The 72,089-nt window shown below is 45.6% G+C and overlaps 1 long non-coding RNA gene across 1 annotated transcript; it reads right to left on the bottom strand.

Moving 5' to 3' along the window:
- Positions 1 to 40,168: 40,168 nt before the first annotated feature.
- Positions 40,169 to 70,558, bottom strand: LOC129146660 (uncharacterized). The gene is made up of 3 exons (XR_008553655.1): positions 70,358 to 70,558; positions 69,090 to 69,170; positions 40,169 to 40,565 (listed from the first exon to the last, which is right to left on the bottom strand). It is a non-coding gene; the product is annotated as an uncharacterized LOC129146660 (long non-coding RNA).
- Positions 70,559 to 72,089: the final 1,531 nt, after the last annotated feature.

Below are 72,089 nucleotides of genomic sequence, written 5' to 3'. Positions count from 1 at the left end.
GGCTTCCAGTGGACATGCCTCCTTCATGTGTAAGTTATCCCCTGCTCTATAACAAATCATCCCAAAACTTGGCACTTTAAAGCAATAAGCACAGGTGATCTTACACCATTTCTAAGGGTTAGCGATTGGGAGCAGCTGGGTGGTTCTGGTCCAGAATTTCTCATGAATTTGCAGGTAAGATGCTGGCCAGGCCTACGGTCTGAAAGTTTAGCAGAGGCTGAAGGATGCACTCGCAAAGTGGCTTGCTCACATGGTCAGCCAATAATTGGCAGGAGGCCTCCATTCATGACCATGCAGACCTCCCCATCAAGCTGCTAATATGTGCTCATAAAATGGTCTCCCCCAGACCAGGGGAGCCAAGGGAGGGCAAAGCAGAAGCCAGGAAAGTCCTTTATGACCTGGCCTCATAGTCACAGACCATCCCTTCTGCCATATGCTGCTGATCACACAGACCAAGTCTAAAACAGGGTAGAGAGGACAACACAAGGACATGAAGACAGAAGACAGAGCTCACTGATGTGCCTTCCAGGCTGGCTGTTACACTTGAATACCCCCAAAACAAGGAAAGTTATTAAAAGACAAGTCAGCTCCCGAGAGCAAATGTCCATTGCAAATACTTCCCAGGCCCCAAGCCTGCCTTCTAGTTGTTGACACTTTGATAGGAGCAAATGCTAATAATATAAACTAATGTTATCTCGGTTTAATAAATAAGTGTCAAATTACATCTGCTCTGGGTGACATCATTCCCTACTTGGAGCTGGGAGGCACCACACTTCCTCCGAACTTGGCCCTGTAAACAGCTATTTGCACATACAGCGCTGAGATTCAGTAGAAAAACAAATGTTTCCATTTTCAGCGTGTTCCTAGGTGTTCTTTGTTCCCCTGGCAGCAATAGTTTCAGTAATGGGGATAATACATGGCCGCTGGCGGCTCCATATCTTCAGAATCGGGCTCATTACCGTGCCTCTCCACGACAGACTTTTCCGTGTCTCATTCCAAATTAAAGGGAACAAATGTCTTCAAAAGCTGGCCAAGCCCAAGGTACAGAATCAAAAGTTTATTCTCCTTTTTTTCTCCAAATAGTTTTCTTCCTAGACATGGAAATACTCAGCCCATCCTCTCTGGGACTTAACTTGCATCTATTCTACCCCGGCCATCACCCCCATACCCCTGTCTGAAGTCCCCATGCCAGAACTTTCTTTTCATTTCCTTTATTCTCTGTTCAAGAATGAGTTTGTCTCTACCTATTCCCAAAAGAAAAATAAATGGGGGAGGGGGGAATAAAGTTCTTATGGTTTTTTTTTTTTTTCCTATTTTAGACAATCAACATAGTTCTCACAATTCTGAGCCAAGTGCCTAAGAGCGAATGGAGTTGGTTTTAAAATATGGCGCCGGGGGGCTCGTGGTGAACTCAAGCCAATGACATTCGTAGCCTGCTCTAAGCAAGAAACAAAACATACCTTTCAGTCTCTCAGCAGACTAATATGCATGTGACAAGAGCTGTAATCAATAAGTAACTTGATAAAGTGGCTACAATTGACCCAGGAGGGGAGTGTAACATCCTATTAAGCAAATTCAGCCCAGACCACTTTCAATCAGCCACACCACGCAGCAAAACTCAGAGGCCCCGGTCTCGAAGGGAGAAGCTCTGTCAATATTTTAAGCCCCAACTCCTTAACTTTGTAGCAACAACAAACCAGGCGGAGAAATGATGTCCTCTACATTTAAAAACAGAAAAAGAGATAAGGAAAGCAAGGGAGGGGCAAAAAAACGTCAGTTGTAAGTTACACTCAACTCCCAAGGAATAAATCTGTCTTTCCTGAACTAGACTAATGCTTAAATCCACCAGCCTGGCCACAAACAATCCTTCATGAATACTGAAAGAGGAGAAGGAAATATTCAGGTCACACATTTATCTGATTGAAAGTCAGGAACTAAGTGAAGCCTGCAAAAGTTTGATTTCTTTTTCATTAATATTGGGGGAAGAAAGAAAATACGCAGAGATGCCGGGGCACAAGGGAAAGGCAAGCATTGCAGGCTGCAATTTTTTTTCAAATTGCATGAATACCATCATATAAATATTTTCATTTGTGAGGGAAGTGTGATTCTGTGTAAAAGGGTTCTCATGAATAAGGACCAAGCCTCCAAAGCACACCTCCATTGCAATTCCAGAAACATTTCTGCCACCCTACCTGAGCGCCAGCCTCTCCTTACCTTCCCACAATAGCCAATCAAGAAAGCAATTCTCAAAATTACAGTCTGCTGAGAGAGGATATGGAAGAGCTGGGGTTTGTAATGCCTTGATTGAATTCTAACTTTATGGGGGCCATCAAATGTCTATTCACATAAGGCCCAGACAAAGAGATGAAAAGTGAGAAACAATGTTGAGATGATCACCAGAGTAAATTATTTTATAGTCATTTTTCCAGCATCCTGGCCCCCCTTGAAAAGAAATTACCTAATCAAGACTACTTCCCATCATTCCATTTGCAACTCATTTTATTATGGACTTATTGAGAGCCTACTATGTGATATGCACTCTAAGGGGGGGTTGGGAGAATGCCTAAGACAGTCCGTCCCTCTGGTTGCTCCAAACTGTCCAGTGTCCAGGTGAAATAGAAGCAGCCAGGGGCTCCCTGGTAGGTGGGGAGTCAGCAGCGAGTGGAATGCTGTAGGGTAAGGTAAAGTATCAGGCTTTTCTGCCCTCCCGCCATTAGGATTGATGATGGATCCCTGCAGTCCTGCATGCATGCCTGATGGCGGGCACCTGGAGTAGAGTGTGGGCATGCATATGTGGGTACACCTGGGCTGAGACTGGGCCTAAAGGGCGGCATCACAGGAATGCTGGGAGGAAGAGCAAAAGAGCGGAACGTCAGAGCGAAAGAATGAAAGAGCAAAAGGAGCAGAGAACGAGGCCACAAGAGGACACCGGAGAGCCCAGGAAGAGTGAAGAAGTCTTGCCAGCCTCCCGGCCCCCGCCCCGGCACCCCTGCCTGCCATGTACCTGGCAAATCTCAATAAAAGCCTGCAAAAGCTATGAAGGGCTCCAGGACTCCTCCTTCACCTGTCTGCTCGAGTCATAGACATCCTGCTCTGTGCTCTTCCCATCAATACAAATGCACACCCTAGGTGTTTGTAAAGGTGGCTGAGTAGAAATAGCCACAGAAACTGGGGTCCAAGTCCTAACTGTGCCACTGAATTCGGGTGAGCCTCAGTTTCCCCATCTGTAAAAGAGGGGGAAATACCTACATTATGGGGTTTCAGGGAACATTAAACGAGACAATTCAGGGAAATTGCTAAGCAAGTACCTGAGACCAAGCAGGTACTTGGTAAATGGCAGCCACTTACCCTCTCTTCACAAAGAGAGTCTTCAGCAGGGACTTGAGGCTGGTGCAGAGAAAACAGGCATACTCTCCCTCTGGCTGGTGGAAAGGCCCCGAATGCAGCAAGGAAGACAAATTCCCTGGCTCATTCGGCCCCATCAGCTTACCTGCTCACTGCTGCAGGCTGAGTAGAAAAAACTGCCTCGGAGTGGGGAGAAATTGGATCCAACCCTGGGAAAGATGATTGAGGCATTTCAGAAACTGAAAAGGTAATGGGAATAGACAGTTTTCAATACCAAACCTCCTTCCTTGTAACTGAACTAGGCAGCCTGACCATCCTTGGGATGTGGAAGGTCTCTGGAAGGAGCCCCTCATTCACCTAAACACACAGGCAAAGAACTGGGCTGGGCACTTCGGTGGAAACAAAGAAGTCAGGACAGGGTCCTGGCCCCCAAGCACCCTACAGGCAAGGGAACAAGAGAGATAGAAATGGATTAAAAATTCTCTGTCAATTACAGTACCAGCCTTCGCCATCCCCCCCTCCACAGGGATCACTCCCACCTGCCCCCACTCTGCAGGTGTTGTACTGTGTGATTCCCTCCACTCTTATCCCTGGGAGCTGGGAGCAAGAGTCTCCAAACAAGTGAGCCAAGGTATGGGTTTGCTATACATTGCTAGGCATCTGTGAAGTGACCCGGAATCTGGGTCCTGCATCCAAGCCCATTGATACTTGCTCAGAAATGTTAAGTGGTGGAGGGAGGCCCTAAGCCATGGGACCTCTGCTAAAAAGCTGTAACACACAGAAGAGAGCCAAGATGGACTACGTACAGGGGAAAGCTGGAAAGATGTAAAATGTATGAGTAAGAAGGCAGGGGGTGAATTAGACAGTAGGTTGTATCTGTTAACCTACCTACCTGTCATGTCAAGGACACAGCAGGGAAAGAACTGTACAGTCTGAGTCATCTGAGGAGGACTGGATAAAGAGCTCGTGTTGGGAGCAGGGTTTAGGGAAATTTACAAAAGCCAATGCAGAACCTGAGAGCTGCTGACAGTGGGGCCTGTGACCACCCCAGGCCTGATGTCATCTGATCAGGCAGGAGCAGACAGTGAAGGCTGCCCTGGGCAGAGGCTGCAGCCAGCCCGCAGACCCCAGCTCATGCTCCAGCCTTGCCTCCATTGACCAAGCCAAACCCGAACCCCATGGGTAACCCATTCAGGCACAGAACCCCAAAAGACAGCAAAACTGAATTTGTGTTGAGTGCAACTTGTTCTTACAAGCTGAAACTACTGACTAGTGAGCCCTGAGTGACTCAGGGGGGTCCTTCTGGACTCTCAATGCAGGCTCCTTCTTTACCACAGACCACAGGGATTTGTTTCAACTAATCGGCTCAGACTTATCAAAAGTCCAGTTCTCAATCCTTAATTGGCATGATCATCCTGAATGCCTCTCACTAAGCCTTTTTAAAAATATTTCACTTCTTTTCCTCCCCTGAGAAGAACTCAGTGAATTTATTCATTGGTGTGTGTTCATTTGCCTGGCAAGTTAATAAACTCTGTTTCTTTGTTTTTATTCTCATGGTCTTGGTTTTACATGGTTCAGCCACCCAGGGGACACAGGATAGAGAAGGGTGGAAGGTGGAGCTAGAGAAGTTCATGAAGCTATTAAGAGTGGATATTGGGGAGAATTTCAGTAGAAAAAGCAACTGAAGAAGCAGACAGACAGGGAGGGACAGGCAGTATAGGATGCAGAGCCTAGGCCCCAAATTTCAGAGTCCTCCAAAGGAACTTTGAGGCTCTCCACCCAGTCGCCAATCCTACTCTCCCTGAGGTTGGATCCCATGCAATTGTTCCCTTAAGTACCAACGTGTCCATGGCACATAAGTGACCCTGACTGCCTCCCTCGAGTTTTCCTCCAGGAGCTCTCCTCCCCATCTCTGCTCTCTCCAGCTCTTCCCCTGCAGGGCTTCCTTGGGCCTCTATTTGAAGACTGAATGAAGGTCATTCAACAGTTAGGATGCTCCCCCTCTACTGAAGTCACCGAGGAGGTGGGGTGGGGCAGCCTCAGCCCTTTACACTCTGTCCATTCAGTCTCAAAACCTCCACACCAGGCTAGGCAGGAATTTAAGAAGTTCTTGTTGGGAAAATTGAGATAAATTGCAAAAGGGAATTGTTACATGGGAGAAGACTAGCAAAAGTTCTTCATAACTTCATCTTCCCTCAGCACGAAGCAAAAAGAAAAATACATTAAGTCTTCACTTAACATCGACAATAGGTTCTTGGAAACTGCAACTTTTAGCAAAACAACTGATAATGAAAGCAGGTCCTCAAATTGTTGTGTTTTTTCTCATCAGCTTCATGATGAAATAGCAACACTGAATGAAATGACATTATTTAATGATATGCTGGGGTACAGTTTCTTCTCAGTTCCATCTTAGGAGCCAAACTTAAAAACCATCTTGAAAAACCATCTTGTTTTTCAATGGTTACCACCAGTTACTGTGATAGATCGCTCTAGAAAGGTCAGGGTTGAGTTCTGTTGTTCTCCTGCCAGGGATGGGGAATGGAGAGGGTGTGGTCAGCCTCCTCTAGTTTATACTTCTAAGAAAGTCCAGAATGCAGGGGCAACCCAAGAGAAGTTTGGCCCTTGCAACTAAAAAGCCACACTCCCACCCCAAGTCCCAAAGAGAGAGAGATCACGGAGCGCCAGAGGCGGCCAGCCAGACTCAGCTGAATCTGTCCTCTCCAATCAGCATCCACACCCAGGCAGCCAGAGGGGGAAGCTAAGTAACACAGTATAGTTGACTCGAGTGCTGAGGGCAAGGAGGAGTTAATTTAAGGAGACACATGCGCTATTTAATCTGCAATTGAAAATTCTACAGCTAAAACATGTGGGACGCAGGTCTGTGAGCAATATTTTAGAGTTTTCATCAAAGAAACTTTGCTGTCTTGCCTTTCTTGGGCTACTTTCCCAGGAGAGAAGAAAGGAAAGCAGACAAGGATGCCCTCCCTGTCTCCTTTGACATGTGTGTGTGTGTGTGTGTGTGTGTGTGTGTGTGTGTGTCGGTTGGCATGTGAGAGAGAAACAGTGTGTGTATGTTTGGAGGCATGTGGGGGTGAGAACCACTCCAAAGACAGCCCAATGAGAAGATGCATTCAAAGCATGTCAGAGAATAATGAGGAATGCGGGAAAGGGGTGTCAGCAGGGGGTGAGCCATGCCACCCGCCCTTGGAAGGATGATGTAATGACTCTTATCAGGAGTGATGTCAAGGCCCAACTCCACAGGGTCATTCTAACATATGAGCAAAGCAGGGTGTTATCTAGAGGTCCAGAAAAAGACCCAGTTGCTCCCCCAAATGTTTACCTCTTCCACTGACTTGCTGCAGTGCCCCCAAATTCCTACCAGGAAATTCACCCTCTCCTTAGATGTCTTCTCTGTTCCAATGCAACTATCACTCCTGAAAGTCTGAATTGGTGGTTCTTAAACCTCAGAGAGAATCATGTGAAGGGTCCCCCCACCCTGAATTTCCAGCTCAGTAGATCTGGGGGAGAGCCAGAGCATTCCTGGGTGACACTACCCCTGCAGGTCCATCCAGGACCACTCCTCTGAGAACCTGTGGCCTTGCTGAGTGCCGCCGCCTCTGTCTCACCAGTGTCTGTCATTTGGCAGGGAGCAGCGACGCAGGGCTAGGACACCAGAACTCAACATTCTGGTGATGGAAGGGCAGGAAAAATAAGGAAGGGGTAGGGTACATTGTCCAACAGTGATCCCAATCCTAACCTGGGGACCAGCTGTGCCAGCAAATCCTAGGGGGCAGGTGGGGAATCAGGTGGGAAGTGAGGAGACCTTCACTGCAAGGTCCAGGCTGGAGGGCAGCCCAGGGTCACGGCCTGAAGTCTCTGCCTCCGGCTGGTGTGGCACGGCCCACAGCAGGGTTCCAGAGCCAAGGCTGCCCTGTCCCCTTTACATTTACTGTTCACATCCCGAACTGCTTCTCCAGACTCGGCCCTGTTTACCCGGACACTGCAAATGAGGGGCCCTGCCTGCAACTTGGAGACATCTGTTTTCCCTTTGCCTGTTTCTCATTCTGATTCCTCTCTCCTCCCTCCTTGTCTTTCTCTATCACAATGCAGTTTCCCAGAAATAGAATTCCGACAAGCTCCAGGAAAATCCGAGGGGTCCACTCAGTTTAAACTACAATTGAAAATTTTCCTGCTTGATTCAGCCACTTTGAAACAGGGCACGTGTTCTTCGGAACTGGAGACAAAGGGCCCGCCCCTCCCCCAACCACACAGTTCTGCGGGATTGTTCCAGAACTGCAATTAGAAAGGGCTCTTTGGATTTTAAAAATGGATTTCTAAATAATACATGTGATGCTTTTTTTTTTCCAGAGAGAATAGCTTTCAGAGGTCCAGTTAGCCACTCCTTTGCATATGAATTCTTTTTATCCAACAAAGGCTGCCACAGGGCAGGTCAGGAGCAAGGATAGGACCTTAAAAGATCAGGACTAATAGCTGGTCAGTGAAAGATATAAATCATGTACCCAGAACCTGTGCAAAGAAGGCAGAGTCACACTCAGCTGAAAGGCAAACACTGGGGCCTTGGAGGGCCGGGGGGGTGGCCCCCTACAGGGGTGGCCCAAGCTATATCTGCATCAATAGATGATTTTTTTGTACCCAATTTTGTTTGGTGCAGCTCTTTAGGGAGAACATTAAAGCCAGGAGACCCAATTCTCCAGCCCCCATTCCCAAGGCCCCATGCAGAGCCCTTCTGGGAACCAAATGGTGAGCCCCCCTTCAGCATTTGCAGGAATTCCCCTTGGTGGCCCCTGTTCCCCATCCACCAAGTCCTGCCTTTAGCAGCATAAGCTGAACAACACACACATACACACAAAGCAGCCATCATCCCCCGGCCGAGCAAAGCTGCAGTCGTCGTGAGATATGTTCAAACAGCAAAACCACTGTTCTGTGTATTTCTTGGCATTTACAGCAACACTTTGTCAGGTTTGCCCAAACCCATAAATACGCTGTCACGAAGGTCCCTTTTATAGCCCGACCTGGAGGAACTTGGCCATCTGCTTTCAGGCTTCAACCGTTTTCACTTATCTTCCACTTTGTTTTATGGGAGGGGATTAGGCCTGGATTTCCACAGGTGCCCGGGTTTCATTCCAACGCCTGCCAGCTTTTCCATCTCTGGCCACATGTGCAGGCTGATAAGCGGGGCTCAGACACTCATCCCGCCTAACGCACAGGCCTTGTCAATGAACTCTAACCTCATTGGTGTTGCCCATTATGAAGCACATCTCTCACTCTCTTGGGGATATGTTGAAAAAGGAAGGAATGCAAGAAGGACTGGAGAGGGGGAGGAAGGGAGGGAAGGAGAGAGAAGGTAAAGAAGGGAGGAAGGGAGCAAGAAAGCCCTGCTGGAGAATAATGCAGCTAAGTGTGGCTGCCCAGCACAGCACAAAGGCTCTAGAAGCTCTCGGTGTGAAAGGGCCCTATGAAAGGACATTGTGGGTTGGTCTTAGGTTCTGAGTAAATGGAACAGCTTCTCATGCTTTTGGAGAAACCACGAGACTCCACAACATGCAGTGATGGTGTCCTTGAATGAGGATGAGAAGCATCAAATCTATCACCTGGGCTCAAGGCAGGTGTGCTTGTGGGTAGAGAGGGTGTCCCACAGCAGCTTACAACAGTGGTTCTCCAAGTGGTCCCCAGACCAGCAGCATAAGCATGCCTGAATATACTCACTCCTCTGGGCGATTAGGGAACCCATCCAAAATGAAGGAGCGCTGGCTTAGCAGTAAGAATCGGGCACATGTTGACCCTGTGTAGTTGAAGGTCACAGAGGCCATACTAGATCTGTACCAGCTGGGTCAGTCACTGCACCTCTTGCAACAGTTGTAGAAGTTCCCTGGTTTTCCAACTTGACTTCTCATTGGAATCATCTGGAAAAAAATTTTGACATCAATGACCAATCCCACCCAGAGACATGGACATCAATGGTGGGCAGTGCAGCCTGGGCACAGGGTTTTTTAAAGCTCCCCAGATGACTGAAATGTGCAAGCAGGGTTGAAAACCAGTGCACTTGGTGACCTTTAAGGTCTTATTAGCTCTACAGCCCAATTATTTGGCCCATTCTATGGCTCCAGATAAGTATTAGAGGTTAAAAAAATGTTAAAACCTAAAGCTAGGACACTCCCAAGGATTTAATTTGTTTTATTATATCCTCAATTTAAGTAGGTTTAAGAATAATAATAATTGAAAGCTCTGATTAATTAGGTTCCAGTTAATTGAAGTCTTACTCTAATATATTTCTTTTAGTGGATTTCATATTTCATACAGGGAGTTTCACAGCATGGACTCTATTTCTCATCAGACTCTCCCCTCTTAAATTTTATTTAAGCAAGTTGATGACTTGCCTGTCTATTTTTCTCCTTTGAAGTCAATTTATAAATGTATAGTGAGTGCTAAATCTAATACCAACTTAGGATCGTTTTCAAATCCACATGTTCATTGAAGTCAGAGGAAGATATTTAAAAATGAAGATGAGCTGTTTTCAATCTCCCTTCTGAACCATCGCATTGAATTTCATCCCTTCCTGTGTGCATTTCTTGCTGTTTTATTTGGGAAAAGACACTGGTTCTGCTTTCCATTGACTGACCTATTTAGCTTCCCCACTTTGAATAAGTTTGGCTAGGTGAATCAATTTATATAGTCTCCTCTGAGTTGTCACTCTTGGTGACAAGCAGAAAATTGAAATTTGCAATGGCCATGTTGAAATTTGAAATTTGCAAGCCATTAGCTGTTAAGATGGAACAGGAGATTTTAAGACTTGTTTTAAAAAAATAAAAACTAAATTGGTCAGATGAGGAGTTCTTTACAATAAAAAGCCACTGTTTGTATATACCAGGTACCTTTTCAAGGGGACTTCAGTAATTTAATAGGAATGAATGCATCTCAGCCTTATGCGAAACTGAGTCAGAATCTGTGGAGCCAACACAAACTGCAGGCCCCCCCAGATTCTCTCTCAGGCCCCACGATGTATGGGGGCTGCTCTCTCTGCACTCTTGCTTCCTCCTTCTTTGCCTGAGAACCAGCTCTAACACCCCACACTCATGACAAAAGATGGCAGCCCACCATTTTTGAATTTGTAACACTCACTTCAAGGAAGTGGCTCCCAATTAACATGATTCTCTGTCATGCTCTGAATTCTCAGGAGAGAGGATGTGATGGCCTGGCATATGTTAGGTGTGTACCCCTGTTTCAGTCTAGGGTCCCAGGTGGGTAGCACATTTGGAGCAAACATGGCCATCATCACCCGCCATTTTGGAGAATAAGAAGTAAAGCTCAGAGGAAAGGAGCCCCGGGAACTAGGCAGATTTCCCAAATAAGTTACCTACTTCTTCAAACAATTCTCTGAGACCTACTATTATTTCTCCAGGGATTTTTGTCATGACCACCAGAGACACCACCTCACCTGAGCCTCCCCTACCTCACTGGGCAGTGGTGGAGGCAACAGACAAAATCCTCAAGCACAATTGTACATCATCTCAATCCTACCCAAGTGACAAAGACTGTATCTTCTATAAAATGAGAACTTGTTAGGCTCACGGCCAGTCAGAATAAAGGTGACATTTCTTAACCTCCCTTGCATCTTGGTACGGATGTCAGTCCAAGTTTTGGCCAGCAAAGTTTGAGCAAAAGTGGCAAGTGTGTCATTTGCACTGGACTCATTAAAGAAAGGGCCTCTCCTACTCATCTCCCCTCTCACTCCGACCCACTCCTCAGAACAGATGGCAGAACAACGACACAGCGGGCCCCGTCTCAACCTGACCTTTTACTCGAGAAAGAAACACACAGCTCTACCTTCTCTAAACCACTGTGATATTTTTATTCCTGTCACGCACAGAAACTATGTCGTAACTAATACAACTGTAAAGTTCGAGAACTTTAGTGCTATCATATACTTTACAAACTATCCAAACTCAACCTTTCATGGTGCAAATGAGGACTGAGTAACCCACATTTAGGGCCCAATCCAGGTCTTTTGACCCCTCCCCACCGACTGCCAACCCCAGAACATTCTCTGTCCCCGCTGCATTGATCTTCTCCATGAAGTAGGTCACAAATATTCAGCAATGCATGATCAAATCTGGTTTGTAAAGTCTTTTTCCTCACATACAAAGTGATGTGTGAATGAAACAGTAGTAAGTCCTCCACCCTCCCATACAAGGAACAAAGAGCTCTGGCTCTGAGTCTGCTGCTTTCATTTCTTTACGGCTCACACTTGGGATCCTCACTGTTCTCCCATTCGCCCTCAAAGCCAGATTTAACACAAGGTGGGAACAGGGGGACACACAGAGAGACACTGAATCTCCCTGCCTCCCCCCTTCCTCCTTTGAAAAACTGGACAAATCCATTCAGTTCTGGAATCCGAAAGTTCTGTTAAGGTTGGAGCCTCTCCAATCTGATTTTTTTAAAAACCATTTCCACCAAAGGCCAAAACTAGCCTTTTCGCAGAAAGACTGCAAACTCTAGGTAGCCCAGGATCACCCTGGCCTGGTCTCAGGAGAGCCCCCCTGGTGGGAGATATGATTGGGAGGAGCGACCTGAGCCAACCACAACCACTTTTGGGGGGCTCGACTCCTACTTGCCAGTTCACCATTTTGTGGAAAAGGATGGAGACATCTGTGGTTCACTGTGCCTCAGAGCACACCTTGGATGCGGGGGACTTCGCAGCAAAACTAGGAAGGAAAGACCAAGACAGAGGCTCTTGGTCTCGGCTTCTTTACCTTCTTGTTTACAAGGACAGAACCTGGGTTTGGGATTCCCACTGTCACCCATTTGGGAGGGAAGGAAAGGCACATACTAAGCCCCCAAACACACAATTATGGTCACAACCCACCTTGCTTTTGGAAAGATAATACAAAATATATGGGGAGATGAAATCAGAAAATAAGTGGAAATGGCCCCCAAAATTAGAAGAGGAAAGAGCCCAGAAGGAAAAGCAAGAAGAGCTAAACAGTGCACATGTGACCATCAATTCCTTACCTTTAAAAACAATATAAGTCCTTAAATATTTGACTTGTTTTTACATCCTTGCTGCTCATGCTTTCGGTCCTCACTGGATGGCCACATCCGTCCCTGCAAAGCAAGATGTGTCCTCCACGACCCCCTGGCCGGGAGACTGACACTAGAGCACCAGCAGGCAAGGACAGAGGGTGATCCCCCCTCCAGCAGCCCTTAAAGGGGGCTCCTTACCCCTCATTCAGAGCTGGGGAGACCAGTCCCAAGAGCTCATGAGACTTGGAGGCGTGTTCTCTCTCTGGCTCTGGTGCAGGATCATCACCTAATAAATGACACTATATCCCCAACCGAGAGGCGCCGGCATCTCGGGCACACATCTGGCCTCAGAATGTATCATCTCCCGTCATGAATGTTTCATCGCCAGGCACTGGGGATGCATGAGTGTTTGTCACGGAGGAGAAGACTAAATGGCAAGGTGCTCCACAAAGCCAACACCCAAGCCTCTCCAGGGAGCTGCAAGATGCCAGGACCTGCCAAGGGGTTTAGGACGAGGGCTTAAAGGCAGAAGGAGAGTCTCCATATCTCCCGCAAATAACCCCTTTTCTCTTTCCAAATGAGAACAGAGACATGCTGTACTCCACATAGCTGAAACTGAAGGTAAACTGGAGCTAGAGCCAGGCCAGGCACCTAACACACTACCTGGGGTCATCCTCACCACCACAAGCTACACACCAACAGTCAGTGGGGAAGCCAGGGTTCCCGCCCACATCAGAGCTCGCCACCACTCAGAAGACCCCCAGAACACAAGGGCCCCCAGAGGTCACCTAGCCTCAGGTCCAGGTGAAGTGTAGATCACTGTCCTTTGCTTCCTGGAGGAGGCTTCTGAGAAAGTCCCCTAAACACTGGACCCCTGGGCAGTCCATTACCTTCCTCCTTGAAGGTGCCCTTCTCCCAACACTGTTTGCTGCACTGTGCTTCACATCTGGGGACATTCATAATCAGGCTAATGAGCTTTTTCCTAGCCTCCTGCATTTGAATCTTCTCCATTTTAAAGCACCCCAGTTCCAGTTCTAAGAACGATCAGTTGTTTCTTCTAGTAGATTTCTCTACCTATTTCTGAAAAAGCTTTGAAAGACAAATGTTGGATTTATGACATTGTCTTTGGCTCTTGTCACACAGCATCTCTCCAAATGATCCATCATTCCCATGCCTCATAGACACTCAGCCCTTACCTTAAAAAAATAAATGCAAGACCTCCTTTGCAAAGGGTAGTTCAGGTCTCAAAAATATGCCAGGGAGATTTTCTTGTTGGCACATTGGATTAAGACTTTGGTTTAAGGCCTCCCTGGTGGCGCAGACTCTGCAGCACGAGTTCAATCCCCGGGCGGCCAGGGAGCAACCCACATGGCGCAGCAGACCTCTACTGACTCACCTGCTGCTCCCCCCTCAGCAGTGTATTTCAGTCAGTCTGCCTGTTCTGCTCCCCACTCTGTCTCTGGTGAATCCTCTCACCCCCCTCATCTCTGGCCTGTACCCCAGCTCTTGTATGCATAAATAAATAAATCTTTAAAAAAAAAAAAGACTTCGGTTTAATGAGTCAGTCCACGCCTGCCTTTGCACAGGCAGGCAGGGAAGGGGGTCTCGAGGGACCAGTGGGGCTCCTACCCTCACAGCTTTGGCCCAACCCTGACCCCTGCTCCACCAGGTGATGCCGATTGCAAATAACTGTGACTCATCATCTTTCCCACATAAGAAATTATTTTTAAGGAAAAAGATTATTCTTTATCCACTTGAGACAGCTACTTCAAATTTCAAAGCTAATAGGTTAAAGAACGTTAAGGAGGCAAAAACAATCACCAGACAATGTTAATTAAACCTGAAGCAAATTACTAATTAAGAAGAGACAGGAAGACAAAACCTTCTTCAGCCAAATTGAAATCCGTAAGTGAGCTACAAGTTGAATTTGTGGCATTTAGCCTTGTAACTGCAACTCATAACACAATTTCTGGAAAGTGTTTATTGGGGACGAGCAGCAAGCAGGATACCCAGCTTGCAGCAGCAAAATTCTAACATCCCCATCAGGGCAACCTTTTAAACTGCGTGGATAATGTATTGAAACAGCCTTCACTTTCATAAATTCGACCTTGCTGGTATTTGTGAACACTGAATTCTGAAAATCACATCATAAATAAAAAATTTTACAAGCTGCCACCTCTTCTTTAAACTTGGCCATGAACCATAAAAAAATTATGACTTTACATCTCTCCAAAACTCGCAGTCTCCAGGGCCAAGGGAGCCTGAACAGATGAAAGGGGAAGGTGTGTGGTCCCTGGGGGCCTGGGCGGCCTTTGCCTGCAGCCTGGAGATGCCACCACATCCTGTAACTCCTGCAGCTTCGCCCTTAAAATTAAACTTAGATGCAGGCAGATACCAACAGATACTCAGACTCAAAGAGAAGCAGAAGGGCATAGCCGTGACCATTCTCTCCTAGTGTACAGGCGTGATCTTGGAGATATCAGCCCTTTCCAGCTGTCCTCTAGTTGACTTGACTTGGTGGCTCAGGGGCGGGTGTGGGGCTGGCCAGTGTACCCAGAGGTCCAGTAATGAAGTTGTAAATTGAGCTGCCTCCATTCATTCTTTTCAATCAATGCCTGCCCCATGCCAGGAGATGCTGCATGGAACCTGAGGCTTCTGCATGGCTGGAGATCAGCACAGCCTCCAGGCCAAATCAGCAGTAGGAGCAGAGCATGTGGGGAGCAGCCCAATTTCCCTCTGCCCCTTGGGGCTTCTTCTTCTACTCTCTTCCTCCCTCTGTTCAGTGACTCAAACTCTCTTCCTCTCTACCCACATTAACTCTGCTCTGAAGAGAGTTGCTGGTGGCAATCAGCAATCACTGCCACCGCCCTAGAAACTGTGACTGTTGTTCATAATAATGGCTTTCATGCTGTTGGGGCTTTCTCTGCTTCAGGCCCACCACGAGGAGCTCTCCATACACTGGCTCACTTCACACCCACGTGCTCTGGACTGGCTACTATTGAATATATTTTTAAGATTTTATTTTTGTGTAGAGAACTGGGGTGCAGGCCAGAGGTGCAGGGGGTGAGAGGATTCACCAGAGGCAGAGTGGGGAGAACAGGTAGATTTACTGAAATACACTGCTGAGGGGAGCAGCGGGCAAGTCCAGAGGGGTCTGCTGCACCATGTGGGTCAGCTCCCTGGCTGACCAGGGATCGAACTCAGGCTGCACGGTGATTGCAGTAATAGCACTGACACTTAACCTGTAGGCCCACAGGGACATGATTTAAATGACATGATTTAAATGAGCAAGGGCTGCAGGGCGACAGTGCTTCCACAGTCAGCAGAGAAGCCAGCGCATGCTTGGTAAAATTTCAACCAGCTGCTACCACAGGTTCCCCACCTCACTCAGAGTCAAAACCCAAGTCCCATGGTGCCACTGCCCCTGGCTGGCCCCTGCCCTCATCTTCCTGCCGTGCCCTGCCTGTTCCTGGAATACGCCAGGTACAGGTCTGCCTTAGGGCCTTCCACATGTTCCCCAGATGCCAGTGGGTCACTTTCTCATCTCCTCTGAGCTGACACAGAATTCACCTTCTCAGGGACACCTTCCTTGACCACCCCATTTAAAGTTGCCACCTCCAACTTGCCCCCACCCCACACAGCATCCCCCAAACACACACACATTCCCTATCTCCCTTCCTTACTTCTCTCTACCCCAATTATCACCATCTACAACATGAGATTTAGTGGTTCGTTTTTTAAAAAAAGATTTATTTATCCATACAGGAGGGTGAGAGGATTCACCAGAGACAGAGTGGGTAACAGAACAGGCAGACTGACGATATACACTGCTGAGGGGAACAGCGGGCGAGACAGGAGAGATCTGCTGCGCCATGTGGGCATCTCCACTGCCGGCGGGGATCGAACCGGCACTATAGAAGCTGTGAACAGGTTCACAGTGCGGCGCTCAACCTCCTGTGCCACTAAGGAGGCCCTATAGGTTCCTTTTGCTTACCTTCTCCACCCCATCCTCAGTTGCCAGCCCCCCAAGCCAGGGTGTTTTTTCCTCTTGTTCCCTGCTGCACTTTAGCAACTAGACAGCAGGTGCTCAGAGGTGGCTGTGGATTGACTGCAGAGTCACATGAAGAACTTGTTTAAAACATGTTCCTTCATTACCCAGAAACCTCACAGGGCACTCTGAGGAGGGATCCCATGGGTGGGCTCTGGCTTGGCCCACCAGTGCCTTCACGCCCAAGGCCCTTTCTCTAACCCCCTGTCCTCCCTGTGCACAGGAAGCGTCGCAAGGAGGAGAGAGGATGGTCGTGGCGGGCCAGGAAATGAACTGGCCCATCCTCAGGAGCCGCCCATACCAGCATGTGATTTAGGGATCCCTGTCCCCAAAACAGAATATTTTTTCTCATTGACTTCTAACGTGGTGGAGTTGGCTCAGAGACAGGAATTCAAACAGTGCTGGCTTCTTTCCTCTGTGTCCTATAAGGCAGACCCCATTTCGGTTGACCACTCCTGGAAGAAAGGTCTTCTCTACCTGGTACCCACATGAGTCCCAGAGAAGCAGGCTGCACCCCGGGACCAGCCAAGCTGTATTCCTGGAGCCAGGGCCAGGAGGCAGCTGTCCTGCAGGAGGTGGGCCACGAGGAAAGGAGAGATTGGGTTAAAACTGAAGGAAATCAGACCCTGTCACTCCTAAATATGTCTCTCTGATATAAAAGATATTTTGAATTAAAGGTACTTAAAAGAATAGCAGGAACAAGGCCCTCTGACCACCCCCTTTTATTCCTGAAAGCAGAAGGGAAAATCCCCATGTGGAAGATGGAAAATAACATTCTTATCAAGGACAGGAAGTTGAGAAAAAGAGAATTCTGTACACACAGATCTTATTAAAGTGATCTTATCTTCCTCTAGCCTCCCCACACAATTTAGTACTTTTCCACCATTGCCTGTCTTTGTTCAACCTAGTACAAGAGCATTTAGGTCTTACCACTGCTCTCAGTCTTCCTGTCCTTCTAAAGCCTCCTGTGTCTTGTAAAATTTGCATGAAATAAATTTATACTTTTCTCCTGCTCCTCTGCCTTATGCTGATTGAAGTCTGAGGTCCAGACAAACGCTCTAAGCAGGTAAAGGTAAAATTTTGCGCCCTCCCCCAGCCAAATACACAGGTGATAGGCACAGACGTGCCACATCCAGCCAGACTGTGATGACAAAGTGGGCCCTCCACATTGACGATGAATAGGCTAATAGTCACCAGTCTTGAGGCCACCCCGTGCTAGCTCACTTTCCTTCCCTCTCCTCCCAAAGATGATCCTAGGAATCCCAGCTCAGAAGCGATCAGAGAACTGGGTGATACCATAAAAATATGGGATGTTACTTTGTTATTCCACATATTTAATTGACGATATTTACACTTAATACACTTCATTCCTCCAATTAGGTTTGTAATATGGAAATGAGTTCAGAGAACTCAAAAAGATGAAAGTCAAGGTCACAGGATGAGTAAATGACAAGGGCAGGACTCAGACTCTGGGTCCAAACCTGTGTTCTTTGCTTCATCCCGGAAGCCTGAAAATGATGTGCACTTTATTAAGTAAGAGCACTTAATAATTGACCCATACTATCCTGGCTTGACTACTAGTCATTAATAACTGCTGATATTGAATCTGTTGTAACACACATATTTAATGTCACAGACATATGCCAAAGGCAAATTTCTTACTAGCTTAGAATCTGACAAGGTAAAGCCATAATCCTCAAACCAAGATGTATTTCCACGTCTAAGACAGAAAAGACTTCCACACATTTGGGGGGACACAGACAAGGCATCCGTAGCATTTAGCAATGGAGCTGTGCCTCCACCCCGCCCCTGGCTTTTGTTCATTGTGAAAACTCGCACACCATTCCTGGAGATCTCTTCCATCTACTTATGAGTAGCTATGAATTCAAATCAGATGGCAATCTTGGGGTCCAGCTGTTGCTTCTCAGCTCGTGAAAATCACCACGAACCCCCCAGAGTGCTAAATTACTACCTCAGTCCTCTTCGCTTAACCTCAAACTGGGTCACCCTCTAATCAAGAAAAATTAATGACTAGCAACATATTTTTCTTTTCCTCTTAATTAGAGTAATTCCACCCTGGCAGTAACTCTCAGACTGAAACTATGTTAATGACAAAGTTTTAATTCGGAGAAAAGCAAGGAGTAATCAAAAGTAACTAGCCCATTCCATTCCCCAACTAACTGCTAGTCCAGACAGCAGGCCAGTAACCTGAAGCCACTGAGGCTGCAGCCCCCTCAGCACCAAGGCACTGAGTGCTAAGTTCACATTGTCATACACTTTTGTCAAGGTTTCAGAAATAAGGCATTTTAACCACAAGCAGCTAAGATGACCCTCTCCCTTCTCTAACTTCTGCTCCTCCATGATGCCCCACAGACTGGGCATCTCTGGAGCAGCTGCTGGCATTTCTGTAATCTGGATAAGGGGCAATTTGGAAATTATTTACTTTGGACTTAGGGAGTCCTGTGTGTATAGTTTGACAGCATTTCTGTATGCAGACAGACCCCGACTTAGAGGGGTTCCACTTAGGATTTTTTGACTTGACATTGGTGAGAAAGTAATTGGCATTCAAAAGAAACCACACTTTGAATATTTTTTTGTTACTGCCCCAGCCCTACCAGCTGCTCTCTGCCTCATCAGAAGAGAAACTGGTGAGCCCAAGGTTGGAGCAGCCCCATCATCCAACAATTAATCCAGTAATTAATTTTAGCGCAACATTTCAATATTCTTCAGGCTCCAAGTGCTTTCTACAGTGCACATGAACAGTAAGAAGCCACCAACCATCCTGGCCTACACTTTCCATAGGGTATTCCACACATGATGTGAACCAGTCAATATCATTACTCAATAGACCTTGGGTTCGATGTTCAGCCAACTGCAGGTCAATGGACGTGTTCTGAGCATGACTGAAGCAGGCTAGGTTAAGTTCCAGTGTTTGGTAGGTTAGTGTTGTAAATGCATTTTTGACTTAATGATATTTTCAACCTACAAAGGGTTAGGGTTACCCTAGGGACACCACCCCACTGTAAGTCGGGAAAGAGCTGGATAGGTGAGTTCCTGGCAAAGAGAAGGCTTTCATGGACATTCCTAACACCTACTAGACCCGCACATACAACAGAGGGACGAGCCAAAGGTCATGCTGTATTGAGCTGCTCACATTGGACAATGAACTTAACCTCTCGGAGAGTCAATGCCCACCCTTAAAATAAAGATAATAATGTCACCAATCTCAAAGACCAGCATGATTTATTAAAAGTATTAACACTAATGCTATTACTACATCAGGCACAGTATTACTTACTTAACATGCCTTATCCAATTAACCCCAGTCTTGGAAAAATTAGGTAATTTATCAAAGGTCATAACAGCTGATAAGTCAAGGAACCAAGAGATGGATCTAAGCAGTCTTTCAACCACCATGCTGCATGCGGACCCAGGCTAGGTGCTCCATATTTCCATTAATAGCTAACATTTATGAGACCTTAGGCTGTGCCTTGGCCACTCACTGGACATAGATGACCACCAAGGTCAAGCTGGGGGAGTATAGGACAGACAGGAAGTCTCGGCTGTGGTCCAAGGGGCAGGATGGGTACCATAAGCTGCAGGGAAATACCAATAAAAACAATGGCCATGTTCCAAGCATTGTACTAGGTATATCACAAATACTTAAATGGGATCCTTTTACATTTATTAAACCAGCAAAAGAAGTTTGAAAATGAAATAATAATGTGCAATGCTGGCTATATTTTCCCAGCTTGCTACACTCATTTATTCATGTTAGGTATGCAAATGCTACATTCCTAGAAGGCAATTTGGTGATATTTATCGGGATCCATAAAGATATACCTGCCCTTTGACACATTTATCCCACTGCTGAAAATGTATTCTAAAGAAATCTTCGAAAGGAAGCAAAAGACCTATTTATGCAAAATACTCACTACAATGTTATTTGTGATACTGACACTCTGGAAGCCTCTGCGATGACCAGGGGGGGAGTTGATAGGTAAGTGATGATGGAATAATACAGGCTCATTAAAATGATTCATAGGGTCTCTGTGAGAACACGGACAATACATCATATGTGAGAAAGGACTTGATGGCAATAACTATGAACTTGGACAATGGCAGGAAACAAAATCAAACTATTGTCTTAGGGTGAGACAATTGTAGGAGCCCTCATTCTCCTTACACCATGGAGTGTTCTTATCATGGTGATAAATGAAAGTTGGGAGGAAAAAGAACCAGCAAAGATCAGATCAGCAGTCAGAGGGATAGAGGGCAGAGCCTTCAAAGACTCCAAACAATTCCAGCAAACAGCCTGGCCTTGGTCTGGCGGCAAGCCAGGACTCTGGCCTCTCCACTCTCCCAGCCAGCAGCATCTGGACAGAGCTGCACCTTAAATTGCTCTGAGTCTCAGTTTCCTTAACCATACCCAATAATACTATTGTACTTGAGTGTACCATTACCTATCTTGGCCAACCTCATGGGGTAATTGGGAGGGTCCATTCAGAAAATGCCATTTCACTTCATTAAGAACATCTTTCTGGTAGCAATCAAAAGACATTTCACAGCTCCCATGATACAGTTCAATCCTTCCATTGTAGGTTGTGGAGTAGGACAGGGAGGAGAGATGGCACTGGGGCTTAGAGGGGACACATGGAAGAGACAAGTAGAGACACTTGACAGAGACACGTGGGTAAGAGACACGTGGGAGGCTGTCCATGGCAGCCTTTACCTGGATTTGCACTTTGATTTTGCTCCTTTTTTTTTTGGCACCACTCTTTTATTTTTTTTTTAATATTTTAATAATAATTTATTTGACAACATAGGCATCCAACTTTTCTTTTCTGGTTTCATTTTATAGATGAATCTCTTTTTAAAGGCATCATAACTTCAGTTTAGGTGCATAAAATTTTCTGCCTTATGGATAACAACTGCACTCAAGAAAAGTCATCTCAAAATGTTTGGCATCTGGCATAAACCAGAATTTCTCAGATTTTTTTTTTCTTTTTTTTAATTTTTTATTTTTATATTCCCCATACAATTGCAACCCCCTGATTTTGACCCCAATTCCTCCTTTCCCCGTGACCCCCCCAAAGTGTGTCTCTGGTTCATAGTTGTTTGTTGATTTTGATTTTTTTCTTTCTTATAGTTATTCTTTTTCCTGGTCCCTTATGTAGGTTTTCTAGATTCCTGTTATGAGTGAGACCATCCGGTATTTTTCTTTTTCTTTCTGGCTTATTTTGCTGAGCATGATCCCTTCCAGCTCCATCCATGTTGCTGCAAATTGCATGTGTTTATCTTTTTTGATTGCTGAGTAATATTCCATTGTGTACATGTACCACATCTTCTTGATCCAGTCATCTATTTTTGAGCATTTGGGTTGTTTCCATAGCTTAGCTATTGTAAATAGTGCTGCTATAAACATAGGGGTGCAGGTGCCCTTTTGAGTTAATGTTTCTATGTCCTTTGGGTAAATACCTAGGAGTGGAATTGCTGGATCATATGGAAGCTCCATCTTTAGCAGGTTGAGGAATCTCCACACAGCTTTCCATAGTGGTTGGACCAGTGTGCACTCCCACCAGCAGTGCAGGAGTTCCTTTCTCCCCACATCCTCACCAACATTTGTTGTTGCTAGTTTTTTTAATATGTGCCATTCTCACTGGTGTGAGATGGTATCTTATTGTAGTTTTGATTTGCATTTCCCTGATTACAAGTGCTCCTTTTGTCCCAGCTTTCTAGCACCTGCTTCAAAGCCCCTTATTTCTTATTCCCCACCACAAGGTGGCTTACACTTGTGGCAAGCTTTCAGGCCTGAATGCCCCTGCTTCTGGCCTACCCTGTTTGGTTGGGCATTTGCCCATGAGGGGATGAGTAACTTTGGGTGTTTCAGTGGGAAATTATTATTCTTTCTCCTCTTCTCCCTATTAAACTAACCCTATTAATCTTCCTGAACATCATCACAGTCCCTAGTACAAGGAGTGGCACAGAGCGACACTCACCTAGAGCTGTGAAATTTAATGGCAGGTTAGTGAATCCCAGCAACTTTCAGGAACAAATAGAGATGACCCCGATCTAGAGTTGTAACGCTTTGCTCATCTCCAAAATGGAATGGGAAGAACTGGATGGCATGTATGTTTGTTGGGGAGAAAAACTGACTTCATTCCTTTTGCTGACAGAGATGTTCAAGAAAGTTTGGAGTTGTATTAGAAATTCTTTCAGTAAGCTTCTAGCTGGAGATCTTGCTAAACCATACCCAGGGGGACTACACTGCATAATTCCAAGAGAAAACGCAAGAAGGAATACTCCCAAAGCCTCAGGCATTGATTTATAGCTGGTGAAACTCTCCGTAAATCTCATCTGACATTACTTACTATAAGATGTCCTGAGAATCCCCAAAGGATAGACTAACGAGTGAAAATGTGCTTAACCCAGGGACGTGAGGGATTTGGGTGAGCCCTGTGTCTGAGGCCACTAGTATCAGGGATGGGAGACCCTGGAGCTCAGAGCCAGATTCCAAAAGGAAGGATGCTGCATTGTCTCCAAAGCTCTTGAGAAAAACAAGAGAGAAAATGAAAAGTGGATTTATTTTCTGTTAGATAAGCAATACCCTTCCCGCCAGCAAATTCTATGTAAATAACCTTGATGCAGAACACCTCTGAAAGAAACTGACCTTCTAATAGATAATGGTGTTCTGGAGGAATTTTCTTGATTTTAAATGAGCCTAGAGAGTTTGTAGAAAGTATCTCTGCCCCATCCTGGCTAGATTAATGAGTGTTAGTACATGTGGTGCCTCTTTTCTTTCATTGGGTCACCCCACCTTTGTGCATTGGGTCAAAGGAAGAGGAGTGGGTGGTCTCAGCAGGAGTCAGCAGTGGGGCTCCCCATGTGTCCCCCACAGAATTGGAGGCCTATACCCCTTCCCACAAGGCGCTGGTGCAGCTGAATGGCCCAGGCCCAGCCTCCTCCCATTCTGGCCTGGCAAAACAAGGTCCCACACAGACCTGTTGGCCCCAAAGTTTCTTGGCTGCCCTCGCCCACCGAGTTGAAAACAGCCTCAAGTAGGGAGTGGGAGTAAGTTCTGGACTCCATCCAAGAACTCCCCAGAGATCCCCTTAGGTTAAACCTGCCTGTAAAGGTGAGAGCAGGTGAGGTCAGCCAGATGCCTCAGCCCCCAAATAAATTACCTCCCCCAGTCCACTGAGTCTGGAACTCCCCTATGCAAGCTAAGTCTCAGACAGGCAATACATTGGGGAGACGTCATAAATCCCCCTCAAAATGTTCACAATAGGGCGAATCCCCATCCACTGAGATGAGCTGCCCTTTTCCCACCCCTGACCTCCCTTTCTCAAAGATACCTCCTTAGCCCTCAGGCTGGTGGTTAAATGCCACCTCCTTGGAGAAGCTCTGCTCACTCTGTCCTAAGCAATTCCCTCCAGGTGAGACAGCCTAGGTAAAAGAAATTTCGAGTCAGTGGGATGAGTACCCCAAGTCCCATTTGAACAGGTGGACTGAAACATGGACTGGCCACTGTAGGCCGCCACATTGACCAGGAGGAGCCAAGATAGAGAACAAGCATTAGATCCTGAATAATGATTAGCTCACAGTTTCCTGGAGCGAGAAGGCCCAGAGCCTTTGCAGTTGGACTATAGTCTCCTCCACGCATGCCTGGGAGAAGCCCAACCCAAGCCGTGACATTTTCCTCCACCTCTTGGACCTATGCTTTAAATATCTCCTCCTCACTCCCGTCAAGGAGCCAGCTAAGTCTCCTTTCCCACATCGGCTTCCTCATGCATGAGCCTCTAGTAAAGTCTTGCCTGGTTCAACATCTAGTGCTCACTGGAAAATTCTTTCCCTAGAGGGCAGAGGACCCACTCTTATGGGTTGGAGCCTGTAACACGGCAAGTCCTTCCCATTCTCTGGTGTGAGTATCTCACCCATTCAGCTGTGAACTCCCTGAGGAAGGAGACCACAGCCATCTGGCTCTCCTGACCCATGCCCATGCCCAGCAAGGTGTCTCAGACATAACAGGGTCCTCCTGAATATTGTTAAATCCAGAAACATTCTTCTCCTGAGAAAGTGCTGGCCAGCAGGTAGTAGGAGGCAGGACACTGGCAGACCAACACCAACTCCTGGGCTCAGTTCTGGCTCCACGCCACCGCAGGTAAGAGACTAATAGGCCTACAGACCAAACATGTGATTCCTAGTTATAAGTTAGCCTGTGGCTAATGCATTCTTAGCATGGTATGGCCTTATACCCAGAGCTGTAATAATAAAACCCTGCTAACATGGTTTGCTAAAGGCAGGTATTGCAACAAAAAAATCATGTATTGCAACCAAAGGCAGGTATTGTAACCAAATAATCAGGAAATTTCCCCGGAAATTCTAGGAATTCTATAGAATATGGATAAGCATCTAGGACTTTGGGATATCCCAGCTTCAGGGTCCATCAACTTGTGGGCTCTCCACCTGGACAGGCTGGTAACCTGCCTCAACTGCCATATGCCCTCTTAAACTGGAGTCCACTTGGATATCAGCTCCTATCTTTTGCTGTCCTCTAAGCTCAAGACTGTAAAGTATAATTTGCACCAGACAAAAGTGTCCCTTCATAAAGTCAGACCTCTATTAGACTAACCCAGAGAGATGAGAAGGGGAGAAAATATGAAAGATTAAAGGAAAAAGGCACCAGTAGGTTCTGGATAAGGCTAGAAGACAAACTTGATCAAATTGCCTGAAGTCTGGGATGGGGCCTGTATCCACTGGGAATTAAGGGACAACAACAAGCAAAAGCAAAAGCAAAAACAAAACAGAACTCTGCCTTCACATCCCCACTTCACTGCTCCATTCTCCTGAGCCTTACTGTTGTCCCCCCTTGGATGAATATTCAGGAAAACTATTCTCTGAAACATGTGTGAAAACACAGTGTAACATGGATATTCAAGAACAGAGTTCAATAAATCAAACTGAGTCAAAGACACAAGAACCTAGAAGGTCAAGACATTGGCTCTGCAGTGACTCTTCTCCCTCGGACGACACGTCGAGTCAGCCGAGCGTGAACAGACTATCTTAATTTAGCAGAACACAGTTATAACCATGCCTCCAATGGGAGAGCTAGTCCAAATAAATCTAAAAGCACATTAATTTTGTCCCATCGAATATTAAAGTTCAACAGGTTTCATTAATTTCCTGAAATGTACTTGTTTATACAAAACTGAACATAAATTCTGTGCAGGTGATAATCTCTTCAAATCCCCAAATCCCACTTTTGGTTTTCAATCTCGCACAAATGAAGGAAGAAAACTAAATTACTGTGCTTTGAGCCCCCAACGTCTTGGCAGCTTTGGGCTAACTGAAGGCTTCAGATGGGATTCTCATTTGTCTTTCTTCAAATCTCCAAGCGCCGTGGAAGGTTTCTCAATGATCAAGTAAATATGGCACAAACCCCACGTACCACAATTCAGTGGGGTCTTAGCCAAGAAGTTTTAAAAACAGTAATGTCAGACTCTATTAAAGAGTTAGGGATTTTTTTTCTTTCCTTGTTTTTTTGGCTTTCATGTGGTATGGGTAGGCAACATTCCTCAGGTGGATCTAACCAGCTGCTAATAACTAAAAGGCATCTTAACCCTTGTTAATAGAGCTGCTTTTCTTACTGACAACACAAGCAAGTAACAGTGGCATCTAAATTTAACCCATTAACATCTGAGACTTTCCAGCCTCAACTATGTGTGAAATGTCACAAAAAGTATAGGGAAGAAAACATCGAGGGGGCGATTAAAACAAAGGGAAGCTGTGAGGCAGCTCTAGGGAATTTTGTTGAAAATCTGTTTCTCTCCACCCAGACCTCAAAACACTTTTGGCAAAGTAAAGTAAGAGTTTATTATTTCCAGAGACTTTGACCCTACACTCCATGCGTGGACTGTACCATTTTCCTAAACAAATGAGGTCCACCTAACATCCAATCAAAGCAACATAAGGCTGATTGTATTACCCCTAAAGCCTTCAACCAAGGCTCAGATTGTGACTTATTGATGCAAGGGTGTGCAAGGCGAGCTTATGCTCCTGTCCTGCATAACAAATTACCCCAAGACAGTGATTTGAAGAATCATTTTGTTGTTCATGATTTTCTGAATCCTGAATTGGAGAGGGACTACTAAAGGGTCCCTTGGGCACTCCCCACTGGTCTGGCTGAGAGTAGGAAGGTGGCTGTCATCTGAAGGCCCAACTCCCAGCAGTCAACTGGGAGCTCAGCTGGGGCCTTTCCTCAAAGCAAACCACTCCACGTGGCCTCTCCATGTGGTTTGGGCTTCTTATCACATGGCAGCTGGCTCTGAGATAGAGCATCCAAGGCTCTGTTGCAAGAAGCAAAAGTGGAAGCTATTCCACTTCCCCTTACCTAAACTCAGAGTCTTGCCACGTCATTTGCACAGTATTCTGTTCACTACAATAGGTCATTGAGGCCACTAAGTTTCAAGGGAAGTGGAATGTACCCCACCTCTCAATATGAGGAGCATCAAAGAGTTTGTGGCAAGTTTTCAAACCTGCCACAATGCCATCAGAAGTGAGTGATCCAAAGCAGAGCTGGCCCTCAGACAATGCTGTCCTTCTTCACATATACTGTGGTGTCTAGCAATTTCCTGGCTATCCCTTGGGAATTCAGGCAAGCGCTCCTTTCCTCTATTATTCACCCCCATGCATCCCTAATCCACTCCCTGGACCCAGCTCAGGGAGGAGTATGCCAGCTAGGATAACAGTGTACAGCTGTAGAGGTTGTGCACTGCACAAAGCAACCAGTGACAGTCTGCACTTCTGACTACTCACACATCTTGCCCAGGGCTATGTCACAGGCTGTTTTCACAGACAGGCTGTTTTCACAATTGGCACCAACGTGCTTTATAGGCTAGCAGCCCCAGGTGCTCAGGCAAGCTCAAAGACTTCCAACATCTACTACCATACACACGCTCACTCCTCACTTGCCTGTCAAACATACTGCTGTACAAATGGTAAGAGAAAGGAGAGAGAGAGTGAGCACCCTGATCCTAAAGCACCCTGATTCTAGTGAGGTCACTAGAAGCACAACATGCTGGAGGTACAGAACTCCTACTGGAGAGTCAAAACTGAAGAGGAAATTGGGTTTTCTCTTTCTCTAGGATTCATCTTTTCTGTTTGTCTGCTCCCATATCTTTCTGGCTGTTTCACTGCATGTGAATAAAGACAATTTTAAATCAAAATAGAAAATAGGGAGATTATCCTGGATCATCTGGGTGGGACCTTACATATGGAAAAGGGAGGCAGAGAGTTAGCATCAGAGTGATGTGGTACTGGCTGTGAAGATTGGGGGGGTGGGGCATGAGCCAGGGAACTGGGCAGCCTCTGGAAACTGAAAGAAACAAAACACATTCTCCCCTAGAGCCTCCAGAGAGGAACAGTGTGCTGATGCCTTAATTTTGTTACAGATTCTTCTATGTGAAAGGGGGAGGAGCAATGAAGGGGTGTGATTTCCCCTACCCCCACTCACATGCAGCCTCCATGGATTACATGTCCCAGCCCACCATGGACCAAACTTCCTGAATGAGGGCAGCTGGGAAGGAGCAAGGTGGATCTACAATTAATGAGGAAGGGAGGGTACTTGGAAGAGACCCATGGAGGACAGACATGTAGAGAATTTGGAATGGACACATGGGGAGGCTGCTCCTGGTGCTTGGCAGAGATAACAGCAGCCATTATCATGACTTCATGGTGGACTATTGAATGGATTTTGAATTTTGGGTGGTGCATTTTGAATTTTGGGTCTCTCTTGTCCTAACTCTCCGAGACTGACTTACACCCTTTCTTGTGTTCCTAGCCAGAAGTTACCTTAGATTTGTGGCAAGCTTTCAGACCTTGCTTTGGGCCAAGTCTGTTTGACTGAGCATTTGCCCACTAGGGGATTGGGCAATTTTTGGAGAACTATTTGCCCCAATACCATCAAGGCACATTGAAAGAATCAGAATGGCTTTTCATAGTTGGCATCCTCTTCACTCTGGATGGGAGCCCGGTAGAAGCTAAATTACCACAAAGAAGACAGGTACTGGTTGTCATGCTTTCCCTTAAGTAGAAGTAATATTCAAAACATCTAACAACCACCTGGCATGGCTAACCAACTGGAATGGATGGCAGGTGTAAACAGCCTCTGGTTCTTCTTGGTCACAAAGAAGATGGCCCTCTATAACCTTTGGATTTCTAGACCTCAAAGACAGCATCTTAAACCTCTTGATCACTCCCTCTACACCTCCCCCCTCCCATATGTGTTAAAATAATCCCAGGTCTGTCATTTACAATCTGGGCATCCTCAGACACATTATTTAATCTTCTGAACTTTGTTTCTTCTTGTGCAAAACAGAATATTAATAATGCCCTTAATGAGTTGTTATAAGGATTCCATGAGATCACGAATGTACATAATTAGTTGGGGTAAGAAGAAGGGATACAATAGACCTGAAAATGTGCAACGCCTCAGATACAAATATTTCTTGTTCACATGGTACGCCCAGGAGTATGAACCAGATTGACATTGGTCTTACTCCCTGTGATGATTCAGGGACCCAGGCACACTCCCTCTGATGACTCTAGAGTCATGTGAGCATCTACATCTGGCCAGGAAAGAGAGAGAGTCAGAGGATATGCACCCATTCTTTCAAAGGGTTCAGCCTGGACGTGACACACATCACTTCCCCTAACAGTGCCCTGGAGGGACTTGGTCATACCGCCCTGCAAGAGAATCTGGGAGATGTCATTAGCCATGTGCCTGGTTACAGCCATATTGGCTTGGATCCTGATAGCCAGCTTGCATTCTCTGTCCCAACTAGGGTTGTTACTCTTCTTTCTGTTGGGTAAGCCAGTAGATCTTCACCAGCTGTTTGAGTCAATGAAAAGGAGGAAGAATAAAAAAGAAAATGGCACTGCAGGGTAGAACAAGGAGAAATAAGAATAGAGCTGAGGGGAGAAAGGAATGTGTAAAAGGGTGAATCACAAAACACATGTTGCAGTGGAAGCTGCTCGCACCCACCACATCTTGAAATGCCACACCCAGACTCCTCCTGGGGCTCTTCTCCAGAACCTCAAAACACACGCACCAATACATCTACCAGCAGACACCAGGCCCGAGCTGTGGTCCACTGTGATCATCACACTCATGAAGCGGCAGAAAAACCCTCTCACCATAAACTCCAGGTTGTGTTAAGTATTCACTCCAAACTAATTTGTATTCTCAGCTTTGAGTGGGTTAAGGGCCAGAGGAAAAATTCTGCCTCTCTAACTAAATCCGAGGAGTGTGCTAAATTGTCGCGGATGGTAATTAGCATCAGCTTCTTTACTCTGCCCATACAGTATTTTCAAATCAATTGCTCAGCATTAGTGATTCTGTTGGGATTGATTTAATAGTCTAATATGAAGTCTCAGCCCTTCTGTACAGGTTAATTACATGTGGTCTTATACATTCTAATTTAAAATACTGCCTTTGCAATTATCATCAGCACTAAAACGGAGCACTAGTAATGAAGCTAGGCTCAAAATTTTTTTCCAGAAGTAATGAATTGAAAAGCTGAAATGACTTTTAATTTCTTTGGCACTTACCATTTCAATCTCTTTCTCTTCTGTGGGAAATATAAATCAGGGTCTCCTCCTTATGTCAGATTGTTATGAAAACATGCAAGAGCGCCTTAAAGAAAGCAAAAGCCTTTGATTTTGAAACAGCCAAGATTAGGCTATATGGGTTTTGACCAACTAGAAGAGCCACTTCCCCACCTTATCCCCCAGTGAGCTATGTATTTACATGTGAATTTATGTATTTGACACACTCTCATGGTATTTGCTATGTGGCAGGTGTTGTTCTAGAACTTTATCAATATCATCAATTCTATGAGGTTCTATATTAGGATAGTACTGTAACAAATAGCCTGGAAATGTATCAGCTTAAACAATATTTATTATCCTGCAATTTCTGTGGATCAGGATTTGGGGAGTTTAGCTGGATGGCTCCGGCTCTGAGTCCCTAAAAGTATTGAACTATTGTGTTTATTGACACACCCCAGTTTCGCCCCCACAAGCCTCTCAATAGTGCATCCTCATTTCATGGCATTTGGCTTCCCCTAGAACTGGTGATCAAGGGGGAGGAGGTTCAGGGTAGAGAACTAATTCGAGCTGCAGTCTCTTTTATACCTTAACTACAGAGCCAGCCATACACCATCATCTCCGCCTGTTCTCTCCATCACACAGACACACCCAGTGCATTGTAGGAAAAGATTCCACCAGGGTGTGAACGTCAACAAGAGGAGATCCCAGATGTCAACCGGCTACTACAATGGGGGTATTATGATATTTGTGGAAATAACTCTTCCGAGATCACTGTGAATAAATGGCAGAGCCAAGATTTGAATCTGGCTGGTGGTTCTGCCTCTGGAACACAAGCTGAGCAACTGCTCACACACAAAATGGTGCCCACCGTTTAATTTAACACGTGGTTCAAAGCTGCTTAGAGGCCAATCGGTAATGTTTACTCTAAATTAAAAGGAAATCTAAATGGAAAACCTTTGTTCAGGAGAAAAGGCCTAAAATACTCAGCATGGGACCTCCCTCGTGGCGCAAGGGGTTAAGCACCGCACTATGAAGCAATCTGCAGACTCTGCAGCATGAGTTCGATCCCCGGCCGGCCAGAGAGAAACCCACATGGCGAGGCAGACCTCTCCTGTCTCACCCGCTGCTCCCCTCAGCATATTTCAGTCAATCTGCCCGTTCTGCTCCGCACTCTGTCTCTGGTAAATCCTCTCACCACCCCACCCCACTGCTTCTCTGACCTGTACCCCAGCTCTTTTATGCATAAATAAACCTTAAAAAAAAATAAAGTACTCAGCATCACCAAAAAACACTCCTGAGTGTCCATTGACCTTTGGTGTGTGAGGCAAGATATTCCCATTTTGCAGGAACCCCTTATTTTGTTGGAAAAATCCATCCAACAACCTCATTATCAGTAGCTTCTTCCCAAATACTGTACCGCGTATCACACCACTAACCGTTTCTCCCTCTTTGAACCTCTGAGAAGACAGGCCTCTTCTAATAACTGTCAGCAACTTGCAAAGACACTGCTTGTGCTAAAACCTATCACCCTCACCCTTCTCACTCAAGGGCCATACTACCCAGCCCCCAGGGGTCCCTCCAGGGCCCCTCTGCCAGCAGGTGCACCTTGTGGGTCACAGACCTGGCTCCAAGAAGGACGGAGAGTCAGAGGCTCTCAGCCCCCTGATGTAAGAGGGATTTGCTAGTCCGTGTTCTGGGTACATCACATATTTATGCGACTTCATTCACTTCTGTCTGCGGTAAATATCATAATCATAATTCCTAGTTCAGAGTCTGTAAGCTTACCATGTGCCAGACTCCATGCTAAGTACAATATCTGTCTGTCTATCTGTCTGTCTACTTATTTTATCCTCACAGAACCTGAAACGTAAACTTCATTATTGTTTCCAGATTACAAATACAGGACCTGGAGATCAGAGAGGTTAAGTCACTGTCCCATAGTCACACAGAGTTGGGATGTATGAATGTGTTTTGCTATAAGAGCCACCTTCTTTCTCTCTGGACAAGGAGGACAGAGTCTCCATTTTTATGTAGAGCAACTGGATGCTGCCCCCAACCTTCTCTGGGGTTTCTGCTTTCACATCCACAGGGCCCAGAAGATTTTTCTAAAAGACAATTCCTTCTCTGGAAGAGATTCTGGGACCAATTGTTAAAGATGCCTTTTTTTTTTTTTTAACCTTTCCTCCAATAGATCGATAGATAGATCGATAAATAGATAGATAGATAGATAGATAGATAGATAGATAGATAGATAGATAGATAGATCATCTCAGGGAATTAACAGACTCCTTGAAGAACCAGATAATAAATATTTCCAACTTTACTTCTGGGCCATATGGCCTCTATCATAGCTACTCAAACTCTGCCATTGTAAAAAAAAGCAGCAGTGAACAATACATGAATTAATGAGCATGGCTGTGTTCCAATAAAACTTTATTTATGGACACGGAAATTTGAATTTCATATAATTTCCTCAAGTCACAAAATATTCCTCTTTTGATTTCTTTCAGCCATTTAAAACTGTAAAATCCATTTTCGACCACAGGCTATACAAAAACAGATGGCCGTAGTTTGCTGACCCCCACAATATACAACAAAGGAAGTCAGAAATTCTCCCCATGAGTGATTTGGATTGTATCAAATCAACAAAAGCCAATTCTTGGGAAACACTTTGTCTAGAGGGATAGTTTTGAACATAAATGTGCAGGGATAAAAAATGAAGTGGATGAAGTAATTTCTCACTTTGCACACACTTCCTGAAAGACTGGCTGGGGAAGTCCAGGAGGGATGCCATGTGCTCACCAAATCACACCTTTAGGACAGAGATAGGCTTCTGCCTTATCTCCCCGGTTGGATCACACAGGCTGAGCCCCCTTCACCTGCATGTCCCCCACCCCCAACCTGAACCCCACTGAAGTGATACTGCCCAAGTCAGAGGGAGAGGCCCAAGGCTCACCGAGGACTTTTTTCCATTTTGTAAGCTCTTTTATAACAAGTATATAGAAGTCAAATTACATGTAGTTAAATATGTTTAAAGGCATTTTACTTTGAAAAAAAATGAAATTCTATAAAAGGGGTGTATACTTAAAATTGAATGTAGAGCCACCTTGAATATGGCAGGTTTACAAAGAACGTCTAACTAACCGAAAAAAAAAAAAAAAAAAAACCACACCAAGGGAAGGAGGGATGAGAGTAAGGAGGAAAGGAAGTAGTGAGGAGGGAGAAAGGGAAGAAAGGATTCCAGAAAAAAGCAGAAAGTAGACGAGGCTCTTCCCTGATACATTCAATAATTTATTTAGCAGCGAGCCACTCTCTAATAAAGAGAAAGTCAATGATTCACTCCATGTCACTTTGAGTAATGCCTATTTTCCAGAAATATCGTCTTCACTTCCTGTTCAACTCTCTTTTATCATAATAAGGGAAATTATTTATATTTATGTAAACATCCAGGAAGATATCTTTTAGAATTTTAAGACTATCAAGTGTATGTTCAGTCTCTTCATTTAATGCCTGAAGCTGCCCCTGGAACTGAGAACAAGATAACTGGGTGTCCACATCACACAGCATGAGCTGCCGTGACAATGGGACCAACCCCACTAGGCGCTGGGTGTGGAGGCCGGGACTGTCACATTCATTTCGGGACGCTGGGGACCTGGCCCAAGAAGGTATTCGATAAATGTTCATTCAACGAATGAAAAGTAAATGAGGGAAATGTTTCACCTTAAGAGAATTAAAACCTATTTTCTAACAAAGCAGTAGCACTTGAACGAGGCAAGTGTTCCGGGGAGATAAGAGACATCCATGGGAATTGTACAGCAAAAACACAAAGGTGAGAGCTGTAAATGTTGGAGATAGCAAAACCAGAGGGGTATTCCTGTGCTGAGAACAAACAGTCCGCCTATGAGATGACTTGATGATAATCCAACTAAATTCACTTCTTTACCTAAGATGAGCAAATAAAACCTTACATTGACCCAGCCTTTAAAAAAAAAAAAAAAAGACAGAATCAACATTTTCAGGTTTAAGGTGAAAAGCCAGGAAATCAAAACACCACTGTCATATCACTTTCAGCGACGATCCAAGTCATGCTTTTATTTAGCAAAGAAAAATCAAGCAGACCATCAACTTTAAAAATAATCATGACTGTTTCTGAGCGTATGTCTGCATTGTCCATCCGGCAAGCAGCTCGTAACAGCCATAGTGACCTGATGCTTTTCTGATCTCCTGACCTTGTCCATGGCTCGATCAGTTGCCACCAAATACAGGTCAGAAATTAGGTTCGCTGTGTACAAATCAGTGACTTTTGTCACCTGGGGGTGGGGGGGGAAATCCTATACTGTCAACAAGGGTAGAAAACAATGGTACTTTATCATAAAGAGAGGGAGAGAGATCAGTGACTTCTATATTGGGGAGGAGACAAACATCCTTGTACTTGGTTATGGGAGCACCAGTCCTGATCCCACTTAGTCCGCCAAGCCACCTGGCCAGGTGGGATGATGCTGAAGGTGAGCCCACGGGGCTGGCACTCCAGTCTCCTCTGGAATCTGGCTTTGGTAGAGGAGTAGCAATGGGGCTGTTATCTTTACATTATATCTCTGAATAGGTTTTGATTACAAATACAATTTTCTTTTATAAAGATATAAAGTATATGCCACTTTCTAGCAGTATGATCTAAGACAAATTATTTCCATATCCTCATGCTACCTATGCCAAGAGATATCTTGAAGACTGGCCAGCTAATCCCCATCCATTCATTTCCCCTTTTTCCCAGGTGCACAGTCAGACTTCTGTTCCCAGCATCCTTTGCCTTAGCTGTTCCTATGTGACTGAGTTCTAACCACTGGAATGTGAATGGCAATGTTGTATGTAGCTTCCAGGCGTGGCCCATAAAGCCCTTCACTTGTGTCCCTCCATGCTCTTCCCTCTCTACCTGCCTCTCCTTGGAGACAAGCACAGTGACTATGGAAGCCATGTGACAGAGACAGTAGAACCACAAGATGGTAGTGCCTAACAATCACGATGACACTACCTCAGACACCATGTTCGTTGGCAAGGGCTGCTGTGCAAGTAGCACAGAGTGGGGGACTTAAACACTTCACTAAAACGGAAATGTATTGCCTGACAGTTCTGGAGGCTTGAGGTCCCAGATCATAGTGTTAGCAGAATTGATTCCTTCTGAGGGTTGTGAGGAAGCATCTGCTCCAGGCCTTCTCTCTTGGCTTCTGCTGGTTTTCCAGCAATCTGTTGAATTCCACAGTAGAAGCACCACCCAGTCTCCCACTGTCATCTTTACATGGTGATCTCTGTGTGTCTGTGTCTAGGTTGGACCCTTATATCCCGATGGGCATATTAGATTAGGGACCAGCCTAATAACCTCATCTCAACTAATTACATCTGGTACAACCCTATTTCCAAATAAGGTGACATTCTGAGATGCTGGGTTAGAATTCCAACATATGCCATTTGGGGGATACACAATTCATACATAATCATCTGTTAAGTCCCTGAGATTTTGTGATTTGTCTATTATAGCAGCTATATTTCCTAACTAAAACAAGATAAATACAAAGTACAAAGCATATAAATAATTATGCACCCTGACAGATGGTGACTTTTGTTATCATGTCCCCCAGAAAGACAGAACTTACTATGAATCTAATGGGATGGAAGCTTCAGGGTCTTTCATGTCTATAGGCCTATTCCAAGGACCTGTCCCTAAATTTATACTAATTTTGTATTCACTGACCTTCCTTATAAAGAGGGGTCTATAAGATTATAGAAGCTCCAGACTCCACCTACCTGCATCCATCACACATCCTAGTCCATGTCTTCATTGCTTCCTCTTTAGAGCAGACACCTGGTCACCCTCCCTCTAATCTGTTATATGTATCACTGCCAAATTAAACTTCTCAAAAGCACACATCATCCAGTTGCTCAAAAATCTCCAGGGCTCATCATGCTGTGTTTGTTAATTCTATAAGCATTTCCTGAGAACCTGCTGCAGGCCAGACACCATGCTAGTTGCTGGGAATACAGTAAGGCACAAAATGAGTCTTACCCTTACATGACTTACAGCCACATGGAAAAATCAATTAGTCAACTATTGCTTAGAAATGCTGCATAACAAACAACTCTAGAACTTCAGGGGTTTATAACAACATTTATCTTTCTGCCTCATGGGTCAGTGGGTTGACAGTGGAGTTACTGCTGTGAGCTGAAAGTTGAGTTCAAGTCTTCTCTGCTCCACTCCACTCTTCCTGATATTAGTAGCTATCTGGGATGAGTTTACACAAATGCACAAGAAGGGTAAGTGGAAAGAAGCCAGAGTTCTAACTGGCCAAGCTCAGAGATGACATACTGGCACTCTCAACCACACACCTTGGGCCAAAGCCAATCACATTGGTTATTAGTTTGTTAGGGCTGTCTCACAGTTCTAGAGGCTAGAAGTTCAAGGTCAAGGTGTCGCAGAGTTCTTTTCTTCTGAAGTCTCTCTCCTTGACTTGTAGGTGGCCATCTTGTCTTCATATGGTCTTCTCTCTGTGTTTGTCTGTGTCCTAATCTCTTCTGATAAGGACACAGTCTTGAGTTAGTATCCACCCTAATGGCCTCGGTTTAACTTAATCCATCTTTAAAGACCCTATCTCCAAGTACAGTCACATTCTGAGCTGCTAGGGGGGTTAGGATTTCAATACATGCCTTGAAGGGTATGAAATTTCAGCCCATAACACATGGTTGGTCAAGTTCAACATCAATAGGATAGGAAAGTAGACTCCACCCACCATGGCAAAGATGAGTAAAGAAGTAACAACTGTGAACAAAGTGATACAATCTGCCTTCAGAGACAATAAGGACACAGTATAAGTATGACAGTGGAAATACAATACAACAGGATATAATCCAAATGTATCTGGCATTCAAATGCCTCCAAAAGCTGACCCCTGATTAGCCATCTTTATTAATTTCAACTTTACTGTAGATTAGTGTCGAACCCCTGGAAAAAGGGGCAGCAACAAGTGCAGTGGGATGTAGTAGAACGAGACAGGCCTGGATTCCTAAAACCCTTAACTTCCGCCTGACATCTTGTCTTCTCATCCAGCATGAGCCAAAAACTCTGTGTGATCCTGGGAAAATCACTTCCTCTCTCAGGATCTAACCTGATTTCTACAACGAAGAAGCAGACTCTCAAGTCCCTAAGATTCTTCACCTCAGCTTCTTCTCTTTGTGATATGTGCTCCATGAAACATTAGTCCCAGAAGATACCATGCAAATAAGTATTTGTGAGCAAATATACTTGGAAATGCTGCATGACCTATGCCTTCCTAAAATACCAAAGGTTATGAGATGTCATCCAATAGATTTTTTTTAAAGGAAACCACTTAACATCATGGGGGCCTCCCTGGTGGCCTAGGGGTTAAGTCTTAGTGCTACCACCACAGCAGCCTAACACAATGGCCTACCACAACAGTTTGATAGTCCGAGTTTGATCCCCTGTCAGGGAGCTGACCCACATGGCACAGCAGACCTCTCCTGCTTTACCCACTGCTCCCCTTAGCAGTGTATTTCAGTAGATCTGCCTGTTCTTCTCACTCTGTCTCTGGTGAATCCTCTCAGTGCCCCCAGCACCTCTGGCCTGTACCCCAGTTCTTATAAGCAAAAATAAAATCTTAAAAGAAAACAAAACACTTAACTTCAACTGGTTCCCAGATGTATTTGGCCCAAGAATTCTCTTTTTGCCCCTTGTCATGTAGCCCCTTGTCAATTGATAAATGAACCCCCTTAGAAGACACAGACTTGACTTGATGAGTTCAATTTTTGATCATCTTGTCCTGTTTCTCCTCCTCCCTGCTCTGTGAATTCTTGCATCTAAGCCAGACAGACTATGCTGTGGTTACATCTCACAAACCCCACATAACCACAACCCAATCATTCCCGTTCTGACAGTTACACAAACAAGGTAACAAAAGCACCGGGATCCCAAGCTCCCCCCAGCCCCAGTACCTGGGGACTCCACACACTTATTCTCAATGTTACTCATGTGCCTCTCCTTTGGGGGAATTCTCTTCAAAGTCTGGAGCATGTTTTCAAAATATCTGAAGGAATGGCATATCTTTGTCCTTTGTGGGAGAGAGTCGAGTTTTAGAAGCAATAAACATCTACTGGAGCCAAGTTTGGTCAATATCTTGGGTGAATACGCTGAGAAACTGCTCTGCATCAGAAATGGAGAGGAGAGTACAACCCGCCCCATCTTTCAGCCAGGCCCCTTCTCATCTGGCTTCCAGGTCTCTGGAACAAGAATAGTCGTTCCAAGCGAGATCTCCTATGCATTCCGAATCTCCGCACACCATATGCCGAGCAGTCTGCGGCTTGAATGGCAAACAATTATGTCCACTTGTTTGTTTTGTTCCCTTATTTGGCCCCTTGTCTGAACAAAGATGCATAATCCAGTGTTTCTTGCATTGTGAGCTCTCCTGGGGCCATTCATGTTTCTGTTGCCAGCTATTGTTCGGGATTCAGAAGACTATCCCCAAATTGCACATTCACATCTTTAATTGAGCTGAAGCCATTCTAAGGCCTCCCTTTCTTTCCTTCTCCCCAGCACATGATCACTCTGCCTCTCTCTGGCTTTGATCCCAGGGTAAGGGTTGGTTTGTTTTCTTAACACTATTCCTGTTATTCAGTAGTCAGCTTGTGCTTGTTCTTACCTTCAAATAACATTTAATTGCTTTAACACAACTTTTTCAAGGAGGCAGAGAAGAGGTCTTTGAAGATCCAAAATTATCCTCAAAGTGGGTCTCTCCACATCGCTGATATGTGCTGATTTTTAATAACCAAAATATAAAACAAAAGAAAGAAGTTTTATACCACCTTCTCTGAGAGCATTTTAACTGTGGCTCTGTAACCAAAGATTGTCAGGGCTAGAGGGTAATATAGAGGTCACAGATTCTTGGTGGGTTCCAAACTTCTTTAGCTATAGAACTCAGTTCAGACAGAAGTTTTCAGAGTATCAAATATTAGCAGAAACAATGAGGGTTTACAAGACATTTGAAATCTTCTGATTGGCTTTGAATGTTTCATTGTTTATTTTTTTTAAAGATTTATTTATTTATTTATACAAGCACTGGGTACAGTCAGAAGCAGAAGAGGGTGAGAGAATTCACCAGAGCCAGAGCAGGATACAGAACAGGCAGACTGATGAAGTACACTGCTGAGGGGAGCAGCGGGTGGCAGGAGGGGTTTGCGCGCCATGTGGGACCCTCTCCCGGCGGCCGGGGATCGAACCAGCGCTACAGAGGCTGCGGGCAGATTTGCAGCCCAGCACTCAACTACTGCGCCACCGGGGAGGCCCCAAATGCTTCTTTGTTTATACATCAGATGTAGGTGAAGTTCCACTGCCTTTGGATTTTGATCACAGACATTTTACTGATGACAAAAATGATCCCAGAGAGACTCACCTAGTACCTGACAGAGAGCAAGAAGTAGAGCCACCACCTCTTGGTTCCCATCAACAGATGAAATCCTAAACCTGACTGTGTGTCTGAAGCTGGTTAGAGACCCGGATTGGGGGGCCCCAGTGTCCGAGGATATTTGTGGATTCAGTAGGTCCGGAGTGAGAACTTGGAATCAGTATATTTTAAAAGTCCCCTCTGAGCATTTTGTAAAAGTCCCTTGTAAGAGAAGAGGCTAGATTTACTTATGATATGACCATCACAAAAATGATAAAATGGAGCCAATAGAGACTGTTTTCATCAGGTCCAAAAATTAATTACTAGGTTAATGGGCTATTTACAAGGAAGCAGGAGGGGGAAAGAGGTGGGGTCGGGGGAGAAGGAAGGGAGAGGAGGAGGGAAGAGGAGAAAAAAGGAAACTCAACTAATGTTTTGTGTCCCTAGATATTTTCTTGGTATTTCATAGGCCTATTTCCTGAACACTGTCTTAAGATTGATTATGCTTTGCTTTGTGCAAAGTGGTTTTCAATGCATTATCCTTTTCAGTCCATTCAACTATCAAAAAAAAGTGTTGAATCTCTCTCTCACACTCTCTCTCTCTCTCTCTCTCTCTCCCTCCCTCCCTCCCCCCCACCCATCATAGGAGAGGGCCATTTGGCCCCCTTTTGAATACCTTAAGTCTTATTTTCTCTATTTTATAGACAACACAATGAAGATTCACGAAAAAGAAATGGTATACGAGGAAACACAGCTAGTAGGACTAGTTCTAACTCCAAAATCTTGGATTCCGAATCTAATATGCCTCTTTAATGCATCAAAAATAATCCACATTACCAGAGCTTCCTCTTTTCTGCTCACTCCAGCATAATCACAAATGGTATTATAAAACGCAAAACCCAATAACTCTAACAGCTATTAAGAAAAACACAATTGGTGCTCGCAGCCGAGGCCTCATGATGTTTGTTCTAATGTCCTCATTTACTAGCACGGATCACGGTGAGTGAGAGCGCTGCAGACATGCATCCTTTGACTTCCCAGAATCAATTCCCACGTGGGCTAGGAAGGACAGTAGTAGCCTGAAATTCAAAAATGGGAATATGTTACATCACAAATTATTCATCAACAACCACAAAAAAAATTCATTTATTTCGACTTTAAAAGAAAATCAAACTTGTTACGGAAAAAAGGAGAAGCTGCTGAAGGAAGGTGAGTATTTCAGACTTGGGTTACAGTCAAGGGAACCAGGTTCTCTGTCGCCTGAGGAATCTGATGATTTTTCTTCCATCATGATCAGTTGCACATCAACTTACTACACTGAGGACATTGCAATTCATGTGATTATTGCCTCAGCTGACATCACCACGCCCTCCTAGGGACTTTCCATTTCGTCACACAGACATTACTGTTGTCACCTTTTTAGACATGAGAGGGGAGAAAATTGCTTTGATTGATCTTAGGAAGCTGAGGTTCCCTATATGTGCCAGCAGCTTCGTTTCCTCCTGGGAAGCTGGGAATGTCCCTGGGGAAAAAAGTCTCTGCCAACCAGAAGGAAGTTTCCTAGAACTGCCAGGAAGTCCCTCTAGGTTTCTCCCCTTTTCCTGATCTTTGCCTTGTATTTCTGTTTAACTGATCCCCTTCTTAAAAGTTCTAAAGGCGTTGCCCTGCCCAATATCAAAATGTCCTAAAACCACAATAAGTAAAACAACACACTAGAGGTTTAGGCACAGACTCAATGTCCACTTTGTATCTTGATTAACTCATCCTCTCTCTCTCTCTCTCTCTCTCTCTCTCTTCTCTCTCTTTCTCTCTCTCTCTCCCGCCCCCCCCCCCATAGAAGGATAAAGTCCCTCAGCTCCTTTCTGAGCATGCAAAACTTTTAATAGATAGCACTTAAGGACTATTTGTTGAATGGTTGAAGAACAGGTTGGCACCCAGGTTCCAAATGGAAGGGGAGAGACTCTCTCTGCATAAAGGAGTGAAGGAGACTGAAGGTTCGAGATACCAGAGAGAAGGAATAGGAAACTGGAGGAGAGGAAGCAGCAGAAAGTTGCTTTAGGAGTTGTTAGTTCTTGTCCGTGTTGTTGCCACTGTTTTAATGGAAGTTATTCTTCCTAAGGAAGGATAATGAATCTTTTACAAAAATCCCAGCTTATTTATATATTCTTTAACAAAAATACCAAGTTATTTACAACAGTGAAAAATAGGAAACAACCTCAACGGGCATCCCTTGAAAAGTGGTTACGTAAATGAATATGCATCCATACAACTAATGCTACAACCTCATTTTTAAAAATGGACATGATTTTTATGTTGTTATGGAAACACAGCCACAGAATATTAAGTGAAAAAAAAAAACAGCTAACAAGAGGATAGTCAGTGCAACATGAGATGATTTGGGGGCAAGAAGAAAGATACTTGCATAGGCAAAAAGTCTGCAGAGTGTTAAGTGGTTAGTTCTGGAGGCATGATTTCCTCCATGTCAGCCCCTCATGGCAACTTATTCTAAACTACAATTTCTTTTTACAGACCATACAGTTAAATACACTGCAATATATTTTGCAGAGAAAAAGTTATTTCTTCCCCTAGCCACCGAAGTATCTACCTACAGACTTTTATTTCTTCCCACCAAGAGTAAAAGAGGCACCTCCTCTCTTAGCACTGAGATTCCAGGAGGCCGCATACAGGCTAGAAATGAGGCCCCTTTTCAGGCTAGAAATGAGGCCCCTTTCTATCTAATGTAGCATGCCCACAGGCATCCAAAAATAGTAAACATTTAGACTAAAGATTTGCAAGGGAACTGATGGCAAAAATCACTCTTGGAAGAATGTAAGAACTAAGACACTAACTCCAGAAGAGACAGTTAAAGTCCAAGTGACAAGCACACTGGATTGCACAGGAGTCCCCAGGAGAAAACCGGGGGAGATGCTTTGACTTCTCACAGCTTGTCATTCAAACCACCTCCTCTGCCATGACTATTACAACAGCAGTCACCTCGCTGCTTCCCTGTGGGCTCTGACCAGGGGAGCACTTTCTCCCCACCACCCTCACCTCCCACCCCACAAAAGCATGGGGAGAATGGTTAATGGGTTGGGAGTTCAGGAGTGGCATTCTCTCTGTTTCCAGAACCAGAATCATCAGGACCCACTCTTCTCCGTTCCAAGGAAATCCAAAGTAAGTGAGTGACAGAGAGAAAGAGAGAGACAGAGAGAGAGAAAGATCCATTTATCCCTTCAAATACAACATCAGGAGTGTAACTGTGTCAAGAGCAGAAATTGGTTTCACAAACACGAAAGACCTAAGAAACAAAATCGTCATCAGCTCATATGTTCCACTGATTTGATGTGGTTATAAAAGCAGAATAGCCTCCAGATAAAAACCTGGTTTCTGAGATCATGGGCCCTATTACAATAAAATTTCCCTGTAACAATTTAGACTCAGGTATGTGGAAAACACTTCACTTGCATGGTTTTTCCCAAGTGTATTAAAATTTTTATTTCATCCATAATAAAGCCTGTTTTCTCCCAGAAAGAGATATGAGAGGTTTAATAAGGGAGTGGTTTTGCAGGGTTTTCTGACTCATTCAATGGAAGTCAGTTTTCTTTCCCTGCACACCAGAGACCAGGGATTCCTACGGATATGAAGATGGTCACCCTCCATCTCCTGAGCCGAGAGACAGGCTTGGCACAAATTTCTTGACCCCATTACTGAGCTCTCCCACACATTGACTGTTCCCGGGATTGGCCCCCTATTACTCCAACAAGGACAGAGTAAGACATGAACGTAGATTTCTGGAAATGCCAGGCAGACCTCCCCTTCCTGGGTCCTTTTCCTTACTCTAGGCACTCAGGACCTTTTCCATATCCAAACATACTCCTAAGAAATGACCTCATGTCAGTCATTCACACTTTAGTAGGAATTCAAATAATTCCTCCTCTAAAAGCATTTTCGTTTTTAGTCTTATTGTGAGAAAGAATATTATGTTTCTTAAAGGAATCTCAGGCATATTTGAACAGACTTTTGGGGAGTGGGAGTAAGAAGGAAAACTTCCTCTTTTTTTTCTTTTCATTTTTATTTTTTTAAATCAAAACTGCATCTTTATTTATTTTTACATTTTTATATTAATTTTTTTATTTTTTACATCACTGTTCATTTTTAAACAATATTTGCTTCCCCTCACTCCCTCAGGTGTAGTCCCCATAGTGTCCTTCCCCAATGCACCCGTGCACCATCACCTCAGTCCCTGTGCTCCACCCCCTTCCAATCCCCCTCCCGCTTCCTCCCCTGCAGGATGTCTCTGATTTACAATTGTCTGGTTTTGCTTTGTTGTGTTTTGTACTGTTATTATTTTTTTACACTCATGTCTTATTGGGTTTCCCCATATTCCTGCTATAAGTGAAACCATCCTTTATTTTTCTTTTTCAAGAAGGAAAACTTTCTGAACTCCTTGAAAGCTCATCATTTTTATGGATGCATAAATAAAACAAACACAGCAAAGCAAAAAGCCCATGGAAGTAGAATTGCCCTTTGGAGAAACCAACCCACTTCTGTTCCTTTACAACATTCCTCCTTTCTCCCAGGAGATAGAGCACCCAACTGGAATGGAGCCCAAGGAAGAACAGTTACACTGGCGAGAGCTTAGGCACAGCATAGTTAGTACAATCACCTGTAACGTTCAATGATGTGCTGCTTATTTACAATTACTTTAATTACATTTGAAAGGACAAAGATCAGAAACAGATGTGAGACATGTGAATTAAAATTAATGATCATTTGTTAATGGAGTGAAGAGCTATTCATCATTTTATTAGAAGTAATTCTTAAAGTCATATGGAGCCTTTTACAATGGGGCAGATCTTTGCACTCTTTATAATATTAAGGTTTTGATTAATAAAATACAGGAACAGTATTGCCCATGTAAAATTTCCTCTTATTAAATTTAGTAGTTAATGGTTAGTAGGACAAGCTGGATATGTTCCCGTCAAGTGTGTATACAAATGTGGAACAGGCTGTGCTGTCTTTCCTTCTTTCATTCATTTATTTTAACAATTGTTTATTGAGTGCCAGGCACCAGGCTAGGTAGAGAGATACAATAGTGAACAAAAAGAGACATTCCTGCCTTCCTGGGTAAAGGAGATAGATATTAATAATTATCTTCACATATATAAAGTTGCAACTATAAAATGTGATGAGCATGTGCAAAGGTCCTGTGACAGAGGATATTCTGGAGAAGTAACAAGAGACCAGAAAGCTAAAGTGACTGGGAAAAAAAGACCCGAGGAGGCACCTCGTGTCAGACCAGGGTACAGGGGCCAGAGGCATGTGGGCCAAGACTAGAATTTTATCTTTTTCTTAAGAATGATGGAAAAGCAGGCAAAAGTTTTTAAGGAGTGTGGCAGTGTCAGATTTCAATTTTGAGATTGTTCTGACCAGAGGATAGAGTCTAAGTGGGAATATGGGAGACAGAGTGAACTTGCGGACACCAGTTAGACATGTTTGCGTTATTCTATGTCTGGAAATGAGAATGGGGAAGGGAAAAGAGTGCAGGTGGCCAGGCTGGGGTAAAAGTGGGAAGGAGAGAAGTGACTGGGTTCGAGAGATCCTGCTCCTGGGTAGGCCCAGGGCATGGATTTGGATGGACCAGTCAGTGGCGAGGACAAGCAAGGTGCTACTGGACAGCTCATGGGCTACCAGTGCAGAACTGGATGGATGGCGACCCAGTCACTGAGTTTTTTTAAATGGTGGAAGAGACACAGTGAACATGGGAAGGTTCTGGGTCTCTGGGTGAAAGGCCCATGTGTCCTTCCTGAATACCTTCCCACCCCAGCAGAAGCTGTAGTTATTGTGGAGAAGACAATGGAGTTAAAAACAGCTGGTGTGGCCATTTCTATTTGATCACATTCCCCCGCTCCTGGGATATCAGTAGTCGAGGGTCTGGGACATTAGGAGTGCCAGGACAGCCCAGAGGGCATCAGAGATGCCCTGAGAGCAGCCAGTCACTAACAAAGGTGTGCCCAGCACGTGCCAAGTGGTGAGTATCAATTGTGAGTAAGTGACCTCCCTGTGTTAACAGGAAGTTCAAATCCAGTGTGACAGGTGTTGTAATGGAGAGTGGTGTTTCCCAGGAAGCAGTGATGACCCCCAGGAAGAAGGAGTCAGGGATGAGACCAGCAGATCACACCTGGTCTGTTTGAAGACTAAGGTGATGCATGCGTGTGTGTGTGCATGCATGCCAGTGTGTCTGTGTCTGTATGTGTGTGTCTGTGTGTGTCTGTGTGTTTTTCCAGGGAGAGAGAACAACAGGACAGAAAGCATAGAAGCTGGAAGCAGATCAGGCTCTTGGTGCCCTCTCCCCCCATTCCATGCACCCCACCCCACTTCCACCAAGATGCCTCCTAGTGTAATCCCCTGAAGATGGACAAGTTTTTGGAAAAACTGAACTAAGAAGAGTTTTTGCTTCTCTGCAGTCACTCCCACTTTCTACCCAGGAAACACCAACCTCTGCTGGGTTTGCAGTCAGATGCCCCTCAGAGGTGGGCACAGGACAGGGGTCGGAGTGTTGGCAAGAACCAAACACCAATGAGTATTTCCACATAGGAGCCTTTCACAAGGGTTTTAGAAAGTTCATCTTGACTGCAGTGTGGACAACGCATGGGAGAGAGGGTTTTGTTCAGATGAGCCTCTAGAACAAGATGGAAGACCTGGATTAGGGGATGGAAGAATTTTTCTGGGGCGGTGCAGATATTGAACAGGCCACAACGTCCAGACATTTCATGTAATTCGCCACCCTGTCCCCTTCCACGGGGAGCTAGCAATAGATCTACCCAAATATGAGACCAGATTAGGAAAGCATGAGTATGGAAAGCAGAGGGAGAAGCAGACAGGGGGCCCATGAAGCTGAGGATGCGAGAGTTTCTCCTCTCTGAGTTCTGAAAACCCCCATCCCCAGTGCCCTCTTGAATATGTGGGAAAGAACAAAGAGCTGCCCCCCTCTCGGCCCCTTCATTTCTAGGGACTGAGAAGGATAATGGCTCAGAAAGAGGGCAGGTTTCACTCTCACCTGAGGGCAATACTCGGGTGGGTACAGAGGAGGACCCCAGCTGAAATAACAACGTGACGGTAAATGCCCAAGCCTGGGCCTAGGCCCAAGCAAAGGCTGCCCCGCCAACAACGCCTGACCATACACAATCCCAAGTTCCCCCATACCCCTGACACACACACCCCCTCTCCTCCAAGCCTCTGCTCTCTACAGACACCGAATGCCCTTCCCCTGCCTGCCTCCCCCTCCTCCTGCCCCTTCTTGTGGTCTCACACACAAAATGAGGAAAACTGAAGCTTTCCTCCTCATTAAAACATGCAAGGCCCTACTTTAGCAGACTGGGGGTGACAGTGTAGGAGAACTGCTGGGGTTTGAGACCAGCTCATCCACCAGCTGACAAGAAAGCACTGGTACCTCGTGGCCCCTGGCCCCTGGCCCCTGGGGCAGCTTCACCCCCAGGGCGCAGCACCCATGGCTCTCAGGAATCTGCTTGGGGGCAGGCACCATTTGGAACGCAGTTTATGTGGTTCTCCTTGTTCAAAAACCAGGCAAAAATCTGTTCCAAGGAGTTGAACACAGCAGTGTGAAGCTGTCCACAGCCTCTGCAGCACGAGTTCAATCCCCCACCAGGGAGCTACCCACATGACGAGACAGACCTCTCCTGTCTCGCCTGCTGCTCCCCTCAGCAGTGTATTTCAGTCAGTCTGCCTGTTCTGCTCCCCACTCTGTCTCTGGTGAATCTTCTCACACACCGCCCCACCTTTGGCCTGTACCCCCGTTCTTGTATGCATAAATAAATCTTTTAAAAAAACAAATCTGTTCCTCAAGATTAGCTGCAGAGCTGCAGAAGCATTCCTGGGAGCGAATCCCCCAGGGCGAGCAATCAATCCCCCCTCGCCTGCCGGCCCTTCTTAAGCTCAAGTGTAATTTAGGGCTGTGTTTATTATGGGCTCAGATCTCGTTTGATGCACTGGAATGGAAAAAAGTTCCCTCTCTGCATGTGGCCATGTCCTATGTGTCCATCGGACCTTTAACAATGTAAACATCAGAAACAGATGGGGAAACCCAGGCCGGTGCCACGCCAAATAGCGTCGCGCAGCCGATGCATCCCTGTGCCAGGACAAACATGCTCCGTGGCTATCACTAATTTACAGCGCCCTGGAACCAAGCAAAGCAAATAACAATTAAGGCCCAGAAACCTTAAAATGAATAACCTTTCTGTACACAAACTCAGTGCCACTGTGAAAAGGCCATCAAGTGTGACTCCAGGAGACATAACAATGAAATCCTTCTTATGTGAATAATTGCTGAATAATTACAGGGAAGGGGCATGGCTCTTGTGTGGGTTCTGCACACTGAGTTTTGCTCTGAGGCGCACCTAGATGCTGCCCGATGCTTTCCCAGGCTTTGCTGAGCTGCAACAACCCTGCGAGGGGAAGGGGCAGGTGTTGTGGCCCCGTTTCCAGATGGGGCAGCTGCAGCACAGGTGGGTGAGGAACAAGGCCGGCCACCATGCGCTAAGGGACAAAGCAGAGTCTCACACTCAGTCCTGACTCTGGGTGCCATGCTCCTTCCCACGGCCTGCAGGGTCCTCCCTCCCCACACCTGCAACCCCATGCTTCTCCCCACTTTGTCTCTGACCTAAGGGAGCAGCTGTCAACAACCTCACGCTGAATGGACAAAGAGATAGCACAGCAGGGACCAGGCCAGCCAATGTCCAGTGTCTGTCCAAGCCTCCAGCCCATCGTCTCTCCTCACCAGCCAGAGCAGGTGCCTAAGCAGGGGTGAAGCTTTAGAGCCAATGGGCTTCAACTGAATGGCTTCCTATTTCAACCAGATCCAAGCCTCCCTCAGGTGTCATGGCTCCCTACAGGGCATGAAAGGAAGAATCCACTGGAAAGATGGACAATCCCTTCTATCGGCCTGCAGCTCACCCACCTGATAGATCACTTGCTTTATCAGGGAACAGCCCAGCAATAATACCGCCCATGTTGGGGGCCCATACCCAGGGCATCTGGACCCCAAGGGAGAGGAAACTAACTGTATATGCCACAGGACTCGAGAGTCTGAAGGGCAAAGCCATTCTTTCCCCATCAGCTTTACAGAGGATTTCACCAATCTTCATCTAGGGATGGATTGAGTCAGGATTCTATTAAGATCTATTAATATCTACATGTTGCAATCAATTGACATATTTTTTTTAAAGATTTATTTATTTATTTATTTATTTATTTATTTATACAAGCCCTGGGTACAGTCAGAAGCACGGGAGGTTGAGAGAATTCACCAGAGCCAGAGCGGGGAGCAGAGCAGGCAGAAGGACCGAAGTACACTGCTGAGGGGAGCAGCGGGCGGCAGGAGAGGTCTGCGCGCCCTGTAGGACCCTCCTCTGGTGGCCGGGGAGCAGCCGGGGATCGAACCGGCGCTGCAGAGGCTGCGGGCAGCTTCGCAACCCAGCGCTCAACCACTGCGCCACTGGGGAGGCCCTACATATCTCTTAAGTGTTTTTAAACCTATAGGATTCTCTCTCTCTCTCTCTCTCTTTCTCTCTCTCTCTGTCTCCTCCTCCATCCCCTTGCAATTTATTTATGGAAATATCTGCCTTTTTATCTGCTGATGTACATGTTTCCTGTGCTTGAAACATGCCCCATCCACTCCCTGCTGGGCTCCTCAGCCTTCCGCCCCAGGTGCAATGACACTGCCTCAGAGAAGCCACCTTGCCTGCTCAAGGAAATGCCCTGTCTCAGCATCTCCTCCTCCCCTCCCTCCTAGTGATTACAGTGGGAATCACATTTTGTAATTATTTATTCCTTGTGTACTTGTTACTTACACCACGGTGCATCCTACACTGATGTTGAGGAGGAAGGGCATATAGGGTTGGTGTTGTCATGTTCCCAGCACCCAGCAACATGTCTGGCACAAAGCTGAAGCTCAATAATTGTATGAACGAGAGAGAGAGAGAGAGAGAGAGAGAGAGAGAGAGAGAGAGAGAGAGAGAGAGAGAATTCATTTCAGTTCTCTGCTACCCAACTGCAAAGGGACACTTGGAAGGCAAAGCAAATGCCCTTGAACATTCTCCCTGGAGTAGCATCTACCCCAAAGTAAGATTCTCAGTTTGCAACTAGACTGTTAAGTTGCTTCTTCCCTGGTTTCACCCACACTTAATTTCCCGTCCATTGCTCACGACAGCAAAGAATTGGCTGGCAATGGCATAGCGGATTCTACATAGAAAAGCATGTGCACATCTAAAATACTGTTCAGTTGTCTGGGAGCTGCTAGACTACATTCTAAGCTGGCTTTCTAGAGTAGTTTAAGTGCCAAGACAAGTTATTTCAAAAATAAACGTGGTATTTTTAGCCCAATGTTTTTGATAACCTGTTTTGTTAAGTCATAAATGTGGCTGAGAATCAGCACCCTTTCTCCAGCCACCCGGAAAGCAAGGGCTCATCTTCAGTCACTGATACCCCTTACCCAGTGATGGGACCGAAACCTGGCATGCGTGCTGACACATGTGTGTGTACACACACACACACACACACACACACGGCACTTGTGCACCAACCCAAAACAGGCAGAGGACGTCTGCTCGCATCTCTTTGGAAATCACGGCTCATGCTCTGCTCTTTCCTTCCTTCCTCCTGGGTGACTGACAGCGAAGAATGAAGGGGAAATGGTGGCAGTAAGACTGGACACAGGGAAATAAGCAAGTGCTAAGTTAGCAAGTGCTGCGCACACGACAGCCAAGGTGGAGGAAGGTGAGACGGCAGCAGGGAGGAACCAAACAGGAGGTGCCTCTGTGACCAGAGGAGCAGGCCAAGGTGCAGAGGACACTGTAGGGGCCCCTGGCCCTGGATTTCAGCCCCATGTACCTGAGATGGGGGTTTTGGGGGCGGGAAGCAAGAACACAGCAAGCCCAGGTCGTCAGTTCTCGCCAGGTTTTTCCAATACTCTCCTTTCCTACTGTTGCCCTGGGATGAAAATGCTGATGACACACGCGTGGTGGGGCATGTGCCAGGCTGCGGGCAGGGTGCCCACCCTCTGGACTAAAACTCAGCCCTGCCACTCACTGGCTGTGTGAACCCGAGCAAGTTATTTAACCTCTCTGGATCTATTTCCCCAACTATGGAATATGGAAAACAGCAGTAACTCTCCTGGGGGCATTAGGAAAAGACACACTAACATTTATACATAAAGAGCCTGCTGTCTAGTAATCATGAGGGGAGGTTCTTATTTTCATCACCCTCAGTCTCTGATCCCCAGTTCCTCTCTTACATGACTGACTTGCCCCTGTTATTTATAAGTTTTTTAAGGTGATTCAAGTCTGGATGAGCTCTGTTGGGTCGGGTTGGTGGGGTGTAGAGGAGGGATGGAGCCAGGACCTCTGTTTTGGGAGAAATCAATCTGACTAATGATGACAATAGCACTAAATGTCTGGGTTCCACCTCTCCCACTTACTGTCTATGTGGCCACAGCAAGCATATTAGCTCCCTGAGGCTACTATAACAAATGACCACAAACTTAGTGGCTTAACACAACACACATATATTCTCTTTCATTCTAGAATTAAGTCCAAAATCAGTTTCATTGGCTAACATCAAAATGATGGCAGGGCTAACAGGCATATAAAAAATGTTCAACATCACTTATAATCAGGGCAATACAAATCAAAACCATAATGAGATATCTCCTCACACCAGTGAGAATGGCCCATATTTAAAAAAAAAAAAAAATGGCAGCAACAAATGCTGGTGAGGATGTGGAGAAAAAGGAATCCTCTTAAACTGCTGGTGGGAGTGCAAACTGTTCCAACCACTATGGAAAGCTGTGTGGAGGACCCACAAGTTGCTAAAAATGGATCTACCATATGATCCAGCAATTCTACTCCTAAGAATCTACCCAAAGGCCGCAAAAACATTAATTAGAAAGGAAACCTGCATTCCTATGTTTATTGCAGCACTATTTATAACAGGTAAGATATGGAAACAGCCTAAATGCCTAAACGCAGATGACTGGATGAAGAAGATGTGGTATGGAATACTACTCAGCAACGGAATACTACTCAGCAATCAAAAAAGATAAATTCATGCCATTCACAGCATCATGGAATGAGCTGGAAGGGATTGTGATCAGTGAAATAAGTCAGATGGAAAAAGAAAAATAGCAGATGGTATCACTTATAGAAGGAATATAGGGAAATCAAACAAAGTGTCCTGAAAAAGAGACAAAACTTGCAGGCAAACCATAGATCTGAGGCATATAGCAGGTGGAAGGAGGGATCAAGGGATTATGGTGACAGTTCACAGGTGATGTGGTGGTGGGATATTTGCAGGGACACTTGAGGGGAGAAATCAAATACTGTACAAAAACGAACAATGATGTAAGAAAACATTAAAGTTTAATTTTAAAAATTGAATAAAAAATATGTTGGCAGGGCTAGTTTATTCTGGAGGCTCTAAGGGATCCATTTTCTTGTCTTTTCCAGCTTCTAGAAGCCACCCAGAGTCTTGGAGTTCAGCCCCTTCCTACCTTCAGTGTTCATCATTCCTTGTTATCTTTTCTTCTGACTCTTCCCCCAAATAAGAGTCCCTCCTCTAATGGGGGCCCTGGACTAGCTTGGGCCCACTGGGACAAACAGATGGTTTCCCTATTTCAAAATCCTTAATTTAATCACATCTATGAAGTTCCTGCAGCCGTACTTCTACAGGCAACATGCACCTGTTGTAAGGACTAGGGATATGGACATATGTGGGGGCGGGGGTGGGGCGTAGAGCCATTTTCCAGGCTACTAGTACAGGTGAATTCACTTATTTAAGACTTGCTCTCCTCACCTACAAAAGAAAATGACACCTGCTGTGATGGTTGATTTTACATGTCAAATCACGTAAAATCTGGCTAGGCCACAGAACCCAAGTATTTGGTCAAATACCTGTCTGAATGCCACTGAGAAGGTATGCTTTTGAGGAGATTAACATTGAAATCAGTAGATTTTGAGTAAATCAAACTACCCTCCATAATGTGGATGGACTTCATCCAATGAGTCAAAGGCCTGGAGAGAAAAGGAAAATTAATATTTCCTTTCTCGAGAAAGAAGAAATTCTGCCCCCAGACTGCCTGTGCATTTGTACTACAGCATCAACAACTCCCTGGTATCCAGTCTTCCAGCATGTGCTACAGATTTCAGGCTTTCTAGTTCCCAAAACCACATGATCTCATGCCTTTAAAAAATAAAAACATAATTACACTCATACACATACGTATGTGTGCATATATTATCTATGCATATATGCCTGTATGTGTATATGTGCACAGGCATACACATCTCTGTGTGTGTCTGTACGTGTATGTGATTAAATTTAGACACACACATGCATTCTCTTGGCTCTCTTTCCTTTAAAGCATTGTTGTCCCCTTTAAATGAAATAAGATTTTACAATGTTTAGCACAGAAGGCTAATAAGCATTAACTGGGGTAGCTATGCATTTTATTTTGATACTAAAAAAACTGCCTCCAAATGTGAGTGATAATTATACCACAATAAACAGAAGGAAGAGTGGGGCCAAGATCAGTTCCAATAGCTCCTTAGAATCTTCCCTTTGACCTGGTATAGAAATTCCTCAGGGTATGAGTTATGGTTCCCTATTTGTCTCTAAATTAGGGCTGTGCCCTCATGGAGTCATTTCCTACAAATAAAAGACAAGTTGAGAGCTCCAATCAAGCCACCCCCACTGGACCAGCCTCCATCCTTCCTCACAGCCCACGCAGCCAGGGAGATGGAGGCAGGAGCCTGCGGCCGCCCTCCAGGAAATATCCTGCAGCCATCCCCTTGGTCAGTGGCTCAGGGCAGGACTAGTGTGCCTGTGGCGCTGGAGGTGAGAGAGACTCCCACAGGAGGACTCTGTTTGGTGCTGACTCAGAGCGGGAGGAGGAGGAGGTGGGCGAAGGAAAAAACAATGCAGCAGCTACGCTTCAGCAATGCTGTGGCTGGCAGAGCGTGCGTCTCCAGTGCCTCATAACATCACACTGCAAATGCCTCAGGGCTGTCCTGCAAGGGCTGGTGTTTAGATAGGAAATGTGCGAGGAGGGTCAGCGCCCAAAGACACACTCTCAGGATTGTCATCTTTTGGCAGCCGCTCAAGTCTGTTTAGAGGAGGTGCTGAATCAAGCATGTGAGGCTGTTTATGTGGTTCATTGGCTCAGCCCTGGAAGGTTCTGCACTTCTCCCCTTCAGGGGGAGTCTTGGAAGCTCAAGTTCATTGAGTTGTAGCTGGCAAAGGTGTCTCAAGTTCAAACACTATAGCAATTTGCATGGTGATTTACACTGCAACCTTTTGTCCCTCTGTCATCCCAAAGAAACCTCCCAAAAGTTGAGAAAAAGCAGCTCAAATGTTTACAGCCTGCTTAACACCCTATGATTTCACCCCACCTCTCACCAGACAGAGGGGAGGGGACAAAGGATGTGGGTATAATTGCTGGTGTTCTTTGACATTGTTCAGTGGAGAGGCTGGAAGAAAATGGAGTCAAGTCATCACTTGGCTTCAATGTAAGAAAACCTAATATAGGAAACTATTTGTGATTAGCTGGAAGCTAGCATTACAGTGGTCATAAAAATTATTTCTTCCATTGGAATAATGCTCTTCACTTTTCAAATTATATTTCCTTTTATTGTGTCTGGTGGGGAAAAGAAAGCTCTATATCAGAAGTGTTATGAACTGAGCATTTGCGTCCACTTCCAGAAACTTCATATGCTGAAGTCCCAATGCCCAGTGGGATGGTATTTGGAAGTGGGGGCCTTTGGGCAGCAATTAGATGAGGCCATAAGGATGGGATACTCACAATGGGATTATTGCCCTTGTTAGAATACAAAATAGCCCCTCTATACCCCCTCCCCTATGTTATATGCAGCTACAGAAAGAAAGAAGGCACTCCCCTGTGAGCCATGAAGAGAGAGAGCCTCACCAAGAGCTCCACCATGCTGGCACCCTGATCTTCCAATCTCCTGAACTGTGAGGACTAAATGTCTACTCAGAAGTGATAAGAGGAGAGCCATGTAAAGTCACCCTGGCCCTGGTAAGACTCTGGCTTTTCCCATGATGCAATAGGAAGACACTGCACTGCTCTAACCGAAGAAATGACATGACCTGGCTGAAGTTAAACAGGGCCACGCCGACTCCCGTGTTGGAGAAAGGAGCAGTGGGTTCTCATCGATGACCGTGGCCTGGTACAGGGCACTTCCCGGTAGACTTTAACAAATCATACAGCAGTGTTATGGGACAAATTATGTTCCCTAAAATTCCTATGCTGATGTCTAATCTTCTAATACTTCAGAATATGACCTTATTTGGACAGAGGGCCTTTAAAGAAATAATTAAGGTTAAGTGAAGTCATTAGTCCCAATGACTGCTGTCCTTATAGGGGACAGGAGAATGGGAACAGGACTGGCACACCCAGGGGGGAGGCCAAGTGAAGACAGAGGGAGAGAACAGCCACCCACACTAAGGAGAGAAGCATCAGAGGGAACAACCTACCGACACCTTGATGTCAGTCTTCTAACCTCCAGAAATGAGAAAATAAACTTCCACGTGTAAGCCACCCCATGTGGGGCACCTTATTATAGCAGCTCTGGGAAACTAGTAAAGAAAATAATTACTTTGAGTATTTGTGCAAATTTACTAAGAGATCCAGCCTGGCCAAGGGACAAATTAGGAGGAATAATCTTAGACCCAAATCCTAGAGAGACAGTGAGAGTCAAGGCCAAGCTCAACAGTTGGGGCAAACTAAAGCTGGGGGCAGAGCAGATTAGACCACGTGAAAATGGTTGAACTAGTTCATGATTTCTAAGGGACTTCATCTTTTACTGTTAGGTAAACTGCAATGGCGGTGCAGAGGGTTAATTTAATTGGTGTATGTCAGCCTGGGAAGAGTGTTCAGAGCTTTCCTGTGCTGAATCTCAGACTGTGGTCTTCTGTCGCCACAGCAGGAAAGTGATCAGCCTGAATAGTGATATGTTTTTTGTACCAAAACTTTGTTCACCTTGGAAACGCCTGGCATATCTTACCAGAAACCCACTTGCATGGGTACTACAGAACCTCCTGGCATGGGCTAAGAGGAAGTCAGGCATAAATGTTGGCCCAATAACAGTCCCACGAGCTAGGCCAGCAGGCATCCATCCTGACGTGACACTGGATTTACCAGCCTCGCCTCCCTGGACCACACCATTCGGTGGGTACCACTACAGACCAAAATGTATTCCCCCAAAATTCATATGTTGAAGCCCTAACCCCCAATGTGATGGTCTTTGGAGGTGTGGCCTTTGAGAGGTGTCTGGGTCACAAGCATAAATCCACCATGAATGAAATTAGTACCCTCATAAGAAGACGTGAATGAGAGATGATTTTTCTCTCTCTGCCATTGGAGGATGCAATGATAAGATGCCATCTGCAACTGGCAAGATAACCCTTATCAGAGAGTGGATCTTCTGGCACCTTGATCTTGGGCTTCCCCACCTCCAGAACTGTAAGAAATAAATGTTCGCATTTAAGCCTCCCAGTCTATGCTATGCAGCCCAAGCTAAGAAGGGCACTTCTAGGGCTCCTGTATATCTGTGACAACTTCAAGAGATGGAGAAAGTTGAACAACCCAATGAGAGGCAGAAGCACAAATATCTACTGATGCCCAAAAATCTTGGCAAGGCCTGGCAGGAGTGACAGTTCCCAGGAAAATCATGGCATCTTTCTGGGCTCACCATTCCACCATTGCTGACCAGACTTATTTGTGAAGTCCCCCAGAGCTCTCAGAAATATCTGGAGGGGACTGAGGGTGGCAGGATGTTGTATGACACATTGGGAAAGCCAAGAAAGCACGGGTGTGACTGTGGATGGATTCCTTTGTACTTCTGGCTTGTGTGAGGGCCACCAGGGAGAACATCAAGTCCCACAGGAAGAAATTATGACACATCTGTAAGCCACGAAAATTGGCCCCCCAAGCCTGAGCACCCTGAATCACTGCACCTTCCAAGAGACAGATCTTGTAAAAATCACCTAACTTCTCCCATATGCATAAAATGGAAGTTTTAATAGTGTCTGCATCAGAGGACTATGAGAATTAAGAATTAAATAAGATGATGTATTTTAAGTATATAACATAGTATGATTAAAGTATCTGGAACATAATGACTATTTAATAGATTTTTAAGGGGACGAGGCTGGAGTGAATGACCACATCCACATTCTCACCAGAGTCTCGCCTGTGCAAGGGGGCAAGCAATGAACCACTGTGATATAAATGAGCCCCTGAAGCTGGGCTCTGTGAATTGGCCCCCGCTTTTTTATTTCTATATAGCAGGCTGAGACCCATTAGTCAAAAGCTCAGTGGTGCCAAACTCAAATTTTAACACATTCAATTGGTTTATTTAGCCCAAATAAGCAGATGCTTAGCCATTAAGATCCTGTCTGCTTGGCATACCCAAGTCTGCTGACCATAGATAAGATAAGTCCCTTGGCTATAAAGAGTCTCAAGGGCTCTCTGACCCAAAATCTCCCCTTCGGACTACTGAACAACATCATCAGACACCTAAATCCCTTACCAATCCCCTGAGCTCCTTTGTCCCCTACTTTTCCCAGTAGTGACCCCCATGGCACAGCACCTGGACAGGCCTGTGCTGGGAGGGACTTCCCCCATCTACATCACCATGTCGAAGCATCCCCAAATACAGTCTGAGTGTGCTACTGCCACCTCGTGGTCATATGAATTTTCTTTCATCAAGTCCCCAAAACTTCCTACCACTAGAGCCTTAAGGAGCAACATCAACACAGGCATGTCCTAAACTCACAATGATATGAATCTAGGAAGCAGGGAATTCTGGGATTCTAAGAGGCAGCAGTCACTAGGCTCAGAAATCCATGCCACCATCAGGTCTTTGCCAGTGACTGAACCACAAGAGGTCAACACCAGCAGGACTCCACATAAGTAGAAAGCCATGAAAGGATGGAATGCAAAGAAGCAGCCATGCATCATGGTTAGGAGGAGGTGAAACTCACACTAGTCCTTAGAGGTACAGTGGCTACAGCCAAGACTAGGACAGAGCGGAGGTCTGCCTATCGCCAGATATTGCTGTGTATCAAGCACCTACAGAGTCACTGGGAGGGCAGGAATCTGCTGCTGGTGGCGTTCTTGATGGTGGTGGTGGTGATAATAATAATGACCGTGAAGTTGATGATGGTGGTGGTGGTGATGATGATCACACACATGAAGGTGATGATAATGTTAGCTAACATGTATTAAGCACTTATTATATAACAGACACTGTGTTAAACACTCTACCTGCATTTTTGGACTTAATGGATGTAAGCACCCTATCAGGTTGCTTACCCCTGACTTCACATATGAGAAAACTGAGTCTTGAAGCAGAAGAAACTTGTCCAAAGAAACATAGGGACTCAATCCCGGGCAATACCCCCCAATTCCATGCCTTTTTTCCATATTTTCATAGAGAAACGGTGTCCCTGTGACAGAAACGGCAAAATGTGTTCCATGTCCCATTTTGTAAGTTTTGCAATCAGCCTCCCAGGAAAGAACAAGAAATATTGAACATGCAACATTTAAAGGTGTTTCTAACATCAAAGAGGTATAAGACTCAGAGGCTAGATCTCCGTGACCTCTGAATATCCAGGTGCAAAATGACAGTTCCAGCCACCTGTGCAGATGCGCAGTTTCCTGGAAGGCAGGGCTGCTGCTTCTGCACCCTGGCATCACTACATACCAAAGAGGAGCATTCGGAATTAATCCACCCAGAAATAACAAGGTAGAAACATGCATTTTGAAAAGGCACACACAGCCAGTGACAGCATCAACCTACCTGTCAGAAGTACAAGCACATAGAAAATTCTAGCTTTCCATTAATGGCAGGGTACTTTGTTTTACTTTCAAATGCCTCCAGAAACAACCTACTCAAGGTGGGTGGCAAGCTGTGTTTCACACCCTACCAGGAAGCACTCATGAAAACCACCCGTGGCTTCACAGACCAGTTTCCCTTGCCAAACCAGGGAGAATGCAAAGCCAAAGGAGCCCATCGGTGAGGCACTACAGCTACGAGGCGTGTGCCTCTCTCTGTGCTCCAGAAAGATAAAAGGAAAGGTCTCCTCTGGGAGGGCAGTAACAAGAAATTGACATAAACCTGTGATATAATTTAAGACAAGGTTCTATTCGGTCCTATCGTGATCCAATTATGTTCTCAAGTCCACCGTGTCACTTCAGCTACACTAGACTCTCCCTGAGGCCAGGGACAACATGACTCATTGCTCTAATCCCCCACGGCACTCATGTAGAGCCCCAAGCATAGCCATCAGTTGTTCTGGCAATAAAAATTGATTTACTTTACTTGGGGCCAAAGATTATCATTTGGGGCCAACAATGATCATTATTGCATCTATCCATTTTTCCCATCTTGGTGAGCATCCAACTGCATACTGGATCATAATTACCCTTAGCAACAGCCTCATGATTGGGAGTCCTATTTGTTTATCAAGAATTCAGCATCAAATCAATCATAAATATGACTACAGGCATTTAACTAGAACTCACACTCATTTAGAAGAGTAAGATGATTCTCCACACAGGAAAATTTTAGAGCTTGAGAGGACAGGAAATAAAAGATGCTCTACTGAACGCCCTCCACTCCACACAGGCAAACGCAGAGGACATGCCAAGCCACCCAAGGGCGAATGGACTCCATCTGCTTGTGGGTTCTCTCCACAACACCCTACTGCACCTCTTTGGGAGCCTCATAAAATTGCCAAGAACATAACATCTTTGGTCAAATACCCATCTCACAACTCCAACTCTGCTATATCCCGAGCAGAATTCCCCAGAGTGGTTTTCCTAGTTTTCATCCCACCGAATGTTAACAGGTGCTGCGCCAGAGATACACCTTGTGCTCCTCGCCTTCACCCCCACATTCTGTGCCAAATTGTGCAGGAGCTGGGACCCCACAAACTACATTTCCCACAGCCCCTTGCCAATGGGCCTCCAATTATACTCCACAAATGAGAAAGAATATCAAGCACAGAAGATGAGAGAGTGCATTCATTTTCTATTTCTGCCCTAGCAGTTTACAATAAACTTAAGCTGTGGTTTAAAACAACACCCATGGACTGTCTTACAGCTCTGTGGGTCAGAAGTCCAGTGAGGGTGGTGGGTTCTCTGCCTGGGGTCTCACACAGCAGACGTCACAGTCCTGGCCAACCTGGGCTCCTCTTTGGGAGGAACTTCTGTGGGAGAATCTACTTCGAGGCTCATTCAGGCTGTTGACAAAATTCAGTCTCATGAGGTGGTAGGTTTGAGATCCCAGGCTTCCTTGCCGCCTGTCCATTGATTGCTGTTTTCAGCTCCCAGAAGATGCCTGCATTCCCTGATTCACAGCTCCATCCATCTTCGAAGCCAGCAGGGACACACTGAATCCTTTCATACTCCAAATTTCTCTTATTTCTCTGTGTTCCTCTTCTACTTTTTGTTTAAGATTTATTTATTTATGCATACAAGAGCTGGGGTACAGGCCAGAGATGTGGGGGGTGGGGGGAGGTGAGAGGATCCACCAGAGACAGAGTAGGGAACAGAACAGGCAGACTGACTGAAAAACACTGCTGAGGGGAGCAGCAGGCGAGATAGGAGAGGTCTGCCTTGCCATGTGGGTTTCTCCCTGGCCAGCCGGGGATTGAACTCGTGCTGCAGAGGCTGTGGATTGTATCATAGTGCGGTGCTTAACCCCTTGCGCCACCAGGGAGCCCCCTCTCTTTTACTTTTAAAAACCCATGAGATTATATGAGTCCACGCCAGGTAATCCAGGATAAGCTTCCTATATAAGGCCCACTGATTAGTAACCTTAATGACACCTGCCGAGTCCCTTTCACAAGTAATATGACATATTCACAGGCATGACACCAGGGGGCAGAGATCACAGGGATCAGAATTCTGCCTGTCCCAGAGGATGACACCCCTCCAAGGGAGAGCTGTGGACACTCACCACTCAAGTCACTTCCATCATGCCAGCACAGGGGTAAAGCATCTCCCCATGACATCTGTGTTCCACCACACCACCTTGCAGAGCTCAGCCTTCTGTGAGTTGGCCCCAGAATTGCAGAAGCAAATATGACCCTCATTCTGGTAACACCACCCCCACACTGTGCAGTTGCAGCCATTTCCTATGCTTATGAAGCTCCAGGACACAAAGCCTTTTAGTTTTTTCCAGCTCTCCCAACACTATTTCAACCAGATCTCAGTGGCTGCCCCTCTCTGGCTTACCTACCTTGCCCCTCTCTGGCTTTCCTAAATAGACTCTGATGGGAAGAAGTACCACATGACAAAAGCAACCTGTGGCCTTGGAAACACTGGGTCAACCAATTTCAAATAGTTTCATTCCTGCAGGACTTCTCAGAAGCTTGAATATATTAATGTGCATCATAAATACCCCAGGAAGGGATCAAGCATGCAGTATATTAAACAATTTTTTATCAAGGAATCCTTGTCTTATAGAGCATCTTGTCAGCCTAGAACTCTTGGAACTTTGGGAAACATTGTCATAGTTGAAATCCTCTCAAGTTAACACTAGTCAGCTCTAGGTATTAGATTAACCAAAACTGTATATTTGTGAAATTTAGAAAAACATGCAAGAGTTGATTTGGATGGCTAGGGAAGTTACAACTTACAAAACTAAGTTTTCACGCTGTTTCCTATTCTCAGACATTGAAAATCATTTCAAATGTAAGGGCGAGAGGCATTCTCGAAAAGAGGCATTAGTGAGGAGGCACAAATGGGGAACGTCCAGGCTTCCTCCCAGCTGTTTCTTTACGAGTCTTAACTGTGAATGTGTGTAAAGCAGGCACTTTTAACTGCCTCTGCTTGCTTCTCCAGGGGTTGCTCCTCTCTCCCTCCTCCTCCCCCGCCAGCCCAGAGGGCAGGAGAAGGACAATGAAGTCAAGGCAACCCCAAAGGATTCACAAATACCCCCACAACAGAAACAGGGTTAAACCACCTGCTTCCCTCTTGATGAATTCTTACAGTCATTAAAAATGATAATCACGATGACTTTGCAGCCACATGGAAAAAAGGCTTATGATATAATTAATGCTAAGTGGAAAAATGCAGAACACAAAATGATAGCTACACTATGATTACAGCTATTTAAATTATATGTTCATGGGGACAAAAACTGGAAGGGAACATGGAAAAAATAAAAATAGCTTAATTTGTCAGGAATGACAGTGGTGTCATGGGTGAATGTTTTCTTTCTTTATATTCAGCTAATGATTCTGTAATCCCAAGCAAATCTTGAAAAACTCAAATAAAAAACAGACATAAGAATGTGTGGAAGTGGGAGAGGGTAGGCAGGCATTCTTGTTTGCCTGAGGGTGAGAAAGTAGGATCGATCTAGAAGGATAGGAAGAGTCAACCTGATTTTTATATCAAAATGTAACTTGCTTTCTTGCTGCTTAAAAATCAGAGCATCAAGCTTCTAAGCAACCAGCCTGCCCTGCTAGGGAAAGGCAAATTTATGTTCCTTAGGGTCTGAGGTTCTAATAGAAAGGGTGATTTCTATCCTCCCTAATAGAGTTGTGGCAGGAGACTAAGAAGAACAGGGCTTTCTGGGGGAGTGAGGGGAGCTGAAGACCTGGGAAGGACTTGAGGGGCTCTGATGGGGGCCCATTCACCCAAGGTCATGTGCAAGAAGCTTTCCTAAGAGAGTCTCTAGGAATGGGCGCCTAGGGAAGGACTGGGCTAGCCACAGGTTCAGAAGCTCTCGCTAGTCATCCATCCCACCTGTCAACTTCATGTTGGGGTAACGTCACACTTGCCCAGGAGCACCCACATCCGAAGGCCCAGTGATGATGTGAGCATCTTGGCATCCTGCTGAACCTCATGTGTGCAGGCAATGGAGGGGCTCTGGGGGCCACACTGGACATGCAGGACATTTGGAGCTGGGCAGAGGAAAGCAGGGGCTAGACTAGGTCAAGGAAGAATGACCCTTGGCAGTATTTCTTGTTGGGGAGTCAGCGTGAACCTGTGAGTGAACAGGGCCCCTTGAATTACACTTTGGGGAACAAGGCAGCCTGGAAGCCCAAGGCTGGGAATGTACCCTTGGCATCAGGAAGGTGCCCCCTGTTCTCTTACTGAAGGCAGGCCATGTGAAGGGAGGGGGGCAGGCAGGAGGGCTTGCTCCAGGACAGAGGAGCCTGCTGAGGGGTGAGGCATGCCGGCAGATTCTAGGTAAGAACTAATGGACATGCAGCAGAGCACGAACCCAAGGGACTCTGGAACAAAGAGGCACCATGGGGGTCAGGAGAGAAGCTGAGGAACTGGACAAGCCCAGCGCCCAGGCAGCTGACCTCTCTCTGGGCAGTGTTCTCCTGTGCCCTCCCACTGTCTGGCATGGGACTTGGTCCAAGGCAGGGACCCTAGCACTCAGACACCTGTCAGGTGTGCTGCATGCCTGTCAAGTGTCCCCAGGCTCTCAGCTCCCAGAGACATCCAAGTTCCAGAGGGTGAGCCATGGAAGGGCACACTCAGGCTCACTAAATGTCCTCCTTCTCATCCCTACACCGCAGGGCGAGAGGGACTTTGCAGATGTGAGGGAGGAAGGTTAGGGTTGTTGAAACGAGGAGGTTATCCTGGATTATGTGGTGGGCCCAGTGTAGTCACATGTGTCCTTGGAAGTGGGAGGCAGGAGGGCGGGAGGCAGAGGAGCTATGACAACAGAGCCAGCGATGCAAGGCCACGAGCTCAGCAATGTCAGTGGCTAAGAGAAGCTGGAAAAGGCAGGAACCGAGTCTTCCCTGGTGCCCAGGAGGGAGATGACCTTGCCAATGTGTTGATTTTAGCCCAGAAAAACTGAATTTGAAAAACATGCACAGGTAAAATACAGCAGGAATAAATCTTGGTCTTAGTGAAAGAATTTAATGGTTTCCAGAGGGAGCTGGGGGAGGGAGGCCGAAGGGGTATTGGCACAGGTGGTTTAATAGAGGGTGAGTGGAACATGTGCACATATGGAGGAGCAAAAACATAACCCCAAAATTCAAATTAAATTAAAATAAATCCCCCCAAAAAGAACTGATTTTGGTCTTCTGTCCTCCAGGACTGTAAGATAGTAAATTTGTATTTACGATAAGCCACTGATAGCTAATTTGTTATAGTCAAATAGGTTGGTGGTTATTTGTTACAGCTGCAATAGGAAACTAATACACAGTAGTTAAAAGCTAGAGCGCCAGAAAGGCAGCAAGTAGAAATCTCCAACTCCAGCTGCTGCTGTCTGAGGAGAGTGGGGAGCTGCTTGATAGTGTTAGATAATTGACACATAGCAGCATGGAACTCTGAGTAAAGGAGAAAAACTTCTAGAAACTTCCATTCCTGGCTGATACAAGTCAGAATATACTGAGGGAGGATGACAGACCAGACCTTTGCATATCCTACTTCAGTCCATCCCCAGAATAGCTCTGTGGTACAGTCACAACTGGCCTCACCATTATGCAGATGTGGAAACTGAGGCTGGGGGGTGAGATTACTCACTCAAGCTGAGGAGCTGGAATCTGAACCCAGGCCTGAGCACTGAACCACTGTATGATGCCGTATCACAAAAAAAAAGAGCACAAATTTCACTACTTCCCTCACAGAGCAGGAGTGGGACATATCTTGAGGCAATGACCTAGGGACACAGCCAGTGAGCACGGAATGGGCGGCTTTCTAGAACACAGCCATGAACTCTGTACAACTCAGCAAGCCAGGCTCTGGGCTTTGAAGACTAACCGTAGCGATCTCCATGTCCAAGAATATAAGGGATTGATTGAGTAAATCATGGTTCATCGATACAATAAAATACTAGGCTGCTTTTTAAAACCACGATGTAGATGATTTAGATCTATATTTATTGGCATGGAGGGATGTTCCTAATACATCATTAAACCTAAAAAGCAAGTCACTAAATAGTATACATGGCATAAGACAGAGAAAGAATAAGAAATAGCAGTAGTTATCACCAGACATTGCAGTTATTTTCATTTTTCTCCTGCTTATTTATCTTTTTTATAAATTTTGCACAGTAAGAAGAGATTGCTGGAATATTTAAAGGTGGGAAAACTAAACTTTAGTAATTACAAGCAACAATGTGCAATGATAAAAATGTTGTGAAGTATTTATTCCCTAGCAGACCAAATACTGATGAATTTACCCAAATTTAATCCTTTCCACCAAGAACTGCAGCCCCTGGTATTTCAGATTTTTGTAAAGGAGGCTCAGAGGGATTATGTGATTTGCCTCCAAGGTTACCCAAGATGAAGGCATGAGGCTGGGATCTAACCTAGATCTGTCAAACTCCATCAGCTGGGCTCTGGGATACTGTAGCACCAGGACTGTGAGGATTCCACACAGCAGGGAGGCAGGAAAGACCAGTGGATGGAACAGGTTGAGGAAGATTGGGAGAGGGCAGGATGCACTACCCTCACAGCCCAGTCCCCTGAAGCAGGCTCCCTCAGCCTCAGCACCATGGAAACTTTGGGCACAATCATTCTTCGATGGAGGACAAGAGAGCAGTCTGCTCATCCCAGGCTGGTCAGCAACATCCCTGACTTTTCCCCATTAGATGCAGGAGCACCCTCCTGGTTATGGCAGCAAAACCATCTCCAGTCTTTGACAGTCATCCCCTGGAGGGCAAATCACCCTTGATTGAGAACCACTTCTTCCATCAGAATGACATGGTGGAGGCCCCAGGACATGACTACTTCCTGCATATAGTCATGCGTCAGCCAACCGTACAGTTCACTCACCGATCAGTCCTCTTCCTAGCCCTTCGGTCCGTCCTTAGATATTTGGAGATAAAACAGTTCCTTTAGTCATCACTAAAAACAAATGTCCTAACTGCTGCACCCCATGACACTGGCATCTAATATCCTGAACTCTAGAAAGGACAAAGTTAAGAGCATCCCTTCAAGAATGGTTACACCATGGACCCTTTGCCATCTTTGTTGAGGGTTCATCCATGCCCCTGCACTCCCTGAATTAAAAGTTAAGGGAAGCTGGTTTCTTCTTGTAAACACCACGCTGTGCAGTCATTACAGGCTTGCTTGGAGATAATCAGGGCTGACACTTGCTGTACATGCAGGGTTTATGGGAGACCACCCACAAAGTCGACTCAATGCAAAATGACACTCCTAAGTAATCTAATCCCAAAATGTAGATTTCATTCCAACAAATTGCACACAAGTGGTCTCCTGCTGGTTTAACTGTTGCCTGGAAAGGCAAGCCCCACTGCATCGTGGCAAGTACGTTAGCACAAAGCAACCGGCCATTAACAAAATGCAAATGCCACGTCTGGCCCTGTAAACATGGAATGTCACCAAGAGAAATGAACTTTTATACCAAATTAAAATGTAGTTAGAAGATGGGGTAAAACGCATCACCTTTGTTCTCACTGATTTTCCCTTTAAATCAAAGACCAAAAACAGAACAAAAAGATGAAGAAACAAAGTGTTTTCTTTTTGCATTAGACTCTTGCCCACAGTTTCCAGTGTGTTCTGAGTTGAACCAAAATTTGAGGGAACCAATGCCCTAACTTGATCCCCACTCAGTATGTATCTACAGTTCCAAAACATACAGTCCCCAAACTCCTATAGAAAGGGCTTTTCATTTACTCCATACTCCCCCCTCCCCAAAATAATTAAATATATAATTTTTAAAAGGATGAAAACTAAGACATTTTAAAGTCTCAAGCCATAAATTCAGCATGAACTAACAATTTGCCAAGGTTGCATAAAAAGTGGATACTATCCTAGGATGCATTAATAGAGTTTACTGTTCATGTTAAAGGAGGTGACAATCTTAGTGTCAGGTGATGTGATCACATGTAGAGAACAGAGGTTCTCAGATTGATGTGAAGGTGGACATCTTGGGTGTCAGGCCCCCTGGCATCCAGTCGACTATTTGGGAAGTAACAAAACAATGTGGCATCATTTTCAAGTATCGAAAGCTGACCCAAGGGGTTTAATGATGGAGAAGCAGTTGATGAGTCTACCAACCCACAGCTGACTCATACTATGTCTTCTCCCTCTTCTGTCTCCCCTAATGGCACTAAAAACTGTGCTAGGTCCCTCAGGGGCACTCAATAATTATGTGGTGGGTTTTCAGATAAATCCTCACTGAGGGCTAAGTCTATATTAAGAAGTCAAGTAGTGGGCCTCCCCGGTGGCGCAGCGGTTGAGCGCTGGGTTGCGAAGCTGCGCGCGGCCTCTGCGGCGCCGGTTCGATCCCCGGCTGCTCCCCGGCCACCAGAGGAGGGTCCCACATGGCGCGCAGACCTCTCCTGCCGCCCGCTGCTCCCCTCAGCAGTGTACTTCGGTCCTTCTGCCTGCTCTGCTCCCCGCTCTGGCTCTGGTGAATTCTCTCGCCCTCCCGCGCTTCTGACTATACCCAGTGCATGTATAAAACAAAACAAACAAAGAAACCAGCAAACAAATAAATAAAGCATGCCTCTATAAAAAAAAAAATAAAAATAAAAAAAAAGTTAAAAAAAAAAAAAGTCAAGTAGTAAGAAAACATAAAAAATCCATATTTAGATCAGTGATTTTCAAACTGTGGGTAATGACCCACTAACAATATTTTGTTAGGTAGTTTGATTGATAGGCCCATACCAGTATGTATATTAATGAAAAAAGAAGAGATATCTTTGAAGGTCCCTCTCCTGCTTTGTAGAATTCCTTTAGAAACCCCAGAAATCCAACGCTTCACCTGCTCTCCACTGCACCACAGCCGAACATGGCCAGCGAAAAACATAGAACCCATTAGTCGCCATGAAATTCATTTCCATAACTTCATCTGAGCTGTAGATCCTTATGACTCCTGGACATCACACTTCATTCCCTCTTCCTCTCACCCTGCCCCAATCCTAGATCATCATCCTCTCCCCTCCAGCACCCTCTGTCTGTCTCCAGCACCAGCTCTCCCATCCCCACTCTCAGCTGCTGACCTTGCTTCCTGCCTCGCTGAGAAAACAGAAGCATTCAGAAAACAACTGCTCTAGTCTCCCGCCTCTGCCTCTACCCACCCACCAGCCTCAGCTCCCATAAACTCTATCCTGCCCCACCCTTACTGTGGAGGGGCCACTCTTGCCCCCAGAGAAGGCCAGCCTCCCCATTTAAACCCTGGATCCCACTCAAGAACATAGTTCCAACAACCCACCCCTCTCTCACCTCTCTTATCAAAAGCTCCCTTCACCACTGGTTTATTCCCATTGGCCTGATAGTTTCCCCATCATGCACACATGCACATGTGAGTGTGCACACGCGCACACACACACCCCTCCTCACTCTACTTTCCCTCTAATGCCACCCCATTTCTCTGCTTTCCTATTTCTAGAAAACTCCTTGTATGAGTTGCCAGTTCTCCTTTGCCAAATCCTTTCGCTTGCACTCACCCCAATCAGATGAGACCCCCATCATGCTGCCAGAATTGCTCTTGTCAGTGTCACCAGTGACATCCATGCAGCTAAATTCAGGGGTCAGTTTCCATCCTTGGACATGGCTGCTCGCTTCCTCCCCCTTAGGATACTCTGCTCCTCGGTTTCCAGACCACCACGCGCTTCCAGATTTCCTCCTACTTCTTGACATTCCTTCTCATCTCCTCCAGGTGCACCTCTGATCTCCCCAACCTGCTCATACTGGAGGACCCAGGGCTCACGCCTGGGTCTCTTCTCTGCTTGCTCCACTCCCCAGCAATCTCATTCAGTCCCTGTTATTTCAGTCACCTGCTGAGGACTCCCAGCTTGTTATCTCTAGCTAGACCTTCTCTCTGAGCTTCTGGGTCAGGTCCAAATGTCTACTCACTCTCTTCACTTGGATGTCTAATAGACACAACTGATACTGCTATCCTGACTCTCTCCCACCCCCAAAATTTGTTTTTCTCACATCAGTAGCTGGAAACTCAGCCCTCCTGTTTTTGCAAGTCAAACCCTCAGAGTCATCCTCTCTCTACTCCCTTTCTGTCACTGACTCTTCACTTAAACCTTCAAAATATACCCCATAACTTCTCCCTGCTTTCAGGAATACCCTCCTACTCCAGCAACCACAATTTCTTACTCAATTACAGTCTATCCCCAACACAGCAGTCTGGGTGAGATCATGTCATCCTCAGGTCAAAATCCTCTAGTAGCTCCTAGCCAACTCACTGACACAGGACAGACTCTTGACAGGATCCCATGTCTCGTCAGTCCTGCCTCTCTTGCCTGAGGGTTACCAAAATGAAACTGTCCACTCGGGGCTCACTGAATAGATGCCATTGATATGGACAATCTGTTTATTAGGACTGTTGCAACTAGCTAATCATTTCATTCATAAACAACCAACTAACCCTCATCCTGGAATCCTTTTGACTAATTCAAGTCAGGTGTGATCCCGTGACCTCCAGGTGAGCAGTGGGGTATCCAATTTGCCACCCCCAGAGCATCCACCCCTCTGGCTGTAGAGTCCCTATGGTCCATGATACCCTCTTCCCTGACAAAGCTCCCGTCACCCAACGCCACGCAGGTGCATACCTCAAATCTGTAGCTGCAGCAGCTCCTGCTGGTATCGTGCAGCTGTTTCTTTTCACGAGCCTCTTTTGTGCACTGACATATCTGGGGGAAAAAAGAGGGGGAGCAGATTGAATTTCAGGAGATAAACCAGCTGGCTTAAGAGAAATAGAAAGATGATGTGGTCAATGGGACCCTTTTCGTGGGAATAGAGTTCCAGGAAGCCAGGTCCATCCTGGGCTTTGCACAGCACTCATCTTGCCCCTGAGATAGGGATTAAGGAGATGGGCCCATCAAGATGCACGCTTTCCAAATATTCCTCCAAATCTGGAGTGTACACACAGCTCAGGAGCTCTGAATTTGAACACTGTCACTACAGCCCAATCTGGCTTCAAATGCACTGTGCTTGCTTCCTTGTTGTATTTTTATTTTTTCCAGGTGCAGAGATTAAGTGTGCACATACTCTTAACAGTGCTGACTGCTTGAGGACTCAGCTAAATTGGCACTGGGGCCAATGTGTGACTCTTTGACCTTGTAATTGCAAATATGGAGCTGTTTGTTTTTTCAGAAGTGCCTAAAACACATGGGACAGGTTTAGAGTTTCCACATCAGCCCACCTCTTTGGTTCTTTCTGATCTAAACAAACTGCTTCCCACAGGTGGGCCAAGAGTATTTATTCTGGTCCCATCGTTTTGAGCAGTCCCAAGCTTGGAGATTTCCAAGATGGAATCTGCCATGTCTTTAATGTGGCAGAATCTTAAACCAACACTTCTCAGTGCCAGAAAAATAATAACCTAGCCTAGAAAGAAATCAAAGCTTTTCTATTTCTATTTCTATTTCTATTCAATGAGGTTATTAACACGGTAAAAAAAGAGGAGGCCATTTTGGTGATCAAATACACAGGCTCCAGTGAGTTAACCTGGGAAGGAAATAACCACAGACAGAATTCCTCACTGGAGATAATCATTACAGCAAACGACATTTGCAATCTTTTTTTTCTTCTATGTGTAGGAAACAAAAGTTAAAACCAAGTTAGTAGCACAGCATTTGATATGCTGAGCTCAAAATATGCTTGCACCAAATTTCAGCATCTTGAATTCAAATGGGACAATACCTTTCTCTGCCCAAATTAGCAAAACAGAATTTGCAATGAAACTCCCTAATCTAAAGTCTGCTAGCAACAAAAAACCTGAGTCCTGGCAAGCTTCAGGGAAGGGAATCGGTTGCTCCAAACAACCAATCTCAATTCTTATCCTAGTGTCTATAGTCATTCCTTTGCCCAATTGGCTTACCAAAGACTGAGGCCTCTGTGGGCCAGTCAGCTCTGTGTTGTGCTGCACCCCAGGCCAGGCAGGTTCACCATTGGTTCTTGCAGATGAAAAGAGAATTGTAAGGGCAGGAGGACACAGGGCAGGTTTTTTCTATGATCCAAGCAGATGGGGTAAAGGAGAGAGTCCTGGAGCCCTCAGTGACATCTGCAGGCTTTTATTGGGGTTTACCAGGTACACAGCAGGCAAGAGTACTAGGGGGCCAGAAGGCTGGCAGGCCTCCCAGCCCCCAGCAAGTCTTCACTCTTTCTCAGCTCTCCGGCGTTCCCTGGCATTCTCTCTGCTTCTCTCGTGGTTCTGCTCTCTGCTGGCATCTTCGTGACACCGCCCTTATAAGCCCAGTCTTAGCCCAGGTGAATCCTATCTACATATACCCATACCCTACTCCAGGTGCCCGCCATCAGGCATGCATTCAGGACCGCAAGGATCCATCATCTATCCTAATTGTGGGAAGGCAGAAAAGCCTGAAACTTTACTTACCCTACAAGAATCTTGGCGTCTTCGTGGATCTTACAGGCCTTTAATGCTAAGTCAGGGGACAGACCAGCCAGCAGGATGACAGCAATCTTGGTGGTCTCTCTGGCATTCTCCCTCTCAGTCTCACTGTCTCGCCTCAGAGTGACGCCATCATTATATCCTTCGCCTCTTGACCCAGGTGCCCTCACACACGCACATGCACATGCCTGTGCCCATGATCACAGGTACACATGCCTCGCACCCACACCTCTCGGTCCCTGGCATCCAGGCAACCTGGACGTGCAGATTACATGTGACAGCTGTAAAGGCTAAAGGCGAGAGGGTGCAAAAAGCCTTATTCACTTTGTTCACCCTACACTCTGCCTGAGTTTTCACTCCAAGATTGCACCTCTCCCTTACTCATCTTCAAATGTCAGTCCCCTCTTCCCATGGAGCAACCTGCCCATGGAAGAGAGGAGGAAAATTCTCCAGCCTTGCTAAAATTGCTCAATGGTTTTCACTATTGATTGGGAGCTGAGCATCATCAAAGAGTGGAAGGTGCTACTAAGGATTCTTTAACTAGTTAAATAAAATATGGAGTGAACATCCCATGCAAAAGAGGTTCAATTTTTCCTATTTTAATGCAATAGGTAGGAATCTTGTACCTATCAATTATTCATGTTTAATGTCATAATAAACCCTTGCATTTTTCCAAGGTTTTATAATTTATAAACCACTTTTCATATCTATTAATATGTTTTAATCCCATTAGATGGTAAAACCGGCATTATTACCTCACCTTACAGACTTAAAAAAAAGAAGAAACTGAATTTCAAAGAGATCAAGTAATTCACCGAACTCTTACAATGATGCAGTTAGAGAAACACCCAGGTCTGATCCCAGGTGTTTATCTCACACACTGTTTCCTAGATGAGGGGATAGGTTTTGACATCTACCCCTGGAGAAATACCAAAAAGTTCAAAGATGCAACTCGATCAGTCTCAGGCGTGCAGATGAAATGGAAGGCGCGATGGATTTTACCCTCCCTGCTCCCACACCCACTCCAACCAAACACAACTATACCCATATGACCGCTATCAAAAGAACTAGTAAGTAGTCCACTGTGCTGGCCCTTCTCACCAGCTACCCTAGTTATTATTAACTAAAGATTCCTGCTATGGGTCCTCCCAACATGAGCCCCTAGAGAAGATGCCCCTGGCGGACAGGGGCTGGACCATAC

The sequence above is a fragment of the Talpa occidentalis genome, unplaced genomic scaffold (assembly GCF_014898055.3).
Source record: "Talpa occidentalis isolate TD23 unplaced genomic scaffold, MPIMG_talOcc4v2.1 talOcc4.3, whole genome shotgun sequence".
Taxonomy (NCBI): Eukaryota; Metazoa; Chordata; class Mammalia; order Eulipotyphla; family Talpidae; genus Talpa; species Talpa occidentalis.
Note: the sequence above shows the minus strand (reverse complement) of the source record. Positions and strands in the feature narration are given on the sequence as shown.